Source organism: Triticum aestivum, chromosome 3B (assembly GCF_018294505.1).
Source record: "Triticum aestivum cultivar Chinese Spring chromosome 3B, IWGSC CS RefSeq v2.1, whole genome shotgun sequence".
NCBI lineage: Eukaryota > Viridiplantae > Streptophyta > Magnoliopsida > Poales > Poaceae > Triticum > Triticum aestivum.
In genome coordinates, this window is record NC_057801.1 from 13,881,218 (window position 1) to 13,946,971 (window position 65,754).

The following is a 65,754-nucleotide window of genomic DNA, read 5'->3' on the forward strand; positions in this document are numbered from 1 at the left end:
CTTGAACTGCTGCGGTTGGCTCGGGTTCAGAATGTGCAGCGGCTGCTGGTGGAGATGGACTGTCAGGCTACTGTTAAAATGATCAACTCTCCGGAGAAGAACCTGTCGGCTATTGGCCCGTGGGTGCAGGAAATAAAAGGTTTGCTAGAGGAGTTCATTGACTTCAGGGTTGTGTGGACTCGTCTATCGGCGAACGGGGCAGCTCACAAGCTGGCCAGGGTTAGTGTTGGTGACGAGAGATCTTGTGTCTGGGTTGGTGTTCCTCCAGATTTCATTCTGGATATTGTAGCTAATGACATTCCAAACCTGTTCTAAGTAATGGATATGTTTACCTCAAAAAAACACGGGGATAATGCACGGCTGTCAGCTGCGAAAGATGCCAAAGCACACAAATAAAAGAGGCCACCGAGCCCAACCCGTGACCCAGCACTAAAAAGGTGCACACGGACGAAAAGATGGCCTCCGAGCCCAGCCGTGATCCAGCACCGATAAGTGCGCACGGACCAAAACAAATGCAGTGAAAAGATCCCCTATGAGGGCACGATCGTAAGAAAATAGCGCAATTGCATCCCCTGGGGTTGACACGTGCTATACATTAGCACTGGGCTTTTTGTTTAAATTCCATTTTATATATATACCAGCAATAAAGTACTAATCCAGGGTCACATACAATGTTAGCAAGATCCTCCAAAATCAAATTTATTTTCGAGGCATCAGTGAAAAAGTCATGTATGTTACATTATCACCAATAAATAGGAGACTGAAGCCCTCTCCTCACCGTGTTACATTGTCATTAATAAAACCACATACGACATCCAATTTTACATTAGTTCAAATACAAGCTTACCTTATGAACCAGGAAAGGAAACATCAAAATCTAAACAGAGAAAGTTGCAGCAACTATGTCCATGTGGAACATCAAAATCTAAACAGAGAAAGGACCTTATTTTATGATTATGTACAAATTAATGCTCTATCACTCACACATGTTATTATCCTTTCTGTTTGACCTGTACCAAGTGTGACTCTGAACAATAGAAGAAGCACTCCCAAAATCACTGGAATTTATGATGCTATATGCATTGTTGGATTCTGTAAGACCCCTAACCACAAAGGAGATTAAAAAAGACCAAGTGTGCCCCTGAAACTGCAAGTAGATTGTTTACTATCAGTATGGCGCACACCTCTCTTTGTCAGAGCCTTGTGTACAGACTTATCTGTCATATCATATATCTTTAGTGACCATTTATGAATCTGCAGCTTTGGGCCTATCAACAGATCGAGGCAAAGCCAAATGTCTTACCGGTCCTAGTTTCAATTTACGACCAAATTAAACATGTTTGCAAGTAATGTTACCTCCTGCTTGCTCAAGATTTATTGTATGGATAGTATTAGTTACTGGTGTGGTATGAGCTTCACTTAGACTAGAAGATGGTTCTTTGTAACAAAACAAGTTGCACCAACTGTCTATATGTGTCCCTTAGCAAGATGTCATAAGTTCTTTACAATTCTATACAAACTGATCTCATCATTAACACATTGTTCTTATCTCTCTGTTGGACTTAAGAAAAAGACCAAATATATCCCCAATTTTCCATGTTTCAATTGCAGTATGACCTAGATCCTCAATGGAATCACGAATGACTTGCTAATTTCACCATCGCGGGGCCAACAAGCAACAGATGGGGAAGGTTCATTGATTGATAAATACCGGTGTAGAAGACCCATTTGACGTGGCAACCGGTTGGCACATCCTCATATTAGGTTACGAAGTCGGCCTTGCTCTAGATGTGGCAGCCGAACCCGCCAGCGGGGGCGTGGCCATGATAGGCGGCGCCAGGGGCGAGTCAGTCAGGCCCCAGGATGCCGACGCCGACCTTGATGAATTAACATGTATCTAGATAACAACTACATAAGGAACATGAGTGCGAAAATAGACTAAACTTCTTGGAAGCACATAAAAAGAAAATAGAAAACACATTTTCTAAGGTTCCATGCAATAAAAAGTTTCGTATGTGGTCAGTGCCACATATATTTCTTTACCATACAAAGGAAAATGATCACACTATTTGTTCTATATGTGTGCGAAATTTATTAGTGATGCAGACAATGATGAGGAAAATGCACACACATGACAAGAACAGAGCTAATATTACCCTCCGCTGTCTCCTCTGTTATCGTCTACCTCCCATCAGCAATTCCTCAGCCTGCATGGAAGCCAAACCATTAGCAGGTCGAAGCCAGAAGGTTTGGTGTAAAGACTAAATGTAACTATGTAAGTTCCTTCTGACAATTCAGTTGGTAATTTCAACATGATTCCAATCCAATGCAGATTCAAGTTAAGGTACAGAACCTAAATAAGAAACTGAAAATTCTGCTCTTCTATACTAACTCCTCTATTTTTCAACACTATAACTGAAAAAGTATCCAGAGTCATTGTATATGTGTGTGTCTCTTCACCTTCACCACAAGCTATAAATCTACTTGCTGCTAATTTACATACTTCCTCTGTCTCAAAATAAGTGTCTCAACTTTGTACTTCCTCCGTTTTTATTTAGTTCGCGTATTAGCTTTGGTCAAAGTCAATCTTTGTAAACTTTGACCAATTTTATAAACAAAAATATTAACATATACAGTAACAAATCAATACCATTAGATTTATTACTGAATGTACTTTCACAATAAATTTGTTATGCTAAATGTTTATATTATTTTGTATGAACTCGGTCGAACTTTACGAAGTTTAACTTCAGTCAAGTCTAATATGCGGAGTAAATAAAAACGGAGGGAGTACTACCTTTGGTACAAAGTTGTACTAAGGTTGAGACACATATTTTGGGATGGAGGGAGTACAACACAAGCCATAACTAAACACAATCAACTCTAAGGACCTGGCAGCAAGTCGAGGATTGAATAATGCTATAATAATACCCCCAATATCATTTTACTTATTGCAAAGGGTGAAGTGGCTTCATATCATTGGAAGACACCAGTATAATGAATACATGTTTTCACCTTAAAAACATCTCTGGGATATAATTATTTCATCAGCTCGCCCTTAAAAGATGGCCTTGGCGGAAACATCAATGCCCAAATAAGCAAGGACCAGATGTTTTGTCTATCTAGCATGCAAGACTTAAGATTAATGACAAAAGATTTAAAAAATAACCAGCATAGATTTTGTTGAGTAAGTATTTTGTATTGTACGTGTATTGGAGTTGTGGCCCATCTCCTAGTCTTGTATAGTTGAGGTAGAGGTCTTCCCTTGTATTATATATACGTGCATCAGCATCCATCAATACAACGATCATTGTATTGGCAAAACATCTCTTCTTCATGGTATCTATCGCAAGTCGATCCTAACCCTAGCCGTCGTCGCCGCTGCGCCTCCATCGCGCCGCCGCCGCTGCTCCATCCACCCGCCGCCGCCGGCTGCCGCCGCTTTCCGCTGCACCGGCCGCCGCCGCCGCACCCAGCCACCGCCGCCTCTCGCCGCCGCCGTTGGTCCATGCCGCCGCCGCCGCTCATCCCTATCACCGCCGCCGCCGCACCCAGCTGCCGCCGCCTCTCGCCGCCGCCGCTGGTCCGTGCCGCCGCCGCCGCTCATCCCTATCGCCGTCGCCGCCGCACCCAGCCGCCGCCGCTCATACCTATCGCCGTCGCCGCCGCACCCAGCCGCCGCCGCCCATCCCCACAGCGCGCTGCCGCTCCTCCCTGGCCGTCGCCGTGACTCCTTCCCCAAACGCCACCGCCGCCGTTGCAATGTCTTCTGCCACGTCGTCTCTCTTCGGCTACATGTACGCAGACGCACCGGTCTCCTTCACCCACATGCAGCCGGCCCCTCCAATGGCCGGCGACCATGCTCCGCCCGCCCCCTCGATAGATTCTCCGGGATACTTCACCACCTGCGGTGGTCCCGCACCCGCCGGGTGTTACCCGTTCCCGTCACCCGCGCCTTCCCAGCAGCAGCTGCAAGGAGGAGGGGGCCGACGCACCCGGCGTGGCGGCCGCCGTCGCCGCCTGCAGCAGCAACCTGTCCAGGGCGCCGGGGGGACGTCGCACTACCAGCAGGCTCTTCCCGTGGGCCACCATGGTTTCCTCGGCGTGCCTTACCAGTCGGCCGACACCGGCTACGTCGCCCTCCTTGCGCCGCCGCCCCTCGATAGTCATGGTCCGCCCGCCCCGGCGCCGCCCTACGGGGGCCTTCCGCCGCCGCCGGTACCTGTGCCATGGGACCCCACCCTCCTCGCCGCCCAGCACTCCGTGTCGTCGCCGAGTAGCTCCATCGGTGGAGGCGACTGGTACATGGACTCAGGTGCTACTGCGCACATGACAACTCATCCCGGTAACCTCACCTCCTCCACTCCCGTTCACACACCCACTCGTATCACCGTCGGAAACGGCTCCTCCTTACCTATTACTCATATCGGTAGCACTAGTTTTCCCACCACTTCCACACCCATCACTATGTCTAATGTTCTTGTTTCACCTGAATTAGTCATGAACCTAGTTTTCGTTCGTCGTCTTACTCGTGAGAACCCACTTACTGTTGAATTTGATGGTGTTGGATTTTCTGTGAAAGACACCCGTACCTGGATGGTCCTTCATCGGTGTGATAGTCCCGATGAGCTCTACCCCGTGCATGTCGGTGCCTCCACCTCCACACCCGTCGCCCTTGCCGCCGGCGTTGACCTTTGGCACGCCCGCTTGGGTCACCCCAATCACACCGCTTTACGTCAAGTTCTTAGGAGTTTCTCTTTCTCATGTAATAAGCTAGCCGATCACTCTTGTGAGGCTTGTCTCTTAGGCAAGCACGTTCATCTTCCCTTTAGTGCGTCTTCTTCAGTTTCCACTTTTCTGTTTCAATTACTTCATAGTGACGTTTGGACATCTCCTGTTGCGAGTAACACGGGCTATCTATACTACTTGGTGATTTTAGATGATTATTCTCATTATTTGTGGACTTTTCCCCTTCATCGTAAACCCGATGCTTTAGCCACACTCACCGCCTTTTATTCCTATGTCACCACCCAATTCGGTCGCCCCATACTCGCACTCCAGACGGATAACGGAAAAGAGTTTGACAACGTCCCTCTCCACACGCTTCTCGCCTCTCACGGCACCATCTTTCATCTGACCTGTCCATACACTTCACAGCAGAACGGCCGCACCGAGCGCATTCTCCGCACTCTTAATGATTGTGTTCGCACGTTACTCTTTCACTCTAACGTGCCCGCTCGGTTTTGGCCCGATGCTCTCGCCACCGCCACTCTCCTAGTTAATATTCGTCCTTGTCGCCCTCGGGGGAACTACGCCCCTCACCACCTTCTCTTCGGCAGACCATCGTCCTATGATGGTCTCCGCATCTTCGGGTGTCTCTGTTATCCTAGCACCGCGTCCACCACGCCACACAAGCTCGCACCACGATCCGTCCCATGCGTCTTCCTTGGCTACCCTCCTAACACCAAAGGTTACCGGTTCTATGATCCTGTCACTCATCGTGTGTACACCTCGAGGCATGTGTACTTTGTCGAGACGGTGTTTACTTTTTTCTAGGTTCCTCCGGCTTCGGCCCCTTCGGCACCGGCCCCCGCACCCCCTTCGTGAAGCGATGCATGGCGGCACCCCCCAGCCGACTCCCCGGCCCGACGTCATCTACCGCCACCACCCGGCTTCGTGACTCCCTCCCCCGAGGTCGAGTCCGAGCGGCCCTTGGGTCCCCGTCTCCCTCATATGAGGTTGAGCCCGGCACCCCGCCCGCCACCCCTGCGACGGGGTCGACGTCATCCTCGCACGTCGCCTCTTCCGCCGCCGGATCGGCCGGTGCTGATGCCCCCCCCCACCGCCGCTGCAGCCTCCGCTGCTGCCGCTGTGGCCTCCGCCACCGCCGCGGCCCCCTCCATGGCCGCGGCCCCCATCGCCGCACCGGGTGCCCCCGTCGCTGCGGCACCCGCCGGCCCTGCCGCCCCGTCACTTGGTGTGACCACCCGTGCCCGAGCTGGAGTTCTTCGGCCCAGCACGCACTACTCCGCCGACGAGTATGTGTGCACCGCCTCGACGTCGACGCCATCACCCGTCCCCACCTCCGCTCGTGCTGCCCTTCGGGATCCCCACTGGCTAGCTGCGATGCAGGAGGAGTTCGACGCCCTACAGCGCAACCGCACGTGGCAGCTTGTTCCGCATCCCCCTCGTGCCAACATCAAGTGGGTGTTTCGCCACAAGACTCGCCCGGATGGTTTTCTCGAGCGCTACAAGGCTCGATGGGTGGTTCGCGGATTTCGGCAGCGCGCGGGCGTGGACTTCACCGACACCTTCGCCCCGGTTGTTAAACCGGGCACGATCCGCACCGTGCTCCAGTTGGCGGTCTCGCATGCTTGGCCTGTGCACCAGTTGGATGTCTCCAACGCCTTCTTGCACGGCCACCTTGCCGAGCAGGTGTACTGTAAGCAGCCCACTGGCTTTGTCGACGCCGAGCACCCAGACTTTGTGTGCTTGCTCTCTCGTTCTCTCTACAGGTTGAAGCAGGTGCCTCGGGCTTAGTACCAGCGTATCGCAGCCTTCCTGCAGTCTTTGGGCTTTCGGTCCACTCGCTCTGATGCCTCACTATTCGTGTATCATCAGGGAGCTGACACTGCATATCTGCTGCTCTACGTCGACGACATCATCCTCACGGCATCCGCCCCCGATCTCCTTTAGCGGCTGACTGCTCGTCTTCGTGATGAGTTCGCCCTCAAGGACTTGGGGCCCCTGCACTACTTCCTCGGCATCGAGGTGGTCCACCATCCTGACGTCTTCTTTCTGCATCAGCAGAAGTACGCCCACGAGCTCCTGGAGCGTGCCGCTATGCTTAACTGCAAGCCGGCGCCTACGCCCGTCGACACGAAGGCGAAGGTGTCTGCTCTCGAGGGGTCTCTTGCGTTCGATGGAGCGTTTTATCGCTCTATTGTCGGTGCTTTACAATACCTGACGCTGACCCGCCCTGACCTGCAGTACGCTGTCCAGCAGGTGTGCCTCCATATGCACGCCCCGCGTGACTCTCACTGGACTCTGGTGAAGCGTATTCTCTGTTACATACGCGGCACCATGTCCTTGGGACTCACCCTGACGGCCTCCCCCTCCACCGACCTCGTGGCCTACTCCGATGCCGACTGGGCTGGCTGCCTCGACACGCGACGCTCTATGTCAGGCTACTGCGTCTATCTTGGGCCCTCGTTGATCTCTTGGTCATCGAAGCGGCAACCCACGGTCTCCCGCTCCAGCGCCGAGGCAGAGTATCGCGCCGCGGCTAACGTCGTGGCCGAGTGCTCTTGGATACGTCAGCTGCTCCCGGAGTTACTTTGTGATGTTCACAAGGCCACTCTTTTATATTGTGATAACATCAGCGCGGTCTACCTCTCCGCCAACCTGGTGCACCATCGACGGACGAAGCATATTGAGCTCGATATTCACTTCGTGCGCGAGCAGGTTGCCCTTGGCCGTGTTCGGGTTCTTCACTTGCCGACGACGCAACAGTTTGCTGATGTGATGACTAAGGGATTGCCTACTCCCGTCTTTGAGGAGTTTCGGTCCAGTCTCTGTGTCACCGGCGACGCTTCGACTGCGGGGGGGGGGGGGGGGGGGGGGGGGGGGGTTGAGATTTTATACTGCACGTGTATTGGAGTTGTGGCCCACCTCCTAGTCTTGTATAGTTGAGGTAGAGGCCTTCCCTTGTATTATATATACGTGCATCAGCACCCATCAATACAACGATCATTGTATTGGCAAAACATCTCTTCTTCAGATTTATCTACATGGCTAGCCTTTAAGCAACGATACATACATACTTTGGAGCATTGACGTTGGACATAATGGAACCTCTAGTTGACATAATGGAACTCTGGTTTCAGTATTGCAAAGGAAAGGATCACTTTGAGCCTTCGCGCACCGGGCGACGTGTCCACTCCGCTCACACGGCCCTCGCTCCTCCACAGCCACAGAGCCGGAGACTCCAAACTCGTGGTTACCATCTCGGCACCTCGTCGGAGAACAGAGCAACCTGGCTACCTGAGCAAGAGGAAGAAGATGGCCTCGTCCGCCTCCTTGCTCCACCCTTCCACGCTCGCTCCAGCCTCCTCGCCGCGCTTGCCTCGACGAGTGCCCGCCCCGGCGCTGCTCGGCCTCCGCTCCAGCCCCCGCCGTCCCCGCGGCGTCTCGCTGACAGTGGCCACCGCCGCGTCGCAGGACGTCGAGAAGGCGCCCTCCTCGTCGCCCCCTCCGCCGCCGGAAGAATCCTCCGGCCTATCGGTGAGCAGCGAGCATCGCCATGGCCCGACCATCTCCATCTCACTGACAAAACCTGCCCCCAATCTGGCTGCCATTTAAGATGGTTTCTTGGTTCTGGTTCAGCGCAGGCCGTGGCGGAGAGCGTGAAGGTGCTCAAGGAGGCGGCCAAGACGAGGAAGGTGCCGGCCGCGGAGGTGCTGGCGGCGCTGGCCAGGATCAAGAAGGCCAAGCTCGACACGTCCACCTTCTTCGAGACCCTCGGCGGGACCGAGTCCCCCGGCAGGACATGGATGCTCATCTTCACCGCGCAGGTGAGCAAACACCTGAATTTCAAGAAACAATGGGCGATTCAGCTCGAAAATGGTGGCTGATTGATATGTTCGAGGAAATGCCTCGCAGGGTAGTAAGCTCGAGAAAGGCAGCTACTTCCCGGTGACCGCCGTCCAGCGCTTCGACGCCGCGGTGAGTGAGCTCCTCGTGCTTCTGTCGCAGCTACTTCAGTAGCTGAAACTGAAACTCTGAAGCCATCTTCTTCCCCAGGGACAGAGGATCGAGAACGGCGTGTACCTGGGCCCGGCGGGGAGCCTGACCTTCGAGGGGCGGCTGTCATGGAAGAAGAAGATCCTGGCCTTCGTCTTCGAGCGGATCCGCGTCAAGGTCGGTCCGCTGCCCTCCCTGGAGATCCCCTTCGGCGGCGGCGACAAGAGCAGGGAGCCGAGCACCAAGGACCCATTCTTCCTGTGGTTCTACGTGGACGAGGAGATCGCCGTGGCGCAGGGCAAGGGCGGCGGCACCGCATTCTGGTGCCGCTGCAAGCGCGTCCCCGCATGACGACCAAGGTCTTGAAACATCAGAAGCTCCCTCTCTTTCTCTAGTCTATGGCCATTGTTTTGATGTTCTTCAGCTTACTGTGCACAACTATGTAGACGGATGACCAAATATTCGAACGATGAGATGATACTACTTGCTCGTGCGTAGTTCTTTTTTTTTTGTAATGGAGGACTTTTTGTATGTATAATACGTAAGCTATTTTGAAAAAAAAACAAAGCTATATCGATAGCTTTTGTAGAATATACATTGACATTTCACAAGCATTGATGCCGCATACAAATCGGCAATCCAATTCGGCTCTTGCGAGCATATGTTCCTGCACACCAAAAATATTTTTTGCAGATGTCCAAAAAAATGGGGAAGAAAGATGGGTTCATTGTCACACTGAAATGCTACATGCAATTAGGGGGAGGGGGAGGCTTAAGCATTTTGACCTGTGAAAACAAAACAAATTGAACACCAAATATTATCTTCAAATGTTACACTTAATTTTGTCTTTTTCATCAATGAAGATTGCTATCACGTTTCGCATGAAAATCGGCAAGCACACTTGTTACACTAACAAAAACATCTAGCAAAAATAACAAAAAATTTAAATTTTATTTACTATTTCTTTTGAATTTACTATTCACCCGAGAATATATGGATGTGTGTGTGCGTTCATAGGGGTGAGTGTATGCTCCTATATGTGAGCGACTTCGATTATACCGTGTTAAAAAAAATCCATGTAAAAGTGGTTTTACGGGCTATGACTACAATTTAGGGTAAGTGGTTTTTGGCAGTGGCGCGGCGGCAATGGTGAACTTCGACGGTGGCTGACAGAGGACGATGGTGGTCAACTGTGGCGGGAGGGAGGTGTGCCAGCGATGGTCGTCGTCGACGTGCGAGTCAGCGGAGTGGCGGTGGTTGGCGACAACGGCATAACGGTCTTCAACTTTTTTATCAAATGCTACAGGCTATTAATGGCTTCACTATGCAGACAAAGTGCTGGGAGAAGAGGAATCGACTACACTTTGGATAGTGAGCGCGCAGGGATCATCGTGCAGACGGGAATCATGTCATTTGACTAGTTTGCGAGGTCTTCCAGCATGACGCCAACCCTATCAATACATCAACAAATCTCTTAGGCTATGATCATACACTTCGTTTGGATGTTGATATTCAGACTTAGATATTGATATTGGCATTGGCTAGCCCGAATTCCGCTGTTTAGATGTACAAGGAATCAGCCCACCGAATTGGGCTGAAATATTGGTTGCCCCGCTCTGAAAGCCCGCGTACCTGTTCCCGAATTCAGAGGGGGGGAGCTCGATTTTGGCTGATATTCGGGAACCAGCCCGCAACCATACCGCTTCGACCTCTCCAGAAACAGAAGAGGCGGGCTCGAGCGGGAGAAGAGGCGGGGAGAAGCGGCGCGCACTGCCCCGACGCGGAGCTCCCGGCGGCGCAGGTCAGATCCCGTCCACCATCTCCTTCGCGCCCTCTCTCTCCGGCGGATCCCTTCCTCCCCCGCGTGTGGGCACATCCCTCTCCTTCCCTTCCAGACCGCACCCTTCTCCTTTGCGCTCGCCACCCCTGGCCGCCGTCTTCCCGAGCAGCACGGCGCACGGCGCTCCCTCTCATGGTGGTTGTCGTGGCAGGCTTCCCCACCCCCATGGGCAGTTCTTTCTTCATCCCCATGGCCCGTTCTTCCTCCATCCTCAACCCTAACCCTAGACAGAAACCCAATCCCCTTCTAATCCCAACAGTATATGTTTGTTTGCTGATGTATTTTTCCTTTCAAACAACAGGTCAATTGATTGGTCTGAAGATCGATTCGAGGATGGACCCCGAGCAGCAGCAGCAGGCAGATCCAAGGTAATGGTTTGATAGTTGTAAAAGTTCTGTTTAACATGTGATGGTTTGATAGTTGTAAAAGTTCCCCTTTTATCCTTTTGATGCTTGCTTGAATATGCAATTTGTTGATTCATAATCTGTACAAACGATTGTTGTCTAATTATATAATTATTGTGTAGTTTCATAATGCCAGATCAAGTAGACATGATTTCATACATAACTGAAGAGAACAAAAGGAGAAAGAGGAAAAGGATAATATTGACAAAACTTTACTTTGAATTTGTTCTTCTCGGAATGGCATACCTTATTTCACAAAGAGCACCTCATGGATTAGGTAGTTTTAGTGATGATGAGCACAAACACACACTTAGGAAGTATTTGTTGAAGGATATGTATGATGGCTCAGAAGTGGCATGCTATGATCAGCTACGTTTAACGAAAAGAAATTTTCATGATTTATGTACCATGTTGCGTGAGAGGTGTGGTCTGCGTGATAGTGTGTATGTGGCTGTGGAAGAAAAGGTTGCCATGTTCTTGCTAGTAGTGGGTCATGGTCTGAAAATGAGGTTGCTTCGAGGCACATACAAGCGGTCTTTAGGAACTATAAGTACTCACTTTTCCGCAGTGTTAAGAGCCATTCTATCTATGCATGGGGAGTTCATTAAGCTTCCAGATGCTAATGTTCAACCTCCCGATGACTACAAATGGAAATGGTTTGGTGATGCACTAGGAGCATTAGATGGCTGTCATGTAGATGTTTCCGTTCCTGTGGCTTCCCAAGGGTGGTAAAGGAATAGAAAGCAAGATATCACTACTAACATGCTTGGTGTGGTGGACTGGAACATGAAATTTCTGTATGTCTTACCTGGCTGGGAGGGTTCCGCTTCGGACTCTAGAGTCCTACGCGACTCCATGAGAACTGATCGCCAAGATGCATTTGTTGTACCTCATGGTATGGCTTTTTCTCTTGGCTTTTTGTTCTCTTTAATTTCGTATGCTACAACCAACCTAACTCACTTGTTTAACAATAGGAAGATATTACTTGGCTGATGCTGGTTACACGAATGGACCTGGATTTCTAGCTCCATTCAGATCCACTCGGTATCACTTGAAAGAGTGGGCATCAAGTCAGCAACAACCCCAAAATGCCAAAGAGCTATATAACTTGCGCCACTCTCGTGCTAGAAATGTAGTAGAGAGAACTTTTGGGTTGTGGAAGAAGAAGTGGGGTATTCTTCGCACTCAAAGTTTCTTTGACATAAAGGACCAGGTAACATGTGTCCATTGGGTTTTCAATAAGATGCATAACATACTGAAAAATTCTTACGTAAAGAGAACATTGTTGCAGATTTAAATCATTAATGCTTGTTGTGTGTTACACAACTTTGCAAGGGATAGGCAACATATGATGGATGACTTATTGCTGCATGAAGTGGATAATGAAATAGCTTCCCAGCCAATTGAGGTTGATGATGCTAACTCAATAAGAAGTGTTCAAGTCACTAATGCATGGACCAACTTCAGGAACCAATTATCTAATGACATGTTTGTTGAATATGTTGTGGCGCATGCAAATTTACAGCAGTAGTATGACATGTGATTTAGCAAGATGATGTATTTTGCTTTTGTGGTAGCTAGATGTTGGATTAGCAAGATGATGTCTTTTGCTTTTGTGGTAGCTGGATGTTCTCTTTTGTGCATAGCTATCGTATGGTGACGTTTGGATATTTTGTACATCATCACCACGAGAAAGCAATTAATATATGTTTCCTTTTGTTTGTCAATTGTTATTCAAATTTTTTACTTTCAGCACCATGGTTGAAGAAACAAAGAAGAAGTTTAGTAGAGATTACTTGACATGGACAGATGAGATGGATAAGGTATTGTTGGATGTTTTTGTTGAACATCACAACAGAGGTGATCAGGGCCAAAATGGATGGAAGCCACATGTATACAATGCTGCTATAAAGGCAATACATGATAAGTGCGGACTACATGTCACAAAGGAGAAAATATGTTCAAGGATGAAAACTTTTGACAAGCATTGTGGTACAATTAGCAAGATTCTTTCTCAGAGCGGGTTTGGTTGGGATTGGGTCAATAACAAGCTACTCATGGATAGTGATGATGTTTGGAACAAATATGTCCAGGTAAAAAATGATGTTTAGTTAATTTATTCTATCATATATGCATGCAAGTGATTTACTTTGTATGTGTGTGCAGGCTAATCCGAAGGCAGCTTGTTACAAGAACAAAGAAGTGAAGAATTGGGAGGCAATATTAACAATATACTCCAAAGATCATACAACCGGTGATGGTGCAATGACAGGTGCTGAAAGTGCGGCGCAACCAATAGAACTAGATGTAGTAGTCGTTGAAGCCTCTCCAGAATTGCCACCAAAAAGGCAGCGAACAGGTGATGCTATCTTGTGCATGCTTGGAGAAATGAAGGGTTCTTTTCAAGATGCTATGAAATCACTTGAGCCACTAGAACTGCCCAAGGTTACTCCTCCTCTTGAAATCCTTGCTGCCCTTGAAAAGATCCCGGATTTGGCTCGTTCAGACATGTTACGAGCATATGGTAAACTCATCCTTAGTGAACGTTTATTCCAAGCGCTTATGGAGTTACCCATGGAGTTTAGGAAGGAGTGGCTATTGATGCTCAACGAGAAGAACAATGTTTGATTAGTTTCAAGTGCTTATGTCGTTTCTTTGTTTCATGTAATAGGTATGAACTTGTTGTACTTGAATTTCCTATGTCATGTAATGATGGAAAACACATGTATTGTGTGCTTCATTTGATCGTACTTGAATTTTCTATGTTATATGTTGTTGTTGGCTAAGTGCCGATTTATAAGTGCTGTTGTTATAATTGTTGCTGATGAAAAGTGTTGCTGCTATTGTACAAGTGTTGTTGTACATGTGCTGCTGTATATGTGCTGCTGCTGTGCAAGTGCTGGTGTGCAAGTGCTGCTGTATATGTGCTGCTGCTGTATAAGTGCTGATGTGCAAGTGCTGCTGATTTATAAGTGTTGCTAATATGTGCGGCTGCTATGGAATAAGTGCTGCTGCTATAGAATATGTGCTGCTGCCATTGTATTCTTCATATATAATCGTTCAAAAATATATTACATTGTAGTTAAGGCTGGACACGAGCCGAGCCGAGCCGAGTTCGGTCCGAGCCTGGATTTGGCTCGCCATGAACGAGCCATGCTCGGCTCGGCTCGCTGGTTGAACGAGCCCGCATCTGGAGGCTCGGCTCGTCATGCCTATGGCTCGGTCCAGCCCGAGCAGCTCGTTTTGCCTCTGGAGGCTGGGTGCGTGGGCGTACGGGCGCATCAGGCGAGGCTGGCTTGACGGCGTTGAGGGGAGCACGGCGGAGACGTGCCGGCGTGGCGAGGTCGGGCGTCTGGTGCGTCGAACGCAGGTGGCTAGCCTCCGTAGCAGTTGATCTTGCTTCCTCTCGTACGTGTGCATCCAGCCAACTCCAGGATTCAATCAACGTGCTTCAAGTTTTGTACTTGTGTCCAAGAATCAATCAACAGGCTGGTGATGCGTGCGTGCGCTGCGGCCGCTGGATGCGTTCGTGCGTGCCGACGCCGGCGGCAGGATGCGTCGTGGTGGCATGTAGGAAATAGGTTGGCGAGATGCGTGGGGCGGCGGCGGCGGGGAACCCTAGCGGGAGGAGACAGTGGAGACGACGCGACTCGCTGGGTTGGGCTGGTTGCGCTCCTCTGCTGGGCTGTGTGATTGCGTCGCGTCCTGGGCTTCGGCTTCGGACGAGCCACCGAGCTGGACCGGGCCAAAACAGGCTCGGCTCGGTCGGCCAACGGGCCCATTTTACGTGGCTCGGCTCGGCCTATTTAGGTCTCGGGCCGAGCTGAGTCGGGCCGAGCTGGAGCGAGCTCCGAGCCGAGCCCATTAGCCCGTTCGGACGTCCAGCCCTAATTGTAGTCCTGCTGTATATGTACATATTGAATACAATGTAGTTTCAAACATTACATCAAAGTTCAATTTTTATCATTTGACAAATGGGCAATTCCAATGTAGAGAAAGACCATCCAAACAAGCTTCAGAATTGAGCCTCTCAGCCAATTCCAAGCGGCAATTCTGTGCACATCCAAACAACAGAATTCATGCTCAATGTCAATATCAAAGTCAAGAAGATTTGATATTGGGGCCAATTCAATGCCATGGCCCAGAATATCAACATCCAAACAAAGCGATAGAGAATACTCTCCTCAAGTGAATCAACCTATCCTTCCTAGACAGGGGACTTGCATGATAATTGGGTGTGGGGACATCTTTGGTTGTGAACTCTAGTGTAACAGATCCAATTCTTTATTTGTGTGGCCAAATCAATAATTCAGAAATACCCAATGGTTCTTGGTTGTATATGCACCCTATACGGAGATTTTTTAATAATTGAATAAAAAGTCAAAATAGTTCAAAAGTATTTTTAGATTAACCTTGACTTTGTTTTGCACTAGTATATAAATTTTCACAAAAAAAAACCAAGTTGACTTCAGGGCAAAAAAGACAAAATTTATTTGCTATATTATACTCCCTCCGTTCGAAATTACTTGTCTTAAAAATGGATGTATCTAGAACTAAAATATATCTAGATACATCCATTTTCGCGACAAGTAATTCCGAACGAAGGGAGTAGGTCACTATTCACACTATTTTGACCGAAAATTTGTCTCTTTTTTTAAAAGAAGTCGAAGGGCGATTTTTTTGTGAAATTTTTCTCACAAGTATAATAGAAGGTAAAGTTTATTTTAAAAAATATTTTCAGTTTTCTTTTGACTTTTTGTTGAATTGCTAATTTATTTTTCCATTTTCATCCGGTTTTTTTTCGTCCCACCACTTTCGTCCGGTTTTTTTCGTAGGTTAACCGTCGTAGATTTTTTTCGTCACCTCCCCCACTTCATTGGTTTATTTTCACTTCACCCTCTCACACAACGAAAAAAACTGAACGGATCGGAACTTTCCATACTGACGCAAATTATTTAGTAATGTCTTTATGTAAAAGAATCAATCACAATCAATCTCTAAAGGTCAAATCTAAATTAATTAATCTTTATAACGTTTGTTTCCTTTCGAATCACGTCCATAACTTTCCTTCCTTGTTTGGGCAGAAACTGGTTGGTAGCAGAGATTAGGAAGCTTCCTATGAGTGTAGTAATAGGAAGTATTCTTTTTCTTGATGATTCGTTTTCATGCATGATGATAGTAAATTAGGCCAACATTCACCACTGTTTATCAACATCATCAATTGTATCCATTCCTACCAGTTTTAAGGGAATCTGCTCGCTATATCTTTTTTAAGGGGATCCGCTCGCTAAGTCATCGTCGCACGTTATTTTCACAAACAATCTCTACTCCTAATGGAGCAGTTGGTAGCCTCGTACGGTTTATTTTTGTCCTCCTTCCACCTCCACAGGTTCTTTTTCTCTCCACTCTTTCCTTGCAAACCAATAATTTCCTAACATACAAAAGATCATGAATCTATCTTTCCTTACCCGAACCAATCGCGCCCTACATCAGAACATTTCTTTATTAAGAAAACTAACACGTAAATCTTAACGCATTGTAAACAAATCCTGTTATGGACCTAATTAATTTATTATGGAATCTATACATGGTCGCATTGGTTCTTTTTCTCTCCACTCTTTTCTTGCAAACCACTAATTTCCTAACATACAAAAGATCACGAATCTATCTTTCCTTACCCGAATCAATCGATCCCTACATCAGTGCATTTCTTTATTAAGAAAACTAACACGTAAATCTTAACGCATTGTAAAGAATTCCTGTTATGGACCTGATTAATTTATTATGGAATCTGTACGTGGTCGCATCTCTCCCCTCGTGAAAAAATCGCATCCATCTCCCGTTAAAAAAGAAAAGAGAACATGAACGATCAATCCCACACCATGCATCTCAGTAGCAAAAAATCGCCCCCGCCTCTGCTACTGCGCCTCGCCGTGTGCCCGGCTCGACCCATGCCTCGCCTGCATGGCTGGACGCCGCCGTCTCCACCGCCACGTATAAGAAAATGGTGGGCAGAACCATCCATTCAAATCGCACCCCCCACCCTCCTCCACAATCCCTAGCCCCGCATCACCCTATCGCTTTCTCGCCTCTCTTTCCCCTCGATGTAGATGGTGCCGAGCGGCGGCCTCGAGCACCGGCAGTGCCGCCCTCTCTATCTTCGCTGCGTCGAGAGATGGGCCGAGGCTATCGTCGGTTCGCCGCCCACGATTGGGCCACCTCCGGTTGTCGCGCACCACCGGCTCCACCAAACGTGCCCGACCCTCTCCGCTTTCGACCTTCCGGCGACCACATCCCTCCGCGCCTCCATCCATCATCCACAAGGCCACTCCCTGCACCCACCCTCCTAAATTCTCCATACCGGCGGACAATCACCGAAGATCCAAGTTGGCCCGATATCAATTTTCTTACATGCTTTCTTTATCAGTTGGTGATGGGAATGGGTTCCAATTTCTCTCTCTGACTGTGGATTCGCAGGCAATAAGCGCTTCTACATGCATCCTCCTGTCGGTCCCTAAAGTACCAAGGTAAATGGTTGATGTTGCGTTTGTCTAGGATGATATATGTTGGCTCTGTTCCGGTTCATCCGAGCAGTTCCGGTACATCGTGCATTTATCTTGCCAGTAATGTTCTGTGATGCTCTGATGCACTTTGGGAATTGTTTATCTTGTCTTCAGTGCAGAACATTTGTTTATTAATGCATGAGAAGAATCCTTGTTACTACCTTGAACCTGTTTTATAATCCATATTGTTATGCACTAGCGCGTGTATGTGTGAAATAGATGGATTATGGTCCCGTACCCAATAAGATGGATATGTGTGTGTGTTAGAGAGAGAGAGAGAGGGAGAGGGGGAGAGAGTGAGGAGGAGGGAGGGAGAGAGTGTGTGTGAGAATTTGATGGTAAAAAGGTCGCCAATGTCACTTGATATGTATGAGAATACTAAATGTAATATTAACATAATTGATATTGAACTCTTAAATTTAATGTGGCCCCGTTGCAACGCACGGGTGTTCTTCTAGTATACACCCAGGAACTAAGCGTTCCCATCCGTCACACACTCCTATAATCCGTCTTTTTCTTTCGTAAAATTAACTTCAACAATTTGTATTGTAGCAAAATATTATAGTCATCTATATCTATATCTTATATTCATTTATGTATGTTGCATCTCTATCTATGTCACACACTTTTTTTTGATGTACTGTTGCACCAGGTTTTTTAATTCGAATCAATCACAAGACTCTTGATTTGTGGAGTTCATCTTAGTTTTCTTTGTTCTTTAGATTTTGGATGAAGAATCTAGTCAGACATTCTGATTCGCTGATTTACATGGTACAATGAACTAATTAATGAGTTGTACATGTATTATTATTCTCACTTCAAGAACACAATTTTTGGCTCACAGATGGAAGGACATGGAAGTGGCATTTTCTAAGTTGGACCTGAGGTTGAGGAAGTTGATTCCAGTAACGCTTATACAACACCCTTCCGAACAGCTTCGAAGAATTACCACGTGCGTTCAACGAGGTTTCTTTTGTACATAACATGTCGAGTAATGTGCTTTCTATTTCGGTTTCCATATATTGAGTTGTATTTGGGGCAATGCATTGTTAGTAAGGGCGAAATATTTCTTATGTACATATTGTGCTAAATGATTGAGGAGGGCAACACTTATTTAGTATACCTGATTTCTTTACCATTTGATGATAGTTGATTTGAAGAAGTATGTTTTTGGTCTTTCGTGTCTGTGCACACATGAAAATAAAAGTCGAGAGGTTTAGAGATGGCATGGTGTTTACGGGGGCCTTATCCCCTTATGTGGACCTTTTTTCCAAGATATGTTGCACAAGGCTCCAAAAGCCAATGTTCATGTAATTGATGTTGTACAACCTAATGTTGGTTGGCCAACTATAATTCTAAAATTTCCTTTCAGAACATAAAATTTGGAGTTACCAGTCGTTCCATAGAATTGAGCTACTGAATCACATGATAATGAGTTATGCTTTTATGCACTAATTTCAAGTACACAAGGAAAATGCTTGATTATCCAGGGTGAAAGAAATATTGTAATGTAAATGACTTACAATCTTCTCTACTCCCTAAATAGTGTTTAAGTGAAATTTCTCTTAAATAGACCTCAAATAAAACGATGAAGGATCCATGGAAGAATTAGACTATGATTTATTTGTTCTATGGCAAATCTCTTATGGTACATGAGGACCATTTCATTTATTTGTTTAAAATTTAAAAAGGTTCCCAAGCTGATGGTAAGGCGAGATGGATAAGTTTTGAGGCGACAACAATGCTAGAGCAAGGATGAATGAAGCTTTGATCGTGACACGCCGTTGACGGACGGATGCGGGAGGAAGAAGACTTCAACGACCCCAGGCTTTGATTATGATTTTACCCTTGTGTATATGTGTGTTTGTAAGGTCATGATTTTTATATGCCATTTAGGCTTCTTTGGGAGAGAAAAAAAAATCAAAGTCGAGGAATTACGGTGGGCCTTAAGCTCGTGCTTGTCTACCGTCGACGCGTGCGCCACAAGTGTCCACTCCTCACTCACACGTCACACGCTCACACTCACAGGCACAGCGCTCGTTCCTCCACAGCCACAGAGGCAGAGACTCCGAACCCGTGGTTACCATCTCGGCACCTCGTCGGAAAACAGAGCAACCTGACACTGCCCGAGCAAGGGGAAGAAGATGGCCTCGTCCGCCTCCTTGCTCCACCCTTCCACGCTCGCCGCAGCCTTCTCGCCGCCCGCACCCCGGCGCGGACTCCCCTCGTCACAGCTCGACCTCCGCTCCAGCCGCCGGCACCACGGCGTCTCGGTCTCACTCGCCGCCGCCTCGTCATCCGCCGCGTCGCCGGAGGTAGAGAAGGAGCCCTCCTCGCCGTCGACCACGCCGCCGGACGAGTCCTCAGCCCTATCGGTGAGCAGCGAGCACGACACGCCCCCAATTTTTGCTGACACTTTCTTTACCCATGCTCTGGCAAGAATCAAATGGCTTTCTTGGCTCTGGTTTAGCGCAGGCCGTGGCGGAGAGCGTGAAGGTGCTCAAGGAGGCGGCCAAGACGAGGAAGGTGCCGGCCGACGACGTGCTGGCGGCGCTGGCCAAGATCAAGAAGGCCAAGCTCGACACCTCCGCCTTCTTCGAGACGCTCGGCGGGACCGAGTCCCCCGGCAGGACATGGAAGCTCATCTTCACCGCTCAGGGTAGTAAGCTCGGCAAAGGCAGCTACTTCCCGGTGACCGCCGTCCAGCGCTTCGACGCCGCGGTGAGTGAGCTCCTCGTGTTTCCCTCGCATTTCAGCCATGGCGTCAGATTCTGGACGAACAGTCTATCTCTCTGTAATTGAAACTCTGAAGAAAACCAATTTTGGTTGTCACCACTCCCCAGGGGCAGAGGATCGAGAACGGGGTGTACCTGGGGCGGGCGGGGAGCCTGAGCTTCGAGGGGCGGCTGTCGTGGAAGAAGAAGATCCTGGCCTTCGTCTTCGAGCGGGTGCGCGTCAAGCTCGGGCCGCTGCCCTCCCTGGAGATCCCCCTCGGCGGCGGCGGCGACGTGGGCAGGGAGCCGAGCACCAAGGACCCCTTCTTCCTGTGGTTCTACGTGGACGAGGAGGTCGCCGTGGCGCAGGGCAAGGGCGGCGGCACCGCCTTCTGGTGCCGCTGCAAGCGCGTCGACGGGCAGGGCCGGCGTCCGGCCTTCTGGTACTTCGGTTTCAACATAATTTAGATAGATCAGCATGGCGTCCATGTCTCCGTCTAGTCTGTCTGTAGCTAAATGTTTTGGTGTTCATCGCCTTACTGTATAAATACCAGTACGTACGATCATGTACACGGATGGGATGTGACCACACTACTTGCATAGCTTTTCATTCGGTTTTGTATATACGGATGACACGTGGTACGTATCAAACTACCCAGGGACGGAGCCAGAAAATAGTGATAGGGGGGCACGAACTAGAAGGATCAAAGTGATAGAATATACATTAACACATACAGTAGTAAATATCACAAGATCTAAAATAGTATTTTTTTTGCGGGGTAAAATATATCACTGTTGTTCTAAGATAAAAAATAAAATAACATATGTATTAATTTGAAGTTAGGTTTACGAGCATCAGTTTCGAAGATATCAATTATTTCTTCAAGCTAAACTTTGCCGCTAGTTCTTCCCAATGTTTGTAGTTTTTCCAACTATACGTTTATATGGTTCTAAAAAGTGCAGACTAATTAATCTAATGAAGGCCTGAATCTACCGATCGAAATGAAGTACCTTTTTCCCATTTTATTGCGGCTCATCCTCGCGGTCGGCCTACCGGCTGCCGGCAAATAGCCTGCGGATCGGCGCTCGCCCGCGGCCATCCCTTATCCGCTTCTCTTGATGGCTATGCGACGGAGTTGCGTAGAGATCGCATAGGCGATAGCAGGCAGCGGCAGGCGGCAGATGTGAATCTCAATCGCAGCAGAGCAGGCGGCTGGGAAACGAAGCGATAGTACGACCTGTGTGTGCGTGGGCGCGTGCAACTACCAGCTAATTGGCCCCTTTGTCACCTATGATGGGCTGCGTGATACTTTGTTCTTTTGGGCTTTTGGGTTGCTAGGAAATTGTACCGCACGTGGGCTGAGATCCTGAGGCTTTACGAACGACACAGCGATCAGGGGGGGCGAAGGAAGCGATGAACAGTTGGGCAGCAGCAAAAATAGCAAAAAACTGATCGCTATTAACGAGGCGACCCGATCGTTAGGGGGGGTCTCCCCCCCCCTGTCTCCCCTTGAATCCGCCCCTGAAACTACCCCCGTCCGATAGGGAGTAGAAGAAAGTGGTGCGCTTTGCGGCGCTTAACTCATTTTTTTTCTCCACGGTTATTACGTTTATTGGTGAGCACTTTTACAATGAAAATCGAAGAAATGAACTGAACTAAGTTGATCAATATTCCTGATTTATTTGGCTTATGTTGTTTGGTGCTTGGTTAGGTGTTTTCAACGCTAGTTGTTTTGTGTTCGAGGTGTATCATCGATTTTCATCCTCCATAAATTGAATTGATCATTGGACCATACTAAGTTCCCTACATAGCTGGCGCGTGTAGGCATGGGCTTAGACCCATTTACAATGCACGCTGCCCCCTGCCCCCTACAACCCAATTTACTCATGCCTCTACCTCTACCTCTCAAGATCATTCTCCTTGCGCTGGTGTTTGTCCCTAGAAGGACTCCAATCTCTCAACCTAATCGTCTCCCAACCTTGAGGTTAGATCTACTTCTACAGAGCCCAGCTACAACGGCTCTCCAACAGGGGCTCATCTCGTCTTGGATCTCTAACACATGGTGTTCTAGCTCTCCCCCAATGTTAGCACGACGCCGGTCTTCCACCGCGAACCCGCTGCCTGAAGAGACGGGCGGGGAACAAGGAGAAAGTAGTGACCCGACCGCTCGACGAAGTGCCACCACCTCACTAACGCACAATGCAGATAATCATTTTGCGCCCTCCCACGACAGCGAAATAACCCACATGCCCGAGGGATTCTATTCAGCGTGAAACCATCAATGGATGACCAAACCACGCATGCCCCAAGGCGCTCAATTAGGTTGGCTGGCCAGTGGATCTATTGGGCCTCAACCCATGAGGAAGTCAAGAAAAAAGAAAGAGGAAATAAAACTTGAAAAGAGTAGAGAGAATATATAAAATATTTCAAAAAAATGTTTGCATTTTTTAAAACATTATAAAAAATTATGTATTTAATTATTATTTTATCGGATGGGTTGAGGCCCAAATTCAAAATGTGTTTGTTAATTAAAAATTATTCAAGAATTTAGAAAATATTTTCGGATTCAAAAGAAGTTCCTCAAATTTCAAAAATGTGAATGAATCTAATGTTCATGAATAAAAAAGTTGTTTATGGATTTAATTATAATTTTATCAATTAGCAGCAGGGTCACGTTCACATGCGAATAAGCTCAATCATGGCGCACAATCAGTCCACTCTCTGACATGTGCGGCCACAAATGTAAAATATACCTGGATGCACTAGTAGGCTCCATTCCAAAGGAACTTAGTAAGTTAAGAGGTTCAGATCGTTCAGGCCACGGCTCTGCATAAGTGTTGAAGATATCCTTCACAATTATACTTACTGCATGGGACATGTGGTTAGCAAACTCATAATTCACATCCTTCACAATTATACTCGTTTCATTTCAAAATATTTGAAGTTCTAAGTTTATTAAGTCAACAAAAGTTTAGGATTGTCTCAAAAAAAAAAGTTTAGGAGCACTTTTGGGAGGGACTAGTTGGAGGGCTCCACGTGGTGTGCTCTACCACGTGTAACACGTTGGTTTTTTTGTTTCAGTTTCATCCCGGATTTTACTTCGGGCTACTGTTTTTTCTCTATGTTCTTTATGTATTTCATTGTTTTTTTTTTGGTTTACGTCTGACAGAAGCATGTGCTTCACCCCCCATGGGAAGCACAATCTTATTTGCATTGGAAGCACAGTGACTACAGCTAGAAGCAAAGATTTGGCCCAAAAAAAGTTTGAAAAAATCTATCAACATGTAATTTAGTCTTGGAGATCTCGACGCGGAAACACAGCGGTGAAAACATTTGTGATTTACACAAACAGTTCAAGAGATAAATCATTTTGATAGAACAAATCTAACGGGAAAAAAAGGCAAAAGCTTTCACCATCAAATCGGTGGTGGTTAGTTCCAAATTATCTGCTGGAAATTGGAAGATCAGACGCACACACCTTTTTTACTTGGACCCTGCAATCGAATTGACCTGGCGAGTTTTTTTTTACAGTGCAGGCGCCGCAACAGCACCACCGTAGATCGGTCATCAGTCAGTACCACGCTCGCCGCCGGCGACGGCCGACTTCTCCGGGGGATGGCGGCTCCGGCGGGGCCCACGAGGCTGGCCTACTTCGATGACATGTGGGCCCTCCGCGCCCCCGCCACCGTCCTCTCCCTCCACCAGGTTCTCTCTCCCTTCTCCCCCCCTCTCCTCTCCTCTCCAGAGTTTCAGAACCCAGTACCCTGACTGACTAGGCTAGGCTCCGGGCGCCCGCAGGAGGAGGGCGGCCGGCGAGCGGTGGTGCTGGACGCCACCGTCTTCCACCCGCAGGGCGGCGGCCAGCCGGCCGACACCGGGGCAATCGTCTCCGCCGCCGGCACCGGCGCCAGGTTCCTCGTCGAGGACGTGCGCGTCAAGGATGGGGTGGTGAGCGCCCAGATCTTCGGTAGCCTGTGATAAAGATTGCTGAATATTTTGCCATTTGATCCGAGGCTTAGCTCTGTTCTGCACTTGTGCCGCTGCTGCCTAGGTCTTCCACTATGGCAGATTCGAGGATGCTGCTGCTGGAGAGGAGCTGAGCCAAGGGCAGAGTGTCAGCTTGGAAATCGACGCGGAACGGCGCAAGCTCAACTCCAGGTATGGATCATTCATGATGTTCAGTGCTGGCAAATCCGACATGGAGGGATGTTGTGGCACTCGCTGAATCGAAGTCAGCACCATTTCATTATGTTCTTGTCTTGCCCTGCACATTTCGTGACTGTTAGTTTTGCTAAACCTGTGATGCTTCAGGCTTCACTCTGCAGGTCATTTGCTGGACAGTTGTATGACCAACCTTGGCCTTCATCTGGAACCTGGGAAAGGCTATCATTTTCCTGATGGGTAGGAGAATACATACATACATGGCTATTTGTTTTTTTTTTATTCTTCCTTATGTTGTTCCTTTGTACCACTAATCGATTGACTCTGCATCCAGCTTCTATCTAGGTTTACTTTATTTGCTTGGTATAGATAGATGCTCCAGCTCATGTTAGTTTCCACTGTTTTGGTTGGACTTGGATTATTGATTACACTGCGGCTTTTGGTCATCGCAGGCCTTCCGTTGAGTATAAGGGAGTTGTTCCAGCAGATCAGTTACAGGATAAGAAAATCCAGCTGGAAAAGGAGGCGAACGAACTGATTTCGAAAGGAAGCAAGGTATAACCTAAGAGATCTGAGCATACAGGGTTTCATGACTTGGTATGTTTAATTATTTGCCATCGATGCAGGTTTTGGTCTCTGTTTTTCCCTATGAGGAGGCGGCTAAGTTGTGTGGAGGTGCTCTGCCTAGTTACATTCCACAAGTTAGTTCTGTATTCCCTCTAGACGAATTCGTCTTCCTTGTATTAGATGCACCCTCAACGGACATCATGGATAGTTCTTGTATGTTTGGATGACTTCTCATATATAATATTCCATTTTAATTCCCCTTCAAAAATTACGGACATACTCCCTCGGTTCCAAACTACTTGTTGTTTTGGACATCAGCATGGTCTCTACTGGAACATACTTCCTCTGCTCCTAAATATAAGACGTTTTTGCAGTTTAATTTGAACTGCAAAAATTTCTTATATTTTGGAACGGAGGCAGTATTTATGAAATCTCACACAAGTATATGTTGTGAAAGTACCCTTAACAAATTCGCACCTATGATTTTCAATTGTCCAGTTCAAATATTGTAAAGATGTTGGTTGTGGAAGTTCTTACTGTTTTACTTTCCTTATGTGCAAACCAGCAGAAGAGAGTATATCGTATCTCTGGATTGATCTGTTTGATACTAGGGGAAAAAAAATCAATGCGAAAGCATGTGTGACTGCATATAACATATGCAGAGTGTTATAATTTTGTTGTGAGCTCATCTTGAATTATGAAACAGATCAAGAATCAAGAAAATAGCTCTTTTCCGGAATCATTCAAATGTGTAATATTTGTTCTGAGTTTTATGCTGTTTTTAAAACATCGACCCTACTTTATTAATATAGTTGAGTAGTAAATGCCACCTTACAGTTTTGTGTTTCTCTAATTCCAACTCTTCCATTAGTGAAATGACTGTATGATGTTTCTATCACAGGATAGCACTCCCCGCATTGTGAAATTTGGTAACTATCCTGGTTGTCCTTGTGGAGGCACTCATGTAGCCGATATTGCAGACATCGGCAACCTAAAGGTAGATTCTCAGGCCTGTCCAGATTTCCAGAAAATTTAACCGCAAGTCATGAAAAACTAGCCAGCGCGGAGACTGGAACAGTTAGTGGCTTCTGTGAAGTAGAAAATGATTTTATAATAAAACTTCACACATAGTCTTGCTGCTGATCGCTGGGATTAGACAGATGATAGTTTTGAGCAATATTCATGAAAATTGGACATTTGGAAAAGTTTAGTCATCGCATTGATGCTGCTACCTGCTAGTACATGTACTATTGACCTTTATCTCTGTTTAGCTGCCGTCCAATAAGTTGTCTGTAACATGTCAATAGGCCGTGTTGGCTTTCTTGGGAGATTTCAAGGCCAGAATGACAGTGTGCACCACATGAGCAAACTATGAAGTCACTCTGATACTTTTGTTAAAAATCCAGGTCATAGACACATACAAGGAGCATTGGCCGAAATGAATAGTAAATTAGTACTCCCTCTGTAAACAAATATAAGATTGTTTACATCACTAAAATAGTAATCTAAACACTCTTATATTAGTTTACGGAGGGAGTAGTACCGTACAGCAGCTCAGATACATCTATACTTTACTAAAGCAACAGAACGGTCCTAGGCATGTTTTGATACTTTCCAGTAGATGATTGCCAGATTATTCCCTTTTTATAATGAAGGCTGATCTCATCTGCTATTCTATCAGGTCACAAATATACGGGTCAAGAAAGGCGTGACTAAGGTCTCCTACAGCATCAGCCCATAATTTTCTTCTGTGCAACTCTCAAAACTAGTAGAATTTGTCAGAGAAGTGGGAGGATAATTACCTAGAGAATCAGAAGGCTGATGTCCGCTGTCTCCTCTTGTGCTAGTAGATCTATAAATATTTACATATACTATTTGAAAAGGTACTAGTAGATCTATAAATATATGGTGATGTATTCTGTCTCCTCTTGTGCCGTGGTAGATCGTCGGAAAGGCTGATTTGCAGATCAGATGTTCCACCTCAGGCTATCCTGCCCTCTCCTTATCCGTTGAGATATACTATAGATATCTTTTATATGTATGAAATAGTGCATACCATTAGGTATTTGCTTTAGTGGACTGTTAAGAATTGATCCTACAGTTTGTCACAGCTCCTGAGTCTTGAATGTCAATCCATCCAGGTTGTGGGAATAGTTTTTGGTTCCAGCTAAGCATTTATCCTTGAGGATAGTTTGGGGATTAAAGCGAGTCTATCAATGGTAAATAGACCATGTTTCACCTATTTGCAATGGCACCACAATAATTTCACTGAGAAATAAAAATATCGCTTCGATTAGCTTAACCAATTGCGCAAAAGAGTAAACCCATAAATGAATGAATTGCTATTATTTTTGCACAGATTTACAAATGAAGTGATTACAACTGGTTATTTCTGAAACGTACGGGTACTTACAGAGCATTTACAAATGCATGAAATGTGTGTTGCGTGTTTACAACAACATGAAGATAATTTACAACAAGTATATCTAATTAAGCCTTGGTTAAATATGGACAGGGCTACCTAGCTAGCTAGCTAGCATGGTTATTTGTACATTTCCCTTTCCATGTACAAGTGAATGAATGCAGTCAGTATGTAGTATGTGCAAATTTGTATGGAAGCAATTAGTCGACCCATTCCATGGATCATCTGACGATGGCCCTCGAGTGCCGGAGGACCATGCTGAACGGCGTCGTCGTCATGGGCCGTCGCACTCTCCGGCCACCGGTAGAGGTCGCCGTCGCCGCCCCCTTCGCCGCCGTCACCACCTTCCCCGTGCTGTCCCTCTTGCACGACGACCTGCCGTTCACCTTCAGAACCGCGGGGGCAGGAGGAGGACGAGGAGGAGTCGCGGTCGCCGTCGTGGTGGAAGACGTCGCGGCCCTGCGCCTGGTGACTGCGCCGTCGTCGGCACCAGGGAGCACGCCAGCGGGGAGGTTGGACTCGAGCATGAGCACGGCGGCGCAGTGCTTGAGCACCTCGAGGTTCATGCGCACGTCGTCGAGGCTGCGGTGCGTCTGCTTCCCGATCCCGAAGTAGGCGGCCAGGGTGGCCATCTTGAGGTCCCCGGCGCGGCGGCCGAACCCCTGTGCCAGCACGCTGAGCGAGTCGACGACGGCCACTGGCTCCGGGGCGGCGCGGCCGGCCGCGGCGAAGGCGTCGCGGACGCGGTGGCAGTCGAAGCGGCGGATGTTGTGGCCCGCCCAGACGCGGCCGTGGAGGAGCGCGAAGATGTCGTCGGCCACGTCGGCGAAGGGCGGCGCGGCGCGGAACGCGGCGGAGAGGGCGGGGTCGCCCGAGAAGCGCCTGGAGACGGCGGCGGGGTCCCCCGGGCGGATGAGGGTGGAGTAGCTGGAGAGCTCGACGAGGCGGCGCGGGCAGACGAGGATGGCCCCGAACTCCAGCAGCCACCACTGGGTGGACGCGTCGGTAGGGGACGGCGCCGCCGCCGTCTCCACGTCGAAGAACACCATCTCCTCCTTGGCCTCCGTCGCCATTGATGATTAGCTAGCTACGTACGTATGGTGGTTTCTTCTCCCCGGCTCTTGGCTGGCTTTGCTCGTGGTTGTTGGTTTCTTGGCGAACGGACGATCTCTTGCGTCGTGAGCTTCCTTGATTTGTGGGTTGTGACAGTGATTCGCATATATAGGACTTGGCAAATGGTCCATGGACGAGGGGGGCGGCCGGAGGAGAATATCTGTTGCTTGGTTTGGACGGCGGCGTAGGGTTTCGTTGGGATGGAGAAGACTCGACGGGTGGAGCAAAGCAAAGAGGCGAGTCTTCCAATGGTGCAAGCAAAGCGACCCGATCGAGCTCTCCTCTCTCCTTCTGATGAAGAAAATGAAGGCTACCTCGAGATCACAACGACTCGATGGGAGGAGCACGGGGGATTCGGGATGCGTGCATGGCGGCGGTGACGGCGGCAGATAGCTTGCACGTATGGATGGGATGGGAGATTCCAAGTTTCACAAGCATGCAACAACTAGGAATTTTCTTGTTCATCAAGCTTTTGGTGGAGCTAGCTAGGAACACCTACGGCACTAACCATCTGCCGGTTACGTACGTCCTCGACCGACCGGGTTCTCCACCGCCAGCCCTCTCCCTCGCCGTCGCCGGAGGAGGCCGCCGCCGGTCGAAAGTCGAAACCCATGAGTATGTGCCTCCGCCTGAAAAGTTGCTGTCGTCGGTACAATGAAGCAACAACGACTAGGCTTTGACCATTTCAAACAACACGTGCGTGTAGCCCTGCGTACTTTAATTCAGTTTGCGGGCGCGTGCGGATTCGTCGTACCGCAGCCCCGGAGCCGGAGCCAGCATGAAGAAGATTACCGCACACAAACTAGCACCTGCTTAATTAATTACCATGATGCATCGATCCGGTTACTAATATGAATACTTACTGTTGATGATAGATGCCATGACGTACGGCACTTTAGCTTGCTCTCTCTTTGCGTGGGTGCGTGGGGCACCGTTGGCCGCACGTACGTACGAACCAGCCAACGACAGCAGTAAATCTTCCTCCCACGCTTGGAATATCGACCCCGGCACCAGAATTGAATTGTTTGAAATACCTATGAACCACTCTCTCCGTATTAATATATTAGACCTTTTTAAATATTACAGGGAGTATCATAGATACATGTGTCAAGACTATCATATTTATTGTACCTATAAATGTTTGAGGCTGAAATATTGTTGTGTGACCATGCATTTTGTGTTGCTGTGATTCATTTCTAGAATATTTGTTATTTTTACTGATATATATTCATTCAATTATAGTCACATGTGAGCAGATTTCATTTTTTAAGTCATGTAAAACAAGGCGCAATCTTCATGGTATAGTGTAGATACGCAATTCCAAAGTTGTCATCCAAACAAGATTTGGTGTTGAAACCCATAGCCATTTCGATGGTCAATTCAGTGAACAACCAAGCACGCGAATTCGTATTCGTGTTATTTGTTTTCTCTCAGAGTGGAAATTCTAGTCCAATTCAATGCGGAGCTTTCCAATACAGACATACAAACAAAGCATTAGGGGAAACATAACCTAACATACCCTTAGCATGCCAAGCAAACATGCCCTAAAACTTAATTCCAGTTTTCATTGTTGTTCCATGATTTCCATTAGCTCACAGTGCCGGAAAAGCAAGCCTTCGCGAAACGATACAACAAAAACTTGCTAGCGGTTTTCCTCCGACTCCTTGATACCTCGACTACCAATGATGGAAAAGCTTGAAACCCACCGCCACTACCGCCAGAGCATATCGCCGCCACCATCGTCGCCTCAAGTGTCCGTGGCCCGCTATCGGCGCTGTGAGAGCGTGCCATCTGCTCGTCACAACCCTCCGTCTCGGAGTCTTGCACCGTTTTGCAAGAGTAATCTTGCCGCCGTCCTCCGTGGTCGTGCTGGTGTCTATCTAATGAGAATCTGGTGAGACTTCAAATCAAAATATATTGCATACTGCATTAGTTTCGTTCTAAGTCAAATTTGTATTATATATATATATATATTTTTTGACAAAGGTTACAAAAAAATCACTATCTCTACTACTTAATCTCTACTTTTTTACTTAAAAAGAACGAAAGGTTCCCATTTCACCTTTTTTTTCCACCACCTCTTCGTTCAATCTTCCATGTATATGATAATCAATCATCTTAATTTACTTACCTTGTGAACCAATTCCACTTTAATTTACTTACCGAACTTCTAATCAAAATACAAGGTAATTCACAGGCAGAATTTGGTGAACATTTGTTTGCACAAATCACATTATTATGGACAGTTAAATCACAAACTAACGTACTAATTTTCTTTTAATCCCGTTGCAATGCACGGGCATTGTTCTGGTATATAACAACATCTACACTACAGAATCGATATGTTCACAACCATGGGGAGCTCTATTTTCATTTTGTATTTGTTTGTGGGATTATTTGAGTGCTACTAGCAGCAAATTCCAGTCTAATATTTTTTTTTTAAATCGGTATAGCAAATTCCAAAACCTTATCCAAAAGCTCGTCGTCTTGTTCCCGCAGCCGAGCCACCTCCCGCTGCTCTCCCATCCCCTTCATATTTCTCCACACCCCGCTCCCACTCCTCACCCACCCCAACCCGATGGCTCTCACGACGCACCCGCCGCTCCGGCTCCACGCGCGCCCTCCCGCCCTCGCCGCCGCCCACCGGCGCCGCGCGCTCCTCCCGCCGCGCCGAGCCCGCCCCTGCCGCTGCTGCGCCGGCGCCGGCGCCGACGCGGGGAAGGCGCAGGCGAGGCGGGCGTACCCGTACGACGAGATCGAGCCGAGGTGGCAGGCGCACTGGGAGGAGCGCCGCACGTTCCGCACCCCGGACATCGGCGACGGCCTCGACACCTCCAGGCCCAAGTGCTACATCCTCGACATGTTTCCCTACCCCAGGTACGTACTTCCCACTCCGTCTCTAGTTCGCAATCAAATTGCCGTGAATATGTCGCTACTCCACCGCGAATTTGTGCTTGAATTGTGTATGTAGACATAATGGTTCTGCAATTTCAATTTCAATTTCAGCTCAATTTCAATTGTCAGAGTTTATCATGAATTTCTCTTAGTGCTGTACTGTACTGTATTGGCCTTGCAATTGCACGCAGTGGTGTAATTGGGCTGTGCCTGTCCTGAGTCGTGCAGTAGGATACGAGCCTCTAGTTTAGTTTTCTCTAGAATAATACTACTATGGAAGTATCCTCCTCTGTTATGCGACTGCATAGAGCCAAATATTATGCAGGAAGGAAGGCGTCAGTGCTGAAATTTATTCCCCCCGGATGCATAAACTAGTCCTGAATTGAAACCTACCCTGAAAGAGGATGCATGTTGTTCGTACCTAGTTCACATGATTTCGCAAATTGCCATGCAGTGGGGCTGGGCTGCATGTTGGGCACCCCCTTGGGTACACGGCGACCGACATTCTGTCGAGATTCAAGCGTATGAAAGGCTTCAATGTCCTGCATCCCATGGGATGGGACGCGTTTGGCCTTCCTGCCGAGCAGTACGCTATCCAGGTCATTTGAAATCTCCTCCTCTGAGGTCTCTTTATATCGGGATTGTTAATTTTTTTTTTGGTAAGTTTGCTGTCTTGCATTGTTTCTGAATGAATGATGTAAAATGTAACTTTGTGCGCAGACGGGAACCCACCCAAAGACTACAACTGCGCGCAACATTGACCACTTCCGCACACAGGTAATGCCTTTACTTTGTTTATATACTTCATGGCTTCATGCTATGTTGCATCTTTTGCTTCTAAGGTGTAGTAGATATTACATATTTACAGTAGCAAGTCAAGTGTGCTCTCACGCTTCATTTTCGGGCTGCCAATTAGATGTGCTTTGCACTTGCATTTCCAGTAGGTTGCATACGCAAAACATATCACTTCTTGCTGGCTCCATTAGTTCTGCTACTAAGTAAGGTTCATTAATTGAGCTATATTACCAATATAGCAATATGTTTTAGCCGAACAAGATCTTGGTCATGGTCTAACCATGGGCCCAAGTGTTATAATTTATGAAACAACTGGTACAAGTTATCATAGATGAGACTTCCCATGCGATGCTTTGTAGGGTGCTTGTTTTGACTTTTGATTGGTCAGTGCGAAATCATTGGTATTAGTTGTACCCTTGCCATGCATGTTCCATGACTCATAGCCTGAAACTTTTTCATGTACCATTGAAGCAATACCTGCTTTCTATAAGTCCAGTTTACAACGAACTTACTCCTTCATTTGTAATTACCACGAACTATGGATAGAATGTTGATATGAAAACGTGGCTGTTTTTGCGGAAACGAAACTGAAAATGTTCTGTGCAGTACTTTGATTATCAGTGGTTCATTAGGGGGATGCTTTCTTGTGTTGCAGCTTAAATCATTAGGATTTTCATATGACTGGGATCGTGAAATCTCCACAACAGAACCGGCCTACTATAAATGGACGCAATGGATTTTTCTTCAACTACTGAAAAGAGGATTGGCTTACCAGGTCAGAGCTACTAGTGTCCTTTCTAGCTGCACCGTTCGAGTTTCAAAGTCTATCATTTGATTTGATATGTTATGTATTTACTCTGTTTCAAGTGATCATCTGCTTTGCACCATCCATTTTTTTAGGATTCTGTTTTTATGTGCTTAGTGTTGTATCTGTGGTTTTCAATGATTTTTAGGCTGGCATTGCTATCTTACAATCAGGCTGAGGTACCGGTCAACTGGTGCCCTGCTCTTGGGACTGTTCTGGCGAATGAAGAAGTAATTGATGGTGTAAGTGAACGTGGCGGTTATCCTGTTATAAGAAAGGTAAGTTGTAGAGCTTAGCTTATCCTTTTTTATCTATGTTCTGCCATGTCAATCAACCTGTTGCTCAGCACCTATCTGCAAAAAGGCATATTAGATTATCCACCTTATGTTTTGTTGTGTAGCCAATGCGCCAGTGGATGCTGAGGATAACATCTTATGCTGATCGACTTCTTGAAGATTTGGATGATCTAGATTGGCCTGAGAGCATAAAAGAAATGCAAAGAAATTGGATAGGGAGATCGGAAGGTGCTGAGCTTGAATTTTGTGCAGTTGACCAGGAAGGACATGATTTAGGTGCCAAATTGACAGTTTATACAACAAGGCCTGACACCATTTTTGGTGCAACGTGAGTATTCTTATTTTTTAATCTTTATCAGCTAGTGCAGTTTCTAGATCCAGATGAACAATATTGAACTGCCTTCTATTTTCTGCTGCAGATATCTTGTTGTAGCACCTGAGCATGTTTTGTTGCCATCTCTAACATCTGAGGAACAACGCGTGCATGTATGTTATTTTTTGTTGTTTTGATAACTTTAGCATCATTCAACATCAATATGGACTAATTCGAAAAGCAGGTAGAGGAATACACAGAAGTTGCAGCAAGAAAGAGTGAACTTGAGAGAACTGAACTCCAGAAGGAAAAAACTGGAGTTTTCAGTGGTTCTTATGCTAAGAACCCAGCAACCGGGGAGATAATCCCAATTTGGGTGGCAGATTATGTCTTAGCAAGGTTTGTAAACTTATCTTTGTCTTCTCTGTCTTTTAATGTTGGGTTTTGCATCATCATTGTCGCCGTCGCATTCATCCTCTTAAGTAAAACTCAAATGCTACAAAGTCTACACTTCATTATAGTAGAAAACCTAGTATTCTACATGTAATGAATAGGCAGAATACACTGCTTATTGCGACATTTGCTAAAGTTCAGCTGCCATATCCAATTTGTCTACTTCAGTTTCCATATTGTTGTCATTATCCACCTTTTCCCCATTTCAGAGTTGCTTTAGTCAGATACACATAAAGGGGCATGGTAGAATATTCAGTAAATTGGCAAATGAAGTTTGGGTTGTTATCTCTGCATATTTTACTAATAATGAGAAAAATGAAATCTAGTTTTACACCTGTATTTGCTCTTCCAAAGCTAATCTTAACTACTTTGCAGCTACGGCACTGGGGCTATCATGGCGGTGCCTGCACATGATTCCCGTGACCATGAGTTTGCCTTGAAATATGAACTTCCAATCATTAAGGTTGTAAGTCCACCCAATGGCAATTGTGATCCCGAGGAGGCTTATGCAGATGATGGTATCATGATAAACTCATCCAGTTCTTCATCTGGGTTAAATATCAATGGTATGCTTTCACAAGATGCTGCTTTAGAAGTTACTGCTTGGGTAGAGAGTAATGGATTTGGAAAGAAAAAGGTGCATTCCTTCCCCCACTTCATTGTATAGCAATGTTCTGCACACGATTTTTCTGATTGACTAATCAAGCACACCTCATTACCAGGTAAACTACAAGCTTCGAGATTGGCTTTTTGCTAGACAACGTTATTGGGGCGAACCTTTCCCTGTTATTTACCTTGATGATACGAATGAAATGGTGCCTCTTACAGAAAACCAGTTGCCTTTAACTCTTCCTGAATTGGATGACTTCACTCCTACTGGTACCGGGGAGCCCCCTTTGACCAAAGCAGCAGATTGGGTATGTGTTCTCAGCAATTTCTTGTGCAGAGAGTTTCTTATATCTTTGTGTAATGCTAAGAACCGCAAAGATGACACAGAGAAGCACAATTTCCGAAAGCTGCATGTCACCTCCTTTAGTTGAACTGCTCTGCATCATTTATACATGTGTTTTTGAATGAGCAAACTGGAAAGAACTGGGTAATGTTAGCATTATTTGCTTGATTTTTTTTAATACCGTTGCAACTTGAGGGTCATGAGATCTAATGTAAGCTACTGCTTGTTAGTAAATTGGCATGAAAATATGTATTGAGTTTCATTTAGTTATGCCCGTATATAGTATTAAAGTGTTTTGCTGCCTTTTCAGGTTAGAACCACCGATCTTTTAACTGGGAAGCCTGCAAGAAGAGAAACAAGCACCATGCCACAATGGGCGGGTTCATGCTGGTAAATTTTTGACGTTGTAATTTCAGCAATTTACATGGATTTAATACTCCATAAATACTTGTACTTGTAGAAGTTCTGTTTTATGTTAGGAACCTTTTTGTGTTGTACACAATTTGTAATTTGCTCTGAAACGATATGTTTGTTTTAATATTGCAATTGCTCATCATTGTTCATTGATAGACTGCTGTGCCCTTGCTGTTAAGTGAGTCCTTTCTGTGTTTGCCAGCGACTTCTAAACCCTTACATTTTCCTATTTTTAAATGGTTATGCAGGTACTATTTGAGATTCATGGATCCAAAAAATTCCAGCACATTGGTTGACAAGGCTAAAGAAAGGTGCATCCTTCTTTCACATTTGATTTTCAGTAAGAGATGTGCGTGTAACCTCTTTTCTATATCATGCAGTTATTGGGGTCCAGTAGACATCTATGTCGGTGGTGCTGAACATTCTGTCTTGCATTTGCTGTATGCAAGATTTTGGCATAAGGTCTGATTCTTATTCATGCAAAAATCTCCCCTTCTATAAACCAATTGAAGGCTATGGGAAAGTTCCTGGCCTATCTTATGTGATGTATACTATGGGAAACATATCTGAATTTGTTAAAGCCATTGTTATCAGCTTGCCACCTGCATACTGTATGAAATTTTGTTAAAGGTGTGTTTGTTTTTTTGTACATGAAATCTAAAAACAACCTGCGAGGCCTGAATCGGTATTTGCCCAACTAACATAATAACATTGCACAGTGGAATTTCAGCTCTTGTTAACCGGATTCAGAATTTCAGATCTTAGGATACTCAGGGACCAATGTTTACTCTTTCTGGTTCACTATGCTTTTTCTCCCTGCTTGTATATCACGTAGGCCTATAGTACACAAATCTAGTAAGTAGTAATATCTTTTGGCCTCATGTTTCTTTTAACCAAATGATCTCTCTACTTCTCTAGGTTCTGTATGATATTGGCGTGGTGTCCACTAAAGAGCCCTTCAAGTGCTTGATAAACCAAGGATTAATACTAGGAGAAGTAGGTGGAGCTACTTCTTTAAGGCGTTCTACATCTTTGTCATGAATTTTTCTGGTCCTAAGTAATGGGTGTCGTAACAGGTTGAGTATACTGCATATAGAGACAACGAAGGCAAATGGGTTTCTGCAGACTCAGATTCAAATCTGAGTGATTGCATCCAAGAAAAAGTACCAGCAGATAAGGTGTGTTCTGATCCTGTGTATTCATTTGGGTGATAGAAGTTTGGAGATTGATGCTTGCTTGCTTCTATGTTCTTAAGATCACAAAAGTTGGAGATCATTATGTGCTGAAGGATGATCCAAACATACGTCTAAATGCCCGCGCATACAAAATGAGTAAAAGTCGAGGAAATGTCATCAACCCCGATGACGTGGTTTCAGAATATGGTGCCGATTCTCTCCGCTTATATGAGATGTTCATGGGACCGTTGAGGTACATCATTTCTCTTTTACTAAAGGAAGCTGCATTAAATTTTGCAGATGAAACAGAACCATTTTCAGTAAGTTAACAGAAAATTTGATACATACAGAGATTCAAAAACATGGAGCACTGGTGGAATTGAAGGTGTGCATCGGTTTCTAGGTAGGACTTGGAGACTCGTGGTTGGCGCACCATTACCGGATGGATCATATAAAGATGGAACTACGGCAACTGATGTCGAGCCAACCTTTGAGCAGCTCCGTGTTCTTCACAAATGCATTGCAAGGGTAGGTCACACAGTAACAGTTGTCACAAGGGTGAAATATCATTTTTTGCACTTATGCTCTCCGGAATGAAAACCATGCAACTTGTTTGGTTTATTAGAGTTGCCTGTCTGGTTGCGGAACTTCTACCATGTTTGAGCTAACAAGTAGTAAAAGATAACAGAGGTGTTTGGTTTGGTGTGGAGAAAGACTTTATAAACTCATTCCACAAACCATACTGCCTTCTGTTTGAAATATTTTAAAACTCATGATGATTGCAGTATGGAGGCGGCCGAATGGGACAAAACCTTACTACCTTAATTGCACATTGATCTTTTTTCCTCAAGTTGTGTTGTTGTGATGATTACTTCTTCACTCCTGGATAACGTCTATTATTCTGTTTGCAGGTTTCAGAGGAGATTCAGGAAACAAGGTTTAACACTGCAATTTCCGCAATGATGGAGTTTGTGAATGCAGCATACAAGGTAAATTCAGACATGCTGTGCGTGCCTCCTTGAAGGATTAAGTTGCCAGCGTTCATATTACACATCATTTTTTCTAGTTCCAAAGATGACAGAACAGAGTTTTTCTGTTGCGTCAGTTATGTGCAAAAATACCAAGTTATTCAAATCTGTGCAAGCTTTTTATGCAGATTGCTGTAACGAGCAACTGTGAGTGCACATTCACTTTAATCCATGCAATATTTCTTCGTTCATGCATTCAGGTCATACTTTGGTAAGGTATTGGTAGGCACAGAATCTCTCGTAAAGCTGGCATTAGTAGTTTCCATAGTTTTTTTTATGTCAGAATATTCAATTTTAGCGTAAAATGGAACTAAAGGTTGCTTGGTTTAACACCCAAACGTGTAGCTTCTACCAGTAAACATTTTTTTAGCTTATCTGATTGTACAACCACATAATTTCTAGAAGAATCTGATGTGATGTTCACTTTATTTACAGTGGGACACTCAACCGAAATCTGTTATAGACTCCTTTGTTCTGTTGCTAGCACCTTTTGCACCACACTTGGCTGAGGAGCTTTGGTTTCGTCTTGGACACTCACAATCATTGGCTCATGAACAGTTTCCTGAGGTAAACTCAAACCTGTCCTGCTTTGCTTTGGTACCAAGCGAGCATACATTGCTGATGGATTTAAGATGAAGATTTTTAGAAAGAAGATTTTACTGCTTTGATTTGATAGTTAGGTGGGATAATTATACTTTTGTTTGAGGAATGATAACTGTAAATTTAAAAAAGCAAGATCTCATAAATGTTAGAGAGCAGTTACTAACAAATAAGGGCATCTTTTGGATCACTAGTCTGATATATGCCTATGTTTTGAAATTTCACATGTGAGTGAACTTTTTTTTTGTGGCATAAAGTATTTTGAACTCTTTCTGTTCTGTCCAGGCAAAGAATGAGTATTTGAAGGAATCAGAGATTGTGCTCCCCGTGCAAATCAATGGGAAGACCAGGGGTACAATCCTTGTTGACAAGGAGTGCTCCGAGGATGATGTGTTCCAAATAGCAGCCTCAGACGAGAGACTCTCCAAATATTTGGATGGGAAGGCCATCAGGAAGAGAATTTATGTGCCTGGAAGGATCTTGAATGTTATACTAGATCAACAAAAGGCAAGGGTGTGATTATTGCTCTGGTTTTTTTATCGATCTTTCCCCGGGTCCTGTCAGAGTAGTTGATAGAGTCTAGAGACTACTGAGATGCAACAGATCTGTAAATTTCCATTCCTTTGTAGTACATTCTCTGCTATTGGGATGCATCTCTTGTGAATTGTGATACTCCTACGTTTAACAATTTATATTTATGATGGCTTCTCTCTTTGAATATATTTTCCACTTAAGGTCTACAGAAGCTTTTTGAAGAAGTGGAACGCAAGATTTCTCTTGTGGGCTACTAAAAGTACCACTGAGCCTAACTCAATATGTCGCCTGATTATTTTCCAAGTTTCTAAAATTCTGTTGTTGCTTCACATGTTGGCAAGGAGGATTTGACCATGAGCAGAATCCTCCTTGTCGTTACTCTACCAAAAAGGGGCTGGACCAACTAACTGAAACAGTATTTTCTTGAGTCTAACACCTAACATATCAACTGTTGCACTGATGTAGACCTTTACCCTGACCTGGGGTATCAATGTCCACCAGCACCAAGTTTTCTGATGGACTGATGCAACTAAGCTTTAGGTTTCACTATTATGTTCATCTCATTTTTTTGTTCATCATGCTCTGTTTTCTGCACTAGATTTTCTTTCGGCATGTCGAATTGCTGCGAGTTGTGAAAAGGTATGTTCTCCATGATTGGGTCATCTCCCTTTGGTTATTTATCTGCTACTTTTTGTCTCGGAATACACTTTACACAACACCACCCAATCTATTCTAGGGCATAGCTGCTTATTCTGTTGGTGATCCCTAAGAGATCTTCCCAACAAACATTACCTGTTTAATTAATGAGATGTTTGAACTAACAGAGCAGGTTAAGAAGAATATAAGCATAGAAGCAACTCAGGGAGTGCCATTGCTACTCCTGTGAGGATCTCAGCATTGCAAGATGGCGACTGAGAAGAAAATAATCAGTCTTACTGTCAAGGTTGGATTGGTGCTGTTTGCACTATGCATTCTTGCGCCGGTTTCGCTCATGGTGCTGTTCAGGCATGCAGTTCCTCTGCAGACATGTAAGTTATGGTTGCTTTGACATTTTGGCGTGTCGATGAATAGAGGGTGCTCCTGCCGGTTCCTCAAAAAAAGATTATTTCGGTTCAGTTCTAAGTTCATTTACTTTATTATGTGTTTTGCAGTGAGGTTGCTGTTTTCAGCTGGTTCAGCATCTTTGGTGGCTTGGGAAGAAGTAAAGATGTACTCTGCAAACAAAGGAGCGTTTCTGTGTGAGTGTGACATGTCGAGCCTAAGATCAGATGTATGCGAGCTGAGGGGCGATGTCCGGGTAATCCTCTCAAACATCACCATCATTGCCCTCCTCCACCCCAATGTCTCTGTGAGGCGCCGGTCATGGAGGATGAAGCCGCACGCGAGGAAGAATGATGGCCATGCGCTCGCCAATGTCACAGAGGTGTTGGTGTCGGTCACCCCTTCATCACCTTACGCTCCGGGATGCACGGCTGAGAGTGCCGCCCCAGCGGTGGTCTTCTCGGTCGGCGGCTACGCAGGCAACATGTTCCATGACTTCACCGACGTACTCATCCCGCTCTTCATCACCGCCAGCCGGTTCCGCAGCGACGTGCACCTCCTTGTCAGCAACGCCCCGCCGTGGTGGCTTGACAAGTACGGACCGCTGCTCCGGGGGCTCTCCCGCCACGCCGTCATTGACATGGACAGGCAAAGCGAAGAAGTGCTCTGCTACCCTCATGTGGTCGTCGGCCTCAGCTTCCACAAGGAGATGAGTATCGACACCGTGAAGACTGTCGGTGGGCACTACTCCATGGCAGACTTTGCCCGCCTTGCCCGGAGATCCTATGGCCTCGAGAGAGATACCGCCATCCGGCTGCTACACGGCGGTGACAATATCAAGAGCCCGCGGCGCCCCAGGCTGCTCATCATTTCCCGGAAGACAACCAGGGCGTTCACCAACATGGGCGCTGTTGCACAGGCGGCAGCCATGCTTGGCTACGAGGTGATCGTCGGCGAGGCGGAGCAGCACTCGGACCTTCCCGCCTTTGCGCGGCTGGTGAACTCGTGCGGCGTGCTGGTGGGCGTTCACGGTGCTGGGCTCACCAACCTGGTGTTCCTCCCGCCGGGGGCTGTGGTGGTGCAGGTGGTGCCGCTGGGCGGGCTGGAGGCCATGGCGGGGGACGACTTCGGTGTGCCGGCTGGCGACATGGGGCTCGGTTACGTGCAGTACGGCATCGCTGTCGGGGAGAGCACACTGGCGGAGCTGTACCCACGTGACCACCGTGTGCTGAGGGCCCTGGCGCTCCGGTCGGAGTACCTGGTCGGCCAGAACGTCACGCTTGATGTCGCTCGGTTCAGTGGCGCCTTGTCCCGTGCTCTGGAGCTTCTTCACCGTTAGAAGGCACTCCACAGGGCGTAGATTGTTTACAAGATAATTAGTCAAGTGTTTTACTACTGCAGTAAAATAAAGGGTCTGGCTAAATCATGTGTGAGCTGTTGGATCGCTGTCACACGGTGAGAAGACAAATTCGAAGGCTAATCTAGTGACTAAATTCTCTCACTCAACTAAGGATTAGCAATTCCATAAGAGGAAGTGAAACGGAACACAAATTGGAACAACCAAGGTTGAATCACATATCTCTCCAGATTTTACTATTGTGTCAATTTGAATTATTTTTTGTGCACCATGCTCTGTTCTCTGCATATAATTTTATTTTGGCATGGCCAGTTGTTATGAGCTGTGAAAAAGGTGTGTAAAGCGTAATTTGTTTAGAAAGATTTCTCTCCTGTTTTTCTGTCAGAGGATACACTTCAATATGTAACCATGCCGTCTCACTTTTCACTGTAAATAATGGATCATTTAAGATTTCTGGTACTCCTTTATACTGTAACAAACCTGGAGACTTTCAACCGCAAATGCACAATAATGCTACTCCTAGGTCCTACCAACCCAGAAGGTGGGTGAGACACATAATTTGCTTCATTGGTTACTTTCCCTGGTGGTGTTTGCTCATCCAATTTTACACTGAGATGCATAATCTATTCTAGGTCTTACAGTTTATTATCCTGTTGTTGACTCCTACAAGATCTCCCAACATGATAAGTGGGCTGTTGGATCTCTATCGCACGGTAAAAATCTGAGGCTAATCCAGTGGCTAAGCTCTCACTCAACTGAGAATAGCAATTCCATAAGGTAAGTTTTCAGATTTTACTATCGTGTTGTTTTGATTTACGTTTTGTGTGCATCATGCTTTCTGGTATAGAATTTATGTTGGCATGTGCAATTGTTAGAGTTGTGGAAAAAAGGAGTGTAAACCATAATTCAATTACAAAAAATTCTCTGCTGATTTTTTTTCTAAGGATACACCTCAATATATATAACCAGGTTGCTTTTAATTTTAACTGTAAATAGTGGATCAGTTAGGAATTCTGGTACATCACTTTATACCATAACAAAGTTGGGGACTTTCAACTACAAAGGCACAATAATGCTACTCCTAGGTTATACCAACTCAAAAAGGTGAGCAAGACACATAGCTTGCTACTTATGTTACTTTCCGTGGTGGTGTTTGCTCATCCAACTTTACACACATGCATAATCTATTATAGGCCTTAGTTTCCTATCCTGTTGTCGGACTCCTAAGAGGTCTCCCAACAAATATTACTTGTTCAGTGAGATGTTTGGACTAACAGAGCAGGGAGGTGGTGCTGTTTGGAAGATGCATTCTTGCACCATTTTGCTTGTGAAGATGTTCAGGCCCAATGCATTTCCTATGTGCACATGTATTTTATTGTGTATTGCCATTTTGGAGTTTTAACGGATAGGCAGTGTTCTACCCTGGCAAAGAAAACTGAACATTTTGGGGTCTTATTTCTGCCAACGATGTTATTCTACTTGCTTGACTATGTTTGCAACACTAGAATTTGGCACACAAATGTACATGAAAAGGTCATGTTTATTTCAACCAAGTAGATAGTTATTACATGAGATTCTAGTTGTTCTTAGCCTTGTATTCTTTGATCCAACCACGCATCAGTTTAAGTTTCAAAACTAACTTTATATATATATGAAGTCTTTTGCTCACAACTACTCCCTCCGTTCCTAAATATAAGTCCTTTTAGAGATTCCTATATGAACTACATACGGATGTATATAGATGTATTTTAGAGTGTAGATTCACTCATTTTGCTCTGTATGTAGTCTATATTGAAATCTCTAAAAAGACTTTTATTTAGGGATAGAGGGAGTAGAATCTTCACGGGTAATCAATTTCCACCATTGCTATTCCTTGCTCGCATGCAACCACAACCCTACATAAATCAGTCAGTATGTTATCTGTTAGAAATTTCATGTCAGCAAAAAGAAAACATAATTTGACAAGGCATGGACTGAAGCAAACGAGTGAATAGTGCACATCCAATGGGTATATTAAAATATATCAAACTAAATGAAACTAGCAAAATTCATGTGCAATTGTGCGGCCAGGTATTATGATACCACCATGACTGTCATTTAAAATATAGTTGCAATGTATTTTATACATCTCTATTGTAAAATATGATTAATCATTATTGTTTGCAGTGATGTATATTTTATTCATTTCTGCACATTACTAAATTTTGTAGCAAAAAATCTGTCAAAAAATTGTAGAAAAAATGTTTTTAGTAAGTAAAGTGAAGGATGACAATAGAACATTCATTACCTTGTCGATTCCGGTATGTGTGCAAGAGCGGTAACTCCGCCGATGTTAAGGCCAATTATGTTCTCAAGTCTGTAACATCAGAAAGACCTCTGTAACTTATAGGGAAAATGTCAAAGAAATTTCATAAGCAGAATTGGTCAGTTCTAAACTCAAATCAACTAGGCAACTATGTGTACCATATTGTCTCAATCCTGAGAACCTGTAGTCGTGTATATCAATATTCTTTTAAAGAGTTATTACTTCATACCTTGCATAGTATCCTGAGAACTAAACGTCTTTAGATATTGCTATTTGTTTGCTCAATTATTAAAATGAATTAGATGCAAAATAGTATTTGTTACATAACAAAGGCACTCCCAATATAGAAATTATTCCAAATTCATCTCTAGCTCTCTTCATCTCATCTAGCAACAACATCACCCCATGCACGGTGAGCATATCTATCTAATGGAGCACCTAACATGATCAATACTAGCACGACCATCTTTAGGTTACTCTAGTCTAACTACGAATAGATGCATATACTACTTAAACATTTCCATCAAACCTAGCACACTATGTCCTATAAGGCTAGCTCATCTCCTAATGAAACCTCGCTACATATGTATAATTTGGAAAAGGGCATCGATACCGAACTCAATGAAGATTGAAAAGGAATGCAACCTCATTTTTTTCGGAGACTAAGATTTTTGGTGCAAGAGGGGTGACAACATATATGTTGACTAGGTTTTGTTCCCTTTGTTTTGCGTAATCTTTTTGTCCAAATATGAGTACAATTCATGGAATTTATATAGCAACTCAAGTCGTCTTACAAACTGAAGAACTTAACTATTTCTAGATTTGTTCATGAATTTTTAAAAATACCAAAATCAATAACATTGATTTATATTATTGGATTCATACTGAAATAAAATACACTTTCTTATTGTGTACTCGATTTGTATTAAAAATAACATATTTTTCACATGAACTGTTAGTCGAAAGTGTCAACTTAAAGACTTTTTGAATGTATAAAACGATCTAAATTTTGACAGTGGGTAGTATGACAGATGAAATGACGGCTGAAAATTATCTAGCCATCAAACATTCGCCTACCTAAACGGGATCTACTTCTTGGTGCAGGATGGACGAAGTGTGGAGGCATGAGTCCACCAACCACCATGAAGTGGGTGGATTTTAGTATGAACTATTAGTCACTCGCGTGAGTGTTTATGTGTGGTAGTGTGCGTACTTGTATTCATCATTTTGCAACCATAAAGGAAAACCTACTAGATGAGATAACATCAGTGAGGAAGCACGAAAACAAAAACACTTTTCAAAATCATGTACTTTGCATTTATACCCTTCCACTTCCACCCTCGCATGAATTTTTCGATAAAGCACCCTCACATGAATATAGACGGTAATCACTGGTGTATACCATCGAAAGAAAATAAAGCACCTAAGGGTCAGTGAAGATAGCAGTGCATATAAAAGAGCAATACCTATAAGTAGTGTTAGTCGGCTTCCAGATTTGTATGGTCCCATCAAGGGAACCTGTTACTAATACTTCATGTTTGGGGTGCCAACAAAGAGCAGTGAGACGGTTCGTATGTCGACCTTCGAGCGTACCAACACAACTTTCTGCCTCCGGGTCCCAGACCTTATTGAAAAACAAATCAGTATTCCCTGAGGACAGTAATAGAGTCATATTATTCCACTAAAGAAGCCATTTGGATGTATAATACCTTTGCAACACCATCGGAGGAGCCAACAACCAGTAAATGCCGACGACTGTTAGGTTGCACATCTGCGAAGTACTGAAGGCATAGAAGACCATCTGGATGCTCATTGAACTTGCGTTTGCAATTATCATATTTGATGTTCCATATCTGTAAATGGTAAGCAATGTAATTAAGGTTCAAAGAACATAGGGACGGAAACCAATGTGGAGATTTGGTTACTGTATTCATAAGAGGAAGAAAACCTTGACTCTGCCATCCAGGGAAGCACTCGCAAAACAATATGTGTACCGCGGGTGAAACATCACTTGTGTGACTCTGTTACAGTGCCCCCTAAATGTTTGCGTACATTCCCAGCCCTTGTCCCAGTCCCAAAGCTTAATCAGGTGATCGTCAGATGCTGATAGAACCAAAGAGAAAGTTGGACTCACAGCCATAGACATTATATTATTCTCATGAGCTTTGAAGTTCCTGACTTCTTCCATTCTACCATAATTGTACACATGAATGTATCCATCGCCATCCCCAGTTACAAGCCACTGCTCTTGAGCGATAAATTTTGCAGAATATACTACAAATGGAAAGAGATTGTTATAATGGTGGTTCATCTGGAAAGGAAGTTAATTCATGAAGCAGAGTAGTGCTCCAGCGATCCAGCCTTTAAGTTTATTCAAAAGGACAGAAGGAAATCGAGAGACACAACAAGAAAGCAAGAAATTAATAGGAAACAAGTTCATTGAGTTGAGCAGTGGGTCTGGAGGCTTCTCTTCTGTAAATTACAATAAATTTCATGAGTAGAGAAATGTGGATACATAAGTTAGAAAGCATGCCTGGTTTTCCTGGACTAACTTCAAAGGAGCTCACAGTTTCCTGCACAAAAGGAATGCCACTATTTGATCAGTCTAGACGATCTAGGTCACTATATTGAGCGTGATTGTTAGTGGCAGAGGCAGGGCCATGGCTTCCCCATGTTCTCTTGGGTACATCCGTACATGCTTATGGTCTTAAAAATCCTTAGAAGTCTAGAGAAATCTTCTAGTAATACATTGTTTGGTCCCTCTTAACTCTAGGTTCTTCCTCTCTACACACACGTACTTACCATCTTCCGGTAGTTCCAGATGCAAATAGTACCCCTTTGGTTGGTCGTCAACATCCTGCACTTCACACTGGGAAATCAAAACACGCATGCGCAGACCAAGCGGAAACTAGCAGGGTAGGAACTCACCAAGGCACCGTTGGATGCACATCCAAGGACAACACCTGCCGGTAATTCTGGCTAGTTGGATGAACATCGATAGACAGCACCACTCGGCAATTCTTACTGGCTATGATCTGAAACAAACGAAGTTAGAGAAATCCCCCACCGTGCTATAGCACGCAACTCAGTCTAAACAATTGAACAAAACAACACTGAATTATGTATGTAACCTGATCAGCGGTGGTCTCTTCCGGTGGGTCACAAACAACAGGCAGCATCATCTCCCGCACCTCGTGATCGGCGTTCTCAAAAAGGACGGCGACGGAGTCTGGGTCGAGATTCTTGAAATCACTCTCTTGCATTCTGATGGTCAGCAGGGTCAGAAACTCATCGCTATTCGATGGTAGCTCCTTCGTGTGCTCACGCACTATCACGTTGATAGTGTAGGTGCACTTTGGCGGTACAAAGCCGCAAAGCGGCAGCTCTGTATGGTACCTCGCTGGGTTATCCGTGAGAAGCCTGAAGCCGACACACTCATCCTTGTTGTTTGTTAGGCACAGTGGGCGGGAGGTCAACCTTGCGGGAATGAGAGGGAAGGAGAGACGCTGGGGTTGCACGCTCAACAATAAGATGGGACCGGCTCCTGGCTAAACAAGGGAAACATGTGATTATATATAGTAGGGGATTAAGGATGATGAGGGTCAAACAAGTCAAGCAATGAAAGCAAGATGGGTGAAAGAAACAATATCAGTACAAATAATTGCATTAGAGTTCAAAGTGCTAGACCTATCATATATGTGTGTAGGTGAAATTATTAGTGCTAGAGACCCCCGATATGTAAGGTGATAATTTCCGTGCCTAACTCCGTCTTGATTTGGCAAAATGGACAAAAATGACCCCGAAGGCAAAAGAAATTCACAAAATAAACTGTACCCAGCTAACCCTTTTGGGTAGCACCTGACACACCGGCGCTACACTACACTGCTTAGCGCCCGCCTAACAGGCGCTACACACCTCGTCAGCGTGGCATCCCTGGGCCAGGCGGGGCCCCACCCCTGGTTAAGTAGCGCCTAGATCAAAGGCGCTATACTACGTTGTAGCGCCTTTCGCTTAGGCGCTACACGATTGACTTACTAACCGGCGCGGGCTGGCCCTCCCCCATCCTACTCATTCCTCCCAGGAATAGAGAGGGTCGGCCGCGGCTTTCTCCCTCTCGCCCTCTCAATCCCCTTTCCAAATCCTTCTTGTTCCTGAGAGGAATGAGTAGGATGGGGGAGGGCCGGCCCGCGGCGGTTACTACGTCAACGTGTAGCGCCTAAGTGGAAGGCGCTGCACAAGGTAGTATAGAGCCTTTAATCTAGGTGCTACTTAACCAGGGGTGGGGCCCCGTCTGGGCCAGGGGTGCCACGCCGGCGAGACGTGTAGCGCCTGTCAGACGGGCGCTAAGTCTAGTGTAGCGCCGACGTGTCAGGCGCTACCCGAAAGGGTGAAATAGTTTCGCTCGCAGTTCATTTTTTGAATTTCTTTCGCCTTAGGGTCATTTTCGTCCATCTTGCCTCTTGGTTCCGCCATTCCCGGGACTCTGGGGCAGGGCAACAGAATATTGGAGGCCCTTTTCAGACCCCTCAAAAGAATATTATTTACTTAAAATCTCAAATAATGCATGTTACTGATGGATGATGGCACATGTTACGTTTGGAGCAGTAAAAAGGAGAAACAACAAAACATAAGTGCATAACAAGGTGTTGTTGCGGGCTCGCCAAGGTAATAGAGGCGACAAATGAAATTCCTACTACACAATAATGTGGACGGTGAGAATCAAGTTGCATAATCTAGTGCCGGAGAACAGTTTCTATTTTCTATTGTTTCGGGGGGGTTTAGGTGAAAAATTCATAGAGCCAGAATGCGCTGAATTTTTTGAGTCTTTTATGAAATAAAGACACGCATAGCCAGAAGATTGAGGCCGGAGGAGCCACGAGGGTGCCACTCGGCCATATGGCGCGGGCAGGCCCCTACGTGCGTAGCCAACCCCTAAGTCGGTTGGGGCTATTCTTCCGCCGTAAGGAAGCTAATTTATGGAGAGAAAAATCATGTTGAAAATCAGCCTGGTCAGAGTTACGGCTCTCCGACTATTAAAGAAATGGCGCTCGGCGTCAGAAACAGTACCTAAACAGAGAGAAACAGAGAGAAGAGAGATCCAATCTCGGAGTGATATTGCTCTGCGGGAGCTATGGAGGGCAAGGACCAGAGGTGGAAACCTCTCCCCATCTAGGGGAGAGGCCAATGAATAAGAAGGAGAGGGCCTCTCCCCCCTCTCTTCCGGTGGTGCCGGAGCGCCGCCGGGGAACCATCATTGCGACAATCATCTCCATCAGCTTCACCATCTTCATCAACATATCCCCCCCCCCCACTCTATGCAGCGATCTACTTTCTCGCAACCTGCTGTAATCTCTACTTAATGATGGTGTTTGATACTATATATTATTATCCAATGATTTGTTGCATCTCTATTATGTCTGAGTAGTTTCATTTTGTCCTATGGGTTAATTGTGATATGCTATGGTTGATTTGAGTTGTATGTTATTATGGTGCTGTCCTATGGTGCCCACCGTTTTGCACACACATGTGAGATCCCCACTGTAGGGTGTTGCAATATGTGATTGATTTGCTTATGATGGGTTGCAGGAGTGACAAAAACCTAAACCCTAGTTTGTGAGTTGTTGCATAGGGGATAAAAGGGGACCTTAGATCTTAATACTATGGTTGGGTTTTACCTTAATGAATCTTTGGTATTTGCGAATGCTGCTAGAGTTCCAATCATAAGTAGTTGTAGTCAATGGATTTTGCTACATGTTAGTGTAGGTCTCTCCCGCATAAAAAACTGCAATAGATGATTATCACTATCGTTCCATATCCAATGGCCTAGGGACAATCCTTTACTTTCTTGTTCTTTACAATTCAATGACTAACTTTTATTTACACGTTCTTTACTATCTTGAAAGCTATATTTTCATACCCGTAAAGTAGATTTATTTCTTTTTTCTTGGTAAAGCAAACGTTCGACGTGCGTAGAGTTGTATAAGTGGTTGATAGAACTTGAGAGAATACTAATCTTACCTTTAGCTCCTCATTGGGTTTGACACTCTTACTTAACGAAAAGGCTATAATCAACCACCTACTCTTGTGGGTTATCATCATCCTCTTATCCGCACCGGCAGTACCCATGGCGAAGTTTGTCCATGCATTTGAAGAGCAAGGGGGAGGTCAAGGGCAAACGCGTGGTATACCGATGTCGCTGTGAGGGTGGAGATGATGATCACTAGACGGTCACCTCCCTTGAGAAGTTTAGACTTCCATGTTAGGATGTGGTTCACCAACTTATCCACGAGCGAATGCAAGTCCGCTTTGGTTAGCACCGCTAAGGGCTTGTTCGTTTAATCCCTTCCCCAAGGGGATTGGGGAGGTTTGAAGGGGATTGGGGAAGAATTTGACTTGTAGGGGTTTTAATCCGTCATAATCTTTAATCCCCTCAAACCCAATGCAACCAAACATGGCCTAAGGAAAGAGGCATACCCAAGTATTTTACCTGGAACAATGCAAGGGGGATTCTAAGCGGGTCCATGATCAGCGCCAACTCCAGCCCCACATAACGATTCAGTGAGATTGATTTTTTTGTCCAATCATAATGCATCCCGGAGCTGACGCCAAATATACTAAGGAGCTCTAGTGTAGCCTCTGCCTCATCCACTAATGGTCGTAGGACAAGCACCACGTCTTTGGCATATAGGGAGAACAGGAGACGAGCACTACAAGCGATGAAAGACTGAAATAACCCAAAAGCCTCCACTGTGTTTTTTTTTAGAAGGAACCGCGTGTCATTTAATAAAACAACCAGGATACATGGTCACACACCACACGCAGACCCAGCCAGAATGCTCCAGAAGCGCCAGCTGTCTCGACACTTTGCAGAAAGGACCCCATAAAAAAAATTACAAATAAGACCTTGGAGACCCCGCCACAGAAACTCCAACGCTCGTCTCCACGAGCCGCCGCTGCCGAAGACGCCGTCGGAGAAGGAGACGAAACACCACAGAACCTTGACCCGGCAAGCTTCCTCGCAGATAAACTGCTTTGTGGACCTCTCATGGATCCCGCCATGGGCGGCGAGAACACTTCCTTTGGGGAACGTCGGCCGGGGAAGACCCCGAGCTTGACCGGGCCGCCGCACCGCTCGATCCAGTCGACCATGTCGACATAGAAGAGCAGCACCGCCCATCGGCACCCTCGAACCAAGCATAGAAACCCCCAGCATCTGGAGCACGCCGGCGACGCTCGCCGGCCACACTCCTGTACAGTTCCTCCCGAACTCCGTGGTGGCATCGGAGCAAACGCGACCACGTCGGCGGAGTTGGAGGACAAAAGCCGCGCCGAAGTCGCCGCCGCCGCTGCCACGACCCCGCTAGGACACCTAGCTCGCAGATCTGACACCACCCACACCGGAAACCGACTAGACGTGAGCAGATCAGGAGCACACTTATTGAACGTCGCTGCCATCGCCATCAGAGACAAGCAAACGGCCAGCCCACACCTAGCAACATAGGCTATACCTAGACTACAGCTGTACAAATCCGCACGGCGGATCCGGCAGCTCAAACCCCTCCGACGAGCCAGAGGCCCGCGGAGGAGAGGAGCTACCGAAGCCGCCGCCGGCAAGCGAGTCAAACTTCTCTTCGCCCTTTTCTCCTGTATAGAGAGAAAAGGGGAGGAGGAGAGACAGCTAGCAAGCCTCCACTGTGTTGAAAATGGTCGTAAGAACATCCATCATGCATCATGATGAATATCTTGTGGGAAAAAGGGCCCCTCCTAACACAACCCATGCAGGTGGTAGACGGATTTCTCACACACCCATGGATCAGCACAAGGGTGTTCGCTGTGGAGATCAAGAGAGCTAGCTTATCCAACCACCATGGTCTAAAACCAAGAGGACGAAGAACTTCTAGAAGAAAAGACCATGCAACGGAATCGAACGCCTTCACCACGTCAAGCTTGAGCATAGTGGACTTGATTCGCCGGCTATGGAGCTTGAGCTTTGTTTGACGGGCTCCTAAATTGACCACCCTCCAATGAAAGCTCTTTGGTGGGAACAGGCTGTGATGGAGAGGGAGAGAGCTAGGTTGTCGTAGCCTTCACCAGAATGTCCAACCCTACATTACACATAGGGATGAGTGTAATAATTGCTTTGTTCAGCTTCTCAAAACCCCATCCGTGCAGTTGAAGGCATGCACCTCCGCATGTCGACCTCCTTGATCGTCGTCCAGCTAGCCTAATAAAATATACCGGCAAAGCTATGAGACCCAAGCGCCTTATCAGGCAAGAGATCATGAATAACTGACCAGATGTAACCCACGAAAAAAGAGGACTTGAGGTGTGTATCCTTTAACACTGGCAGTTCGAGTGCCGGTAGGTTGAGCGATTGTTTGTGCTCAATCGGCGTACCTAGAAATCGGTGGTAATGCTGCCATGTCATCAATCTCTGCCTGTGACAAAGCTTCCACACGACCGTTTCTCATCTTCAAATTACGGTTTTCTTGACAACGGGTACAAACATGAATACAGACGAGCATAGTGTTTTCTTCCCCTCCTGCATTCACGTAAGGCACTATTAATGCCGTGCAATAGTCACTACCGGAATCAGGGGCTATGACGACGGTTTTTCCCCGGCCATCAGCATAGCTCCATCTATACCGATGGCCCCGACAAAAATCCATCGGCATAGGCCCTGATTCCGGTAGTGAGTCCTCTAAAGGGAGCCCAAACCCAACACTTTCTTCTTAAGTTGGAGCAAAACCTCCCCATCCGACAACTGCTTACTATCCATAGCCTCGTTGGCAAGCATGATTTGCTCCTTGATCTTGCCCACTTTCAATTGGCTCTAGTTATTTCTTATTTGGCTCACGGGCAGTGGCCTTGTGCCCTTGTGTCAACGAAAAAGATTCGTAAAAGGATTTCTACAGCAGGGAGGGCACAATAGCCATCCCCATGACACCGCCTCATGGAACACTGCGATCCACGACCAGAACGACTAAAAGTGAAACCTTGCCTTGCAAGCAAAGGTGACATTCGTCAACAACAAGAACTGGATGTGATCAGGGAACCATGTGGAAAGGGTTTGTAGTAGGCAGGTAGGGTGGTCTGCATCCCAATCAGCCAAAGTGCACTGGCGGTCAATATTGTTGAGCGTAGCAGTCCATCGCTAATTGCTCCACATGAATAATTGTTAACTAAATGGAGTAGAAATGGGTATAAGGTTTGGGTTTTGAAGATGCATACCTTTTTTTTTTGCGAAAGGGTGCATACCTTGTTTAACGGGGTGTCTAGATATGGAATGTTCAGTGTACTGACTATTTCCCGTATAGATGGCCTGTCCTTTCTTTTCTCCTTGACACACCATAGCGCAGTATGGAGACATACTTTGAGCTGACCAATGCAAGTGACATCCAGTGATGCATACTTTGTTGCTATATATTCGTCTGTCCACTTTTGATGTACCTATCAGGTTGGAATAAGGTGCTTAAATGACAGCATAAGAAGATACAACAAAGATACAAAAATAAAAATAAAATCAGCACTCTTCAGATCTAGAAGAAAATTTGCCTTACATTCACAAAATGGCTACTATCCATGGTTTCTTGACAAGAGCTGTGTTTCTCCCCTGTTGCGGTATCCATGATTAAGAGACCTAAGTTGTATATGTCTGATTGGAATGAAGTAGTGTATCTATTTATGTATTCTGGAGCCTTGTACCGACTGAAACACATTAAAATCAACATGCAAGGCATTACGTGACTCAAAATCCAGCTTATTTGTACCAGTGAAAGTAAAATGAAGAAATATATAGATTACTTGATTTCCAGATCATATTCCGTGCCTTCTAGGGATAGTCCGTCAAACAGATCTGATAGACCAATATCTGCTAGTTTTGGTACCATATTTTTGTCTAAAAATATGTTTTCAGGAGTAAGAGGCAGATGGCTGATAGGCCTGTTTAACTCAATATGCAAGAAATGCAACGCCTCACAAATGGCTAAAATTATCTTGAAGCGCATATTCCAGTCAAATTGACAAGAATCACCTGTAGTATAAAAACAAGTAATTGGTGGATTAAAATCACTAGTACTTCTCTCTGCTCTGTGATGGACTCTAGCAATATATTTATGATTAAAACATCCTAAAGTTTTCATTTACACTATTCGATGAGAAATACTTAGGAACTAAGTGAAGGTGTCATATGCGGAAACAGTGGCAACCCCATTTTCTCCATTATTTTTTGCAATTGCCGAATACCTGCTCCTGTTCTCATATTTTCACCATTGTCACTTCGGCTGAACCAAACTCACTAATTCACAGGGACGGAAAATTTCTGATTTGATGCTTGTGACAAAGCGTGGCTTCTCTGGTGCCTAGTTGCCTACAATGATAATAGTTAATTTTCTAAAAATAAACAAGGCAAGACTTGCCATTTTCATTATATTACGAAAAATGTGGGAGTTCCCCAATTAATTGGCAGAAAACCCGACAAAGACCGTTACAAACACGTACACAGACAAGTATCATGGAACATGACAACATTGGGAACCACCGGCCAACTTGACTACTCCCTGGCGGCGACGACAAGCCGGTCGATGCTCATCCGGCTGTGACAAGGCACTATGTGGGCGCCGACCAGATTAGTTTAGCTTAGTTATGTTTAGGTTACATTTTGTGATTTAAATAGTGATGTTCAAATTTTGGGCATGTAATGGAACGATTGTGTAATGTTTAATTAAGGTTTAGAAAATTATTGTTACTATTTGACACGAGGGTCCGACAAATCAATGAGAGAGGCAGAGAGGGGATATATGAGGCATTAGTGGTGTGTGTACTGGTGCACGTCATCGTAGATTTGGTACTAGTGGCGTGCCTTGCACATACCACTGGTAATATTTTTTCGGTGGTGTGCGCTGCATATGCCAGTAGTAACCAGTTACCAATGATGTCATACTAGCAGCGTGCAGCTTGCACGTCACTAATAGCCACTTTGGGAATGCCACTAGTAGGTTTTCCTACACTAGTGTTTGACCATCTTGTCGAGTGAGCGAGTGCATAGCGCCAGGTTGAGCGACTGCAGGTTGTGAACCCCAGGCCCTCCCAAATGCTTCCGGGTGGATATGATGTGCCAAGCAATAAGTCAGCTTCCACTCTTTGCATCCTTTTATCCGCGGTAGAAGAACCCACGACAAAATTCATTAAGCATTTTCTTTACCCGGGTTCTAAGCATTTGAAGGTCAAGGGTAAGCATGTGGTATATCGATGTCGCCATGAGGGTGAAGGTGGTGCGCACTAGTCGACCACCTCACTTGAGGCTTGTTACTTGTATAACAAGGGCATACCATAACATAAGTGAGAACTACTGTGATGCCGATACTCAATGTCCGATCATTGGATGATGCTTTTTTTTGAACCATGCAGGTGGACTGCATGTACTCCCTCCATTTACTTATACAGGGCCACTATGAAATATACAGTTTGCATCTATACAAGGCCACGAATAGTAACCAAGGCAAAATTAATGATGTTTCCTCGTACTAGCAACTTGTTTAATACTTGCATGTATGTAGTCATAATGACACTTAGCTACTTTCTCCACTCAGTTTTCTTGCATGCATTCAGTGTATTAATGATCCCAGTAAACGAAAAGAAAAGTTGGATTGCAAAACATGTATTAAATTTTACATTGGTACCTGTAATTTGAGTTTTTGGCCTTGTATATAAAAATGGAGGGAGTATTATATTTAAGAGAGGGAGAAATACACGACCAACGACCATCATAGTTACAACAAGGACAACCTAAACTTCTGCAAACAAAAAGACCGAAAGCCCTGACCATCAAAACTGTCTACAAAAACATCAAACAGAACGAAACTAATGTTATACAAAACGACATAGACTTGCTTCTGCCCATTGCACCACGTCAATCTTAATTTGATTGATGATTCCTTGAAGCGGTGTGTGCGAATTTTCAAAAATTCTGCCATTTCTTTCTCTCCATATACTCCATATAATTAGTGGTACCATAGTGTTCAAGGAATTCCTTCTGGGTTCATGGACTCTATTTCTAGCCTCTTGCCACTAATCCCGGAGATCAAGAGCATTTTGAGGGATGGCCTCGGTCAGATTTTCCCAAAGAAGCACTCAACTCTAAATGATGGTCACTACACTGCAACCCATGAAGAGATGGTGAACCGATTCTTGCGCAATGTTGCAGAAACATCATGCAACATTATGAGGCAAATCACGCTTAGCTAGACGATCCGCTATCCAGGCACACCCCTTGACGACCAGCCAGGGAAAGAGGTTGATTTTAAAGGAGCCCAAGCCTTCCAAATGGCGCAAGAAGTACTACACATAACCAATGCAGCGAAGTGTACTTTATAATCAGATTTCGCCGAGTAGGTACCTTAGAATTCCACGACCAGATCCATTTGTCTTCAGCACTATGTATGATTTGAACTTCAGAAATCACCTCCCATAAGGTTAAGACCTGATGAAAAATGCGAATATTCATTTTCCCCTTTATGTCACCAACACTTCACTAATCATTGCTTCTGCTACTTTTCTTCTCTCCCCGACGACTGGAGGCATGGAATTGGAAACTTCTGGTGCGATATCTTCTACTGCGGCGCCATTGATCCATTTATCAGTCCAGAAGAAACATCTATTTCCGTTGCCTAACTCAACACGGGCAGCAGCATTGATTAGACGCCTTTCATGATTTTCCAAAGGGTTTAGTAAGATGCTCCATGCACGCTTATTTGATGTACGTGCCTTCCAAGCCCACCGCAGACAAAGCGCGGAGTTCATGATCATTGGACGATGTTTGATCCAGTGGGTATGCTCCACTTTGCCCCACACATGCATGGTTGGATTGGATCAATAGGATCATACAAAAATCCGATGTACAATGTCATGTTTATAGCATCGCTCTAACACAAGAATAATAGGAAGTCAGACTCAAGGGACTTCAAGAACAATCTGCGTTAACTCTTCTTCTGCAGCACGAAGTTGGTAACGATCTGATCTAACCTTGTATACATCCTCGTAGTGATCCGGGACCTTAATAGTAGGGTGAATTTTGTTGTTTTCTACTACGTTTCCCAACAAGATTGTGGTGGCGGATTAGTTTCCTCCCAAGCCGCTCTAATGAGTAATCTTGGAGTGGGACTATTTGGAATGTGCTGCTTGTGGTGTTTTGTTTTTCTATTTTTGGGCAGGGAAGTGCTAGGCGTCAGCTGGTCGATCGCCTGCGCGGATAAGCCACTTCGCTGCGCGTCTGATTGGCTCGCGTGTGGCCATTTAATCGTGCTCTCAGTCGTCGCCTCTCAAGCGACACCATCGTAGAAAATCCCCCAACCCCCATGATTGCCCCCATGTACATAGTAAAACACCCACCTTCTCCCCCTCACAACAAACTCGCTGTGTTTTCAACACCCCGTCTTGAAGCATTAGCAAGTGCCCCCCTGCAACACTGACGTCTCCTCTTGCAGTGGGCCCTTGACTTGCTGCAGTGGCCGTCACACAACATTGGCCTCCTAGGTTGTAGCACTGGGCTCACTGATCGCAATACCGAAATCCATAGGTCATAGCGGCAGCTATTGTCGATCATAGAACTAGGCCGGCCGGTCGAAGCAGCGGCCATCACCGGTCGCAATAGCGCGTCCCATGGTTCTCAACAACGTCCCCATCGATTGCAGCATTGGCCTTTCCAGTCACAGTGGTGCTTGTCGACGTAGTGGCTTGCAAGCTTGGAGCATGGAGTTGGCGTAGTGGTAGCACCATCGGTGACAAACTTTGGCGTCCTGGTTTGCGGTTGCATCGGTGGCATTGCCGCAAACGGCCTAATCGAGGCATGCAACATGTGATAGTGGCAGCCTGAGCATGGGCGCGAAGTTGTGAGGAAGACATGTGTGGCAGCATTGGCGGACTCGTCGTGGAGAAAACGAAGAATAGAGGCCGAAAGGGTAGGGATGACGATATCCCGAGATATTGTGGATGAGCAGTGGGACCATGCCATGTGCGGTTCGTTTGTTGGGTCACAAGTAAGCACAGATCACAGCACGATCGAGTGGCTGTGTGACCGGCCGACGTAGCGGTTCTTTCGGCCGACAGATTTAGATCATTTACCTTTGGATAATAGCTACCCCTTTTGATCCCTACGTTTTGAAAACAACATGGTGCCCCCACAATCTCTCAACGAATGAAGTTCAGCAGATGGTGCCAAATACGTCACCTCTACAAGATTAGCGGCTAAAATGAGCAATATTTTAAAGCGGGCCGAAAGCCTTTTTCGATAATGAGCAATATTTGAATTATTTGACTTCTATGCAACCACCGATCAGATTGGTGCTCATGTGGTGCAATTTTCTCCGAAATATGAGCTGTGTGGTGATGTCTTTTATGACATTTTTAATGCACAATTGATCGAGCTTAATGCCTTAACCCCAAGATTTGTTTAATCATGTCTAAAGTAAAAATTTCTTACAAAAAGAGTTTGATGAGATTGAATGGGTCACTGCTAGGAAAGTTTTTATTAGACCATGACAGAGCGATCGATGGCCTACCTGGATCCTACTTTTAATCTGATTCAACATATATGATTCACAGTGAAATATAAGAAAAGTAATATAGACAGATGACACAGTATCTTACCGTAAATATACTCGTCAAGGCTTTTATTTGACAAATACTCGTACCATAGAAAACTTTCTACCTTGCTTGTCAGAATATATCTCCCATCATGCTTGACAACTTCCCTCTTCTTCACATTGCAATAGCCAAGTAATCGTACAATATTTTTGTGTTTGATCTCCATGAGCTGTCCAACTTCACTCTGAAACACGTTATATGAAATTTTACTTCCCTGAAACCTCTTCACCAGAGTCTCTTCCCCAGAGTTAAGTATACCCTGCTTAACTTCACTTGTTAGTAAATACATGGCAGTAAAGATGAGATATGGTTGACTTAAAAATAATGATAGAAGTACCTTAAAAACTGTCGCAGATGCACATTCAGAAACTATACGTTCCTTTGAAAAATCGTTAGTAATTTCCCGTAGAAACTCGAATTCTGCTAAATGAAAATTAGAAATAAGCTGTGGCAGTTGGCATTAGCAATAAGAGCATCTAGATATAGCACTAACCTGGAGAGGGCATCTCTGGGATGTCTATCGTCAACCGTGAGTCGTCTTTTAGGTCGGAACACATATAATTTCTTTCTCTTCTTCGAGAGATGGGTCCTCTTTTTCCTTGAATATCCAGTGCCCATGAGTTGCGTTTTAACCGCACAGTCTTTTCTCTTAATAGGGGGGTAGCTTCCCTTTGGACTTTGCGAAAAGCTTTCCTTCGGACTCGACTCTTGGCCGGAAACTGTACTGACTCCGAGCATTCTTTTGAACACGCGGTCATCATTTGTCTTTCAATCAGCTCACTATTGATATCTTTCATGGAAGGTCTATTAAGTCGTTCATCATCCATGCATTGTAGTGCGGTCCTAATACAAGTCCTTACTTGTTCGCAATCTACTTCAAGCGATGGATACGATGGTATCTCCTGAAATTTTTTCCTCCAGTTGTTGTGTACCTTCAAAATCAAGCAGGCCAGAAGCACGAGTGTGCATACGTAGGTTAACGTATACTCCGTAGAGCACAGAGTTGAAAGTCAAATTTGTAAGAATCAAGTCCACTACTGAATATACATGTATCACCGTCTTCACTACCGAATGCGACAAACCATGCACACCATAAAGTTAGCTTACGTGCCTAAATTCATCACAGATGTTGTACTAGACTTTGTAGCTGTAAATATTGGAAGAATTTCTCTAAAATATTGATATGATTAAAAGGTTCTTACATGCTCAATACAGTCCTTGTCATTCATGTAAGAAATGTTCCAGTAGTTCATTCCTCCGGTCAGTAACTTCTTAATTGTAACCCCTACGCTAAAGATGTCAAACCCTCTTGAGATGACTCGATTGTCTATGAACTCCGGTGGTACATATCCACTGCATTATAACATAAACTGTAAAGTGATACTGTGAGAGTAAATAATTAAAACGAATTAACCGATCAGAGATCTCTATGTTTAAAAGGGACGGAAGCTTACACTGTCCCTAGCTGTGTTGCATTTGACTCTCTGATGCATTCTTCACCCAATAGCCTTGATATTCCAAAATCCACAATCTTTGGTATCATTTTCGCGTCTAGCAATACATTATCTGTCTTTATATCCAAATGCACAACGCAAGCTCCGTGAATATATTCCAAACCCGCACACATCCCTTTGATTATCTGGAAGCGTCTGTGCCAATCAAGTCTAAGATGTTTTTCTGCAAGCACAGAGTGGAGAGTCAAATTTGTAAGAATCAGAACAACGTACTCTTTAGGTGGGTCGCCGACATACCATGAAGATTGTTGCTAAGGGGTCCGTTGGGCAGGAACTCGAGGCAGAGTGCCCTATGTATTTCTTCGGCCATTACCATTTCTCCTTTGTACTCTGCACGTACACGCTCTGTTTCATCACAGAAGCCCACTAGTCGCACAATATTAGGATGCTTGAGCCTCTTAAGGTGTTCATATTCGTTCTGGAATAGCATCTCGTCAACCCCGATCTTGAATGGCAGTACTTTTACGGCAATCACTTCTCCATTGAACTCTCCCTATTCGACAATTATTCATGATGAGTCCTTTAGTTGCGAGGAAATAAGCAGTAGTACGCGAGTACTAGTACGTTCTTGCTTCCGGCACGATTTAAAAGATCTACAAGAGCCTGTATATGCTTTGAGGGAGAGGGAGGGTGGTGGCAGAGATACCTTGTAAACTTCGGCAGATGCACCGAAGCCAAGTTTGTGGTTGAAGTTGTTTGTGATCTCCTTTAACAACTTGAATGACAGTTTCACTGGCCCGTCACTTTGAGGGCATGACTTGTTCTCCATGGCACGCACTGATTCCATTGCGAAAATACTTTCGGGAGTGGTGGTGGTGGTGGAGGTTCCCACCTCCCAGGTCGCTGCGACCGAGTCGGGGTCGGGGGATGGCTGCGGATGTTGACGTCCAAGCGGAGGAGGCGCCCCAGCTGAGCCTCGGGAAGGAGAAGCCGTGGAGGCGGCTGCGGCCGGCGGTTGCTTCTCCGGCGGGTCCATCAACGGGTCCAGCGATGCGGGTCACGCAGCGGTGGCAAGCGAATTTGGTTCGAGGGTGTCGGAGGACAGTGGCGAGGAGACGGTGCACACGCGACCATGGATGCCATTAAGAGTCACTCACATCGTGGCTCTTCTCTCTCTTCCTTCCACATTACTATAAAAAATTGCTTCGGTGGCAGACGCGCATTCATTGTTGCATGTTTCGATTGTCAACGTTCACATCGATATTTTGCGCAAGAGCATCTCCGTCACTCCTCCCCAAATGAAAATTGCAACGAAATGCCGCAAAGATTCCTCACCATCTTGTAGCCAGCTGACTTGTGATGGATTGGAAATTTATTCTCAACTTGCGGATAACTGTTGCATTATCAGGCTATTAACTAGGCCACGTTATGCTACTCCCGATGATTGACTTAATTTGTTCTATGAATTCAGACAAAACTGGTAAACATGTTCAGCTAAAGGTTGCTTGGTACATGCTGTTTTGCCTTAATTATCTGATTTTCCACTTCACTCTGAAATCCTTTGAACCTTTCAACTTTTTCATACTTATATTTCATCAAGTAGATATACCCATATCTGCTCAAATCATCTGTGAAGGTCAAAAAATAACGATACTCGCCACGAGCCTTAATACTCATTGGTCTGCACACATCAGTATGTATTATTTCCAACAAGACAGTATCTCGTTCCATTGTTCCAAAGAACGGAGTTTTAGTCATCTTGCCCAAAAGGCACGGTTCGCAAGCATCAAATGATTCCAAAAACCCATCAGCATGGAGTTTCTTCATGCGCTTTATACCGATATGACCCAAAAGGCAGTGCCACAAATAAGTTGCACTATCATTATTAACTTTGCATCTTTTGGCATCAATATTATGAATATATGTATTAATACGATCGAGATCCAACAAACTATTTTCATTGGGTGTTTGACCATCGAAGGTTTTATTCATGTAAACAGAACAACAATTATTCTCTGATTTTAAATGAATAACCGTATTGCAATAAACATGATCAAATCATATTCATGCTCAACGCAAATGCCAAATAACATTTATTTAGGTTCAACACTAATCTCGAAAATATAGGGAGTGTACGATGATGATCATATCAATCTTGGAACCACTTCCAACACACATCTTTACTTCACCCTCAACTTGTCTCTGTTTATTCTGTAACTCCTGTTTCGAGTTACTAATCTTAGCAACCGAACAAGTATCAAATACTCAGGGGCTACTATAAACACTAGTAAGGTACACATCAATAACTTGTATATCAAATATACCCTTGTTCACTTTGCCATCCTTCTTATCCACCAAATATTCAGGGCATTTCCGCTTCTAGTGACCATTTCCTTTGCAGTATAATCACTCAGTTTCAGGCTTTGGTCCGGCTTTGGGCTTCTTCGCGGGAGTGACAACTTTCTTGCCATTATGCTTGAAGTTCCCTTTCTTTCCCTTTGCCCTTTTCTTGAAACTAGTGGTCTTGTCAATCATCAACACTTGATGCTCTTTTCTTGATTTCTACCTTCGTTGATTTCAGCATCACGAAGCGCTCGGGAATCGTTTTCACCATCCCTTGCATTATAGTTCATCACGAAGTTCTAGTAACTTGGTGATGGTGACTAGAGAACTCTGCCAATCACTATCTTATCTGAAAGATTAACTCCCACTTGATTCAAGCGATTGTAGTACTCAGACAATCTAAGTACTTGCTCACTAGTTGAGCAATTCTCCTCCATCTTTTAGGCAAAGTATTTGTCAGAGGTCTCATACCTCTTGACACGGGCATGAGTCTGAAATACCGATTTCATCTCATGGAACATCTCATATGTTCCGTGACGTTTCAAAAACGTTTTTGTCGTCCCGGTTCTAAGCCATAAAGCATGGTGCACAAAATTATCAAGTAGTCATCATATTGAGCTAGCCAAACGTTCATAACGTTTGCATCTGCTCCTGCAATAGGTCCGTCACCTAGCAGTGCATCAAGGACATAATTCTTCTGTGCAGCAATGAGGATAATCCTTAGATCACGGATCCAATCCGCATCATTGCTACTAACATCTTTCAATGCAATTTTCTCTAGAAACATATCAAAATAAACATAGGGAAGCAACAACGCAAGCTATTGATCTACATCATAATTTGCAAAAATACTACCAGGACTAAGTTCATGATAAATTTAAGTTCAATTAATCATATTACTTAAGAACTCCCACTTAGATAGACATCTCTCTAATCATCTAAGTGATCACGTGATCCAAATCAACTAAACCATAACCGATCATCACGTGAAATGGAGTAGTTTTCAATGGTGAACATCACTATGTTGATCATATCTACTATATGATTCACGCTCGACCTTTCGGTCTCAGTGTTCCGAGGACATATCTGCATATGCTAGGCTCGTCAAGTTTAACCTGAGTATTCTGTGTGTGCAAAAACTGGCTTGCACCCGTTGTAGATGGACGTAGAGCTTATCACACCCGATCATCACGTGGTGTCTAGGCACGATGAACTTTGGCAACGGTGCATACTCAGGGAGAACACTTTTATCTTGAAATTTAGTGAGAGATCATCTTATAATGTTACCGTCAATCAGAGCAAGATAAGATGCATAAAAGATAAACATCACATGCAGTCATTATAAGTGATATGATATGGCCATCATCATCTTGTGCTTGTGATCTCCATCTCCGAAGCACCTCCATGATCACCATCATCACCGACGCGACACCTTGATCTCCATCGTAGCACCGTTGTCGTTTACGCCGTCTATTGCTTCTACGACTATCGCTACCGCTTAGTGATAAAGTAAAGAAAATACAGGGCGTTTGCATTTCATACAATAAAGCGACAACCATATGGCTCCTGCCAGTTGCCGATAACTTCGGTTACAAAACATGATCATCTTATACAATAAAATATAGCATCACGTTTTGACCATATCACATCACAACATGCCCTGCAAAAACAAGTTAGACGTCCTCTACTTTGTTGTTGCAAGTTTTACGTGGCTGCTACGGGATTAGCAAGAACCATTCTTACCTACGCATCAAAACCACAACGATAGTTTGTCAAGTTGGTGTTGTTTTAACCTTCGCAAGGACCGGGCATAGCCACACTCGGTTCAACTAAAGTTGGAGAAACTGACACCCGCCAGCCACCTATGTGCAAAGCACGTCGGTAGAACCAGTCTCGCGTAAGCGTACGCGTAATGTCGGTCCGGGCCGCTTCATCCAACAATACCGCTGAACCAAAGTATGACATGCTGGTAAGCAGTATGACTTGTATCGCCCACAACTCACTTGTGTTCTACTCGTGCATATAACATCAACGCATAAAACCTAGGCTCTGATACCACTGTTGGGGAATGTAGTAATTTCAAAATTTTCCTATGCACACGCAAGATCATGGTGACGCATAGCAACGAGAGGGGAGAGTATTGTCCACGTACCCTCGTAGACCGAAAACGGAAGCATTATGACAACGCGGTTGATGTAGTCGTACGTCTTCACGATCCGACCGATCCAAGTACCGAACGTACGGCACCTCCGAGTTCAGCACACGTTCAGCTCGATGACGATCCCCGGACTCCGATCCAGCAGGGTGTCGGGAATGAGTTCCATCAGCACGACGGCATGGTGACGATGATGATGTTATACCGACGCAGGGCTTCGCCTAAGCACCGCAACGATATGACCGAGGTGGAATATGGTGGAGGGGGGCACCGCACACGGCTAAGGAACGATCACGAAGATCAACTTGTGTGTCATGGGGTGCCCCCCTGCCCCCGTATATAAAGGAGGGAGGGGGGAGGTGCGGCCGGCCCCCTAGGGGTGCGCCTGGGTGAGTCCTACTCCCGGTGGGAAAGGGGGAAGGGGAAAGAGGAAAGGGCCCCCCTTCCTTGTCCTATTCGGACTAGGGGGGAGGGGGCGCGCGGCCTGCCCTGGCCGGCCCTCCTCTTCTCCCTTAGCACCCATGTAGGCCATTAACCCCCGGGGGGGTTCCGGTAACCCCCGGTACTCCGGTAAAATCCCGATTTCACCCGGAACGATTCCGATATCTAAATATAGGCTTCCAATATATCAATCTTTATGTCTCGACCATTTCGAGACTCCTCGTCATGTCCGTGATCATATCCGGGACTCCGAACAACCTTCGGTACATCAAAACTTATAAACTCATAATAAAACTGTCATCGTAACGTTAAGCGTGCGGACCTTACGGGTTTGAGAACTATGTAGACATGACCTAGAACTGTTTCCGATCAATAACCAATAGCAGAACCTGGATGCTCATAGTGGCTCCCACATATTCTACGAAGATCTTTATCGGTCAGACCGCATAACAACATACGTTGTTCCCTTTGTCATCGGTACGTCACTTGCCCAAGATTCGATCGTCGGTATCCAATACCTAGTTCAATCTCGTTACCGGCAAGTCTCTTTACTCGTTTCGTAATACACCATCTCACAACTAACTCATTAGTTGCAATGCTTGCAAGGCTTAAGTGATGTGCATTACTGAGAGGGCCCAGAGATACCTCTCCGATAATCGGAGTGACAAATCCTAATCTCGAAATACGCCAACCCAACAAGTACCTTTGGAGACACCTGTAGAGCACCTTTATAATCACCCAGTTACGTTGTGACGTTTGGTAGCACACAAAGTGTTCCTTCGGTAAACGGGAGTTGCATAATCTCATAGTCATAGGAACATGTATAAGTAATGAAGAAAGCAATAGCAACATACTAAATGATCAAGTGCTAAGCTAACGGAATGGGTCAAGTCAATCACATCATTCTCCTAATGATGTGATCCCGTTAATAAAATGACAACTCTTTTGTCCATGGCTAGGAAACATAACCATCTTTGATAAACGAGCTAGTCAAGTAGAGGCATACTAGTGACACTTAGTTTGTCTATGTATTCACACATATATCATGTTTCTGGTTAATACAATTCTAGCATGAATAATAAACATTTATCATGATATAAGGAAATAAATAATAACTTTATTATTGCCTCTAGGGCATATTTCCTTTAGTCTCCCACCTGCACTAGAGTCAATAATCTAGTTCACATCAGCATGTGATTCAACACCAATATTCACATCTGTATGTGAT

At 45.4% G+C, this 65,754-nt stretch overlaps 7 protein-coding genes across 9 annotated transcripts; 5 read left to right on the forward strand and 2 right to left on the reverse strand.

Moving 5' to 3' along the window:
• The first annotated feature begins 7,929 nt into the window (after nucleotides 1–7,929).
• On the forward strand, nucleotides 7,930–9,239 carry LOC123068255 (uncharacterized). Its single transcript, XM_044490775.1, has 4 exons — nucleotides 7,930–8,283; nucleotides 8,391–8,573; nucleotides 8,662–8,724; nucleotides 8,803–9,239. Exons 1-4 carry the CDS (start codon nucleotides 8,062–8,064, stop codon nucleotides 9,091–9,093), a joined length of 759 nt encoding a protein of 252 aa, XP_044346710.1. The 5' UTR covers nucleotides 7,930–8,061; the 3' UTR covers nucleotides 9,094–9,239.
• Nucleotides 9,240–19,555: 10,316 nt separating this feature from the next.
• Nucleotides 19,556–20,889, forward strand: LOC123068254 (uncharacterized). The gene is made up of 3 exons (XM_044490773.1): nucleotides 19,556–19,924; nucleotides 20,025–20,270; nucleotides 20,393–20,889. Exons 1-3 carry the CDS (start codon nucleotides 19,694–19,696, stop codon nucleotides 20,729–20,731), a joined length of 816 nt encoding a protein of 271 aa, XP_044346708.1. The 5' UTR covers nucleotides 19,556–19,693; the 3' UTR covers nucleotides 20,732–20,889.
• Nucleotides 20,890–23,683: 2,794 nt separating this feature from the next.
• LOC123064341 (alanine--tRNA ligase) lies at nucleotides 23,684–27,155 on the forward strand. Its single transcript, XM_044487837.1, has 8 exons — nucleotides 23,684–23,969; nucleotides 24,063–24,212; nucleotides 24,316–24,422; nucleotides 24,576–24,665; nucleotides 24,878–24,980; nucleotides 25,052–25,126; nucleotides 25,894–25,989; nucleotides 26,674–27,155. The coding sequence occupies exons 1-8, from the start codon at nucleotides 23,880–23,882 to the stop codon at nucleotides 26,731–26,733; spliced, it is 771 nt and encodes a 256-aa protein (XP_044343772.1). The 5' UTR covers nucleotides 23,684–23,879; the 3' UTR covers nucleotides 26,734–27,155.
• A 210-nt stretch (nucleotides 27,156–27,365) lies between these two features.
• On the reverse strand, nucleotides 27,366–28,591 carry LOC123064342 (protein NEN4-like). Its single transcript, XM_044487838.1, has one exon. The coding sequence runs from the start codon at nucleotides 28,485–28,487 to the stop codon at nucleotides 27,636–27,638; it is 852 nt and encodes a 283-aa protein (XP_044343773.1). The 5' UTR covers nucleotides 28,488–28,591; the 3' UTR covers nucleotides 27,366–27,635.
• Nucleotides 28,592–31,075: 2,484 nt separating this feature from the next.
• LOC123068258 (leucine--tRNA ligase, chloroplastic/mitochondrial) lies at nucleotides 31,076–38,954 on the forward strand. 2 transcript variants are annotated; one of them, XM_044490780.1, is made up of 20 exons: nucleotides 31,077–31,404; nucleotides 31,877–32,021; nucleotides 32,143–32,199; nucleotides 32,873–32,992; nucleotides 33,196–33,300; nucleotides 33,423–33,646; nucleotides 33,738–33,804; nucleotides 33,876–34,030; nucleotides 34,460–34,721; nucleotides 34,807–35,001; nucleotides 35,347–35,426; nucleotides 35,699–35,761; nucleotides 35,831–35,912; nucleotides 36,369–36,446; nucleotides 36,527–36,628; nucleotides 36,706–36,878; nucleotides 36,976–37,153; nucleotides 37,537–37,614; nucleotides 38,089–38,220; nucleotides 38,539–38,954. In XM_044490780.1, the coding sequence occupies exons 1-20, from the start codon at nucleotides 31,106–31,108 to the stop codon at nucleotides 38,770–38,772; spliced, it is 2,829 nt and encodes a 942-aa protein (XP_044346715.1). In that variant the 5' UTR covers nucleotides 31,077–31,105; the 3' UTR covers nucleotides 38,773–38,954. The 2 variants fall into 2 exon arrangements, with proteins under 2 accessions (XP_044346714.1, XP_044346715.1); XM_044490779.1 differs by having other exon boundaries at nucleotides 31,076–31,404; nucleotides 35,699–35,912.
• A 197-nt stretch (nucleotides 38,955–39,151) lies between these two features.
• On the forward strand, nucleotides 39,152–41,632 carry LOC123068259 (alpha-1,3-arabinosyltransferase XAT3). 2 transcript variants are annotated; one of them, XM_044490781.1, is made up of 3 exons: nucleotides 39,152–39,426; nucleotides 39,612–39,815; nucleotides 39,939–41,632. In XM_044490781.1, exons 2-3 carry the CDS (start codon nucleotides 39,692–39,694, stop codon nucleotides 41,165–41,167), a joined length of 1,353 nt encoding a protein of 450 aa, XP_044346716.1. In that variant the 5' UTR covers nucleotides 39,152–39,426; nucleotides 39,612–39,691; the 3' UTR covers nucleotides 41,168–41,632. The 2 variants fall into 2 exon arrangements, with proteins under 2 accessions (XP_044346716.1, XP_044346717.1); XM_044490782.1 differs by having other exon boundaries at nucleotides 39,238–39,426; nucleotides 39,617–39,815.
• An 886-nt stretch (nucleotides 41,633–42,518) lies between these two features.
• Nucleotides 42,519–60,657, reverse strand: LOC123068256 (uncharacterized). The gene is made up of 19 exons (XM_044490776.1): nucleotides 60,294–60,657; nucleotides 59,885–60,140; nucleotides 59,588–59,810; nucleotides 59,336–59,486; nucleotides 58,627–59,065; nucleotides 58,471–58,553; nucleotides 58,137–58,392; nucleotides 53,295–53,523; nucleotides 53,051–53,198; nucleotides 52,749–52,940; nucleotides 46,622–47,038; nucleotides 46,419–46,525; nucleotides 46,293–46,347; nucleotides 46,024–46,063; nucleotides 45,439–45,764; nucleotides 45,200–45,343; nucleotides 44,957–45,114; nucleotides 43,473–43,541; nucleotides 42,519–43,080 (listed from the first exon to the last, which is right to left on the reverse strand). The coding sequence occupies exons 1-19, from the start codon at nucleotides 60,621–60,623 to the stop codon at nucleotides 43,026–43,028; spliced, it is 3,678 nt and encodes a 1,225-aa protein (XP_044346711.1). The 5' UTR covers nucleotides 60,624–60,657; the 3' UTR covers nucleotides 42,519–43,025.
• Between the last annotated feature and the right edge of the window lie 5,097 nt (nucleotides 60,658–65,754).

Bases quoted from the DNA above. Each gene is read 5' to 3' on its own strand.
- LOC123064342 (XM_044487838.1), bottom strand. From the start codon at position 28,487: ATGGCGACGGAGGCCAAGGAGGAGATGGTGTTCTTCGACGTGGAGACG.
- LOC123064341 (XM_044487837.1), top strand. From the start codon at position 23,880: ATGGCGGCTCCGGCGGGGCCCACGAGGCTGGCCTACTTCGATGACATG. The intron at 24,213-24,315 runs GTGAGCGCCCAG...GCTGCTGCCTAG, and splicing joins TGCGCGTCAAGGATGGGGTG to GTCTTCCACTATGGCAGATT. The intron at 24,423-24,575 runs GTATGGATCATT...GTGATGCTTCAG, and splicing joins CGGCGCAAGCTCAACTCCAG to GCTTCACTCTGCAGGTCATT.
- LOC123068259 (XM_044490781.1), top strand. From the start codon at position 39,692: ATGGCGACTGAGAAGAAAATAATCAGTCTTACTGTCAAGGTTGGATTG. The intron at 39,816-39,938 runs GTAAGTTATGGT...TGTGTTTTGCAG, and splicing joins TGCAGTTCCTCTGCAGACAT to TGAGGTTGCTGTTTTCAGCT.
- LOC123068255 (XM_044490775.1), top strand. From the start codon at position 8,062: ATGGCCTCGTCCGCCTCCTTGCTCCACCCTTCCACGCTCGCTCCAGCC. The intron at 8,284-8,390 runs GTGAGCAGCGAG...GGTTCAGCGCAG, and splicing joins AAGAATCCTCCGGCCTATCG to GCCGTGGCGGAGAGCGTGAA. The intron at 8,574-8,661 runs GTGAGCAAACAC...AATGCCTCGCAG, and splicing joins TGCTCATCTTCACCGCGCAG to GGTAGTAAGCTCGAGAAAGG.
- LOC123068258 (XM_044490779.1), top strand. From the start codon at position 31,106: ATGGCTCTCACGACGCACCCGCCGCTCCGGCTCCACGCGCGCCCTCCC. The intron at 33,301-33,422 runs GTAAGTTGTAGA...TTTGTTGTGTAG, and splicing joins GTTATCCTGTTATAAGAAAG to CCAATGCGCCAGTGGATGCT. The intron at 36,629-36,705 runs GTGTGTTCTGAT...TATGTTCTTAAG, and splicing joins AAAAAGTACCAGCAGATAAG to ATCACAAAAGTTGGAGATCA.
- LOC123068254 (XM_044490773.1), top strand. From the start codon at position 19,694: ATGGCCTCGTCCGCCTCCTTGCTCCACCCTTCCACGCTCGCCGCAGCC. The intron at 19,925-20,024 runs GTGAGCAGCGAG...GGTTTAGCGCAG, and splicing joins ACGAGTCCTCAGCCCTATCG to GCCGTGGCGGAGAGCGTGAA. The intron at 20,271-20,392 runs GTGAGTGAGCTC...ACCACTCCCCAG, and splicing joins TCCAGCGCTTCGACGCCGCG to GGGCAGAGGATCGAGAACGG.
- LOC123068256 (XM_044490776.1), bottom strand. From the start codon at position 60,623: ATGGACCCGCCGGAGAAGCAACCGCCGGCCGCAGCCGCCTCCACGGCT. The intron at 47,039-52,748 runs GTATGCACCCTT...TCCCTTGTTTAG, and splicing joins TAGACACCCCGTTAAACAAG to CCAGGAGCCGGTCCCATCTT. The intron at 45,765-46,023 runs GCATGCTTTCTA...TTCCATTTGTAG, and splicing joins AGTTAGTCCAGGAAAACCAG to TATATTCTGCAAAATTTATC.